Source organism: Brassica napus, chromosome C7 (assembly GCF_020379485.1).
Source record: "Brassica napus cultivar Da-Ae chromosome C7, Da-Ae, whole genome shotgun sequence".
Lineage (NCBI taxonomy): Eukaryota > Viridiplantae > Streptophyta > Magnoliopsida > Brassicales > Brassicaceae > Brassica > Brassica napus.
Genome location: NC_063450.1, coordinates 30,326,631 through 30,398,332, shown reverse-complemented (window position 1 = coordinate 30,398,332; position 71,702 = coordinate 30,326,631). Strand labels below are relative to the sequence as shown.

At 37.2% G+C, this 71,702-nt stretch overlaps 7 protein-coding genes across 11 annotated transcripts; 2 read left to right on the top strand and 5 right to left on the bottom strand.

Moving 5' to 3' along the window:
- Positions 1-27,366: 27,366 nt before the first annotated feature.
- LOC106410073 (zinc finger protein STAMENLESS 1) lies at positions 27,367-28,220 on the bottom strand. The gene has a single exon (XM_013850573.3). The coding sequence runs from the start codon at positions 27,927-27,929 to the stop codon at positions 27,522-27,524; it is 408 nt and encodes a 135-aa protein (XP_013706027.2). The 5' UTR covers positions 27,930-28,220; the 3' UTR covers positions 27,367-27,521.
- An 8,560-nt stretch (positions 28,221-36,780) lies between these two features.
- On the bottom strand, positions 36,781-37,602 carry LOC106407939. Its single transcript, XM_013848782.1, has one exon. The coding sequence runs from the start codon at positions 37,600-37,602 to the stop codon at positions 36,781-36,783; it is 822 nt and encodes a 273-aa protein (XP_013704236.1).
- A 5,381-nt stretch (positions 37,603-42,983) lies between these two features.
- LOC111207443 (DNA repair protein RAD5B) lies at positions 42,984-48,079 on the bottom strand. The gene is made up of 18 exons (XM_022705485.2): positions 47,061-48,079; positions 46,840-46,973; positions 46,636-46,771; positions 46,511-46,564; positions 46,282-46,431; positions 46,045-46,196; positions 45,873-45,957; positions 45,534-45,752; positions 45,309-45,452; positions 45,069-45,221; positions 44,928-44,995; positions 44,721-44,843; positions 44,536-44,635; positions 44,311-44,423; positions 43,672-44,242; positions 43,525-43,596; positions 43,343-43,441; positions 42,984-43,246 (listed from the first exon to the last, which is right to left on the bottom strand). The coding sequence occupies exons 1-18, from the start codon at positions 48,015-48,017 to the stop codon at positions 43,124-43,126; spliced, it is 3,453 nt and encodes a 1,150-aa protein (XP_022561206.1). The 5' UTR covers positions 48,018-48,079; the 3' UTR covers positions 42,984-43,123.
- A 4,601-nt stretch (positions 48,080-52,680) lies between these two features.
- Positions 52,681-53,604, bottom strand: LOC111205746. The gene has a single exon (XM_022701931.2). It carries the CDS (start codon positions 53,602-53,604, stop codon positions 52,681-52,683), a length of 924 nt encoding a protein of 307 aa, XP_022557652.1.
- Positions 53,605-55,603: 1,999 nt separating this feature from the next.
- On the top strand, positions 55,604-57,778 carry LOC111205176 (uncharacterized protein At1g43920, Chloroplastic-like). Its single transcript, XM_022700614.2, has 2 exons — positions 55,604-57,381; positions 57,491-57,778. Exons 1-2 carry the CDS (start codon positions 57,226-57,228, stop codon positions 57,776-57,778), a joined length of 444 nt encoding a protein of 147 aa, XP_022556335.1. The 5' UTR covers positions 55,604-57,225.
- A 170-nt stretch (positions 57,779-57,948) lies between these two features.
- LOC106383344 lies at positions 57,949-60,889 on the bottom strand. Its single transcript, XM_022701059.2, has 2 exons — positions 58,357-60,889; positions 57,949-58,281 (listed from the first exon to the last, which is right to left on the bottom strand). The coding sequence occupies exons 1-2, from the start codon at positions 60,415-60,417 to the stop codon at positions 58,114-58,116; spliced, it is 2,229 nt and encodes a 742-aa protein (XP_022556780.1). The 5' UTR covers positions 60,418-60,889; the 3' UTR covers positions 57,949-58,113.
- A 187-nt stretch (positions 60,890-61,076) lies between these two features.
- On the top strand, positions 61,077-63,968 carry LOC111197879 (calmodulin-binding transcription activator 2-like). 5 transcript variants are annotated; one of them, XM_022701063.2, is made up of 6 exons: positions 61,109-61,559; positions 61,695-61,774; positions 62,689-62,821; positions 62,920-63,140; positions 63,231-63,475; positions 63,620-63,968. In XM_022701063.2, the coding sequence occupies exons 2-5, from the start codon at positions 61,697-61,699 to the stop codon at positions 63,471-63,473; spliced, it is 675 nt and encodes a 224-aa protein (XP_022556784.1). In that variant the 5' UTR covers positions 61,109-61,559; positions 61,695-61,696; the 3' UTR covers positions 63,474-63,475; positions 63,620-63,968. The 5 variants fall into 5 exon arrangements, with proteins under 5 accessions (XP_022556782.1, XP_022556784.1, XP_022556783.1 ...); XM_022701062.2 differs by having other exon boundaries at positions 63,584-63,968; XM_022701064.2 differs by adding an exon at positions 62,507-62,549 and having other exon boundaries at positions 61,111-61,559; positions 63,231-63,968.
- The last annotated feature ends 7,734 nt before the right edge of the window (positions 63,969-71,702 follow it).

The following is a 71,702-nucleotide window of genomic DNA, read 5'->3' as shown; positions in this document are numbered from 1 at the left end:
TTTTTCACGGTGAGGCATATAAACCTTCTTACAGTAACAATGTATCTTAACACCGTAATAGCTCATTATGGTTAATAACTGATAAACAATATACAAAAAAAAAATACTAAGATACGTTTTCATAGAAACTGTTAAACTTGAAACAAGAACAATAATAAAAAAAAACTAATAATGAAACTTACACTTTTATCTACTAGAATCAGTTCCAAAAAATCGCCACCGAAAATTGTGTCTTGAACCCATGGATGGATAACTTTAACCTTTATTCGCCATGCAATTTTGTATGGTTTGGGATCCTTCAAAATTTTATCTCATTAGGAGAAACCATTGTCATTTTTAATGCTTTGGTCTTTTAAAATCGTATACCTTATATATTTAAAATCCGAGAAGGCATATTCCTTTTATTGTTTTTAGGAACAAAATATATTGTTTTCTATTTTTTAGATTGTTCGAATCATATACATATTCATTGTGATGTTTTATGAACAAAATATAGTTTGTTAGGTTGTTCCAGATTATTAGTTATTTTTACTTATACTTGATTTTAAAAATATTTTAGTAGTTACGATATTTATTATAATATGGTGAAAGAAACTGTACCAACATTTCCCGTGGGAACTACCCGTCCCGTGGATCCATGCTGGCCCTGCAGGGCACCGACCATAACCCCTCACATGTGAGTTCTCACTGACTCCCCCATGTAGGTTATTGATGGTCTTGGCGTTACTCGATCTCACCATTTAACAACTTTCTCACATGACAAGCTGTCACCAATTGATTGTGACAACCCATCCCGCTCACTTGGAACCCGGCTCACAGCCCTGCAGGGCACCGACTCTAACCCATCACCGTGGGAGGAAACGTCTCCACATCTACCGGTAGGTTATTGGTGCGCTTGGCGTTACTCGAACCCAATACCTAACCATTTAACAACACTCCTACAGGATGAGTTGTCACCAATTGAGATGCAGATCAATTGGTGACAACTTGTCCTGTTGGAGTGTTGTTAAAAAGTGAGGTCTTGGATTCGAGTAACGCCAAGCGCACCAATAATCTACCGGTGGATGTGGAGGCGTTTCCTTCCATGGTGAAAGGTTAGAGTCGGTGTCCTGCAGGAATGTGAACCTAGGTCCGCGGGACGGGTTGTCACAGAAACAATTGGTTATTCTTTAAGCATATACTTTTATCGATTTTGTAATTGTTTGAAAGATATGTTTTTTTATTTGTTAGTTTTAAGATCTGTATATCGTTTAAACATCAAGTTGTTTTGATTTGTTAGTTTTAAGATTTGTATATCGTTTAAAAATTAGGTATATATATTAACATAAGTTAATCAAACATAATGTTTTCATTAAAAGCCACTAAATTGGTTAGTTTTTAGATTTGCATATTGTTTAGAAATCGATTGTAGAAAAAGTCATTTGTATATATAAGTGTGATATTATGAAACATTAATGACAATACCGTTTGTACGTATGTACTTTCTGATAGTAACATCTATATTATTAAAACAGATGTACAAAATAAAAATACCTCTTAATTTTACCATTTATTTACATTAGAATGCCATTGAGATATTTATTGAACATATATATTTAAGTATGCTTGTATTTTTCTAATTTAAATAATAGATTTAATCATTTAATGTCTTTTCTTAATTTAAATAATAAATTTCATTAATCAAATCTTAACCAAAATAGATTTCCTAATAGATTTTATATTAACATATTAAATATTTTTAATATTTGTTAGTAATAAATAATAAAATAAAAAATTGCACATCATAATCAATATATGTAACATATAAATAAAATATAAAATACTTTATTCATATATTATTAGTATAATGCTTTCATAATATAAGTCCAATTAGTTATAAATATTGGATTTTTTATACGACACATTGTGATATAATAGATAATTAAAATCACAAAATATAATTATTCAAAGTAATAAATAAAATTGATATGTTTTAAAATGATATATTAACAATTATGTAATACATTTTAATTAAAAAATATATATTATACATTAGTACAAAGAAAAATTTAAAGTGAAAGCAAATATTTATACGGTCACGGGTCAAGCTCTAGAAATAAACAACAATAACGCACGATTATTTTCCTTTAACAAATTTATTTTAATAGATATTATAGTTCCAAATATGTTTATATATTTTATGTATTTATAAATTTATTTTCTTTGTTTTTAAGGGATGCTAAGATTTTGAAATTAGAAAAAATTATGACCCACCTCTATATTATTTTAATTAGAATAAAATTTATATCAGAATATTTTATTAAATTTTTAATTTTTATTTTCACGATGGTTTAGAGAAGATTATTTTCAGCAGTCAAGTAGAAACTAAGAACTGATTTGTATAATTGTGAAATGATAGTAAAATGTTAAGTTTGTATTATTCTATTCTATTAGATAACCATAAACAATTCAATCCGGTTTTGATATTTGTTGACAAAAGTCATAGATGATGGTATAATTGTAGGTTGGTTTAGTTTAATTATTTCGATTACCATTTAAAATTGTATATGAAGCGTGTTTTATATTTAGTCACAACATGTTCAATAGGTTCAAATTTAAAACATGCCACGGTAAATTCCAAATAGGACTATAATTTAACATATTATATTATGTTTTAGTTTTAAAATATAAATTATGTGTATAAATTACACTTTACATTAACTATTTTTTTTGTCAACCACATAGTAAGATCGTGCTTATAAAGCACGAATCGAACTCTAGTATTTTTTTGTAACTGAAATCATGTTTTAAACATTTTATCTAATGAAACGAATAAAATGATCTAAACTCTTTATTAAGTATTACTCAAATCATGGGGGAAATAGTTTTAAGTATAAGTATTTATGAGTTGTAACTAATAAAAAAATTGAGGTTTAAGAAATTGAATAGTTAACTTACAAAAAAAGTAAAGTTGGTATAATTTGTATGAAGCAATAGAGACAAACTATACAAAAGAGATCACTATTAAACGGCAAATGCAAGCAAGTTTTTTATTGCTTAATTATTTCTTTTTACTTTTGCATTGATTAATTGAAATTATATTGATATGTGTCAATTTTGGAATAAGAAGCATTTGAAAAACCTCATGGAGAGGGAAGACATATTTATCTAAACCACTATTGGCGGCAAAAGGAGATAATGAGGATGAAGACAGTCCAACTCAAAAATGAGGTACTGGCTTTTTCGAGTCAAATAAAATGCTACATTAAGAAGCAATACTCAAACCCCACACAAATACTCCAAACAAGAAAAGTAAGACATGATGCATCACAAAACCAAAGTCATTTCCTTAGCGTCAACCAGAGCAAACCTAAGCCATAACTACTTCCCTGAATCCTCAAATATCGACTGAACAAGAGGCCAGCTTCAAATTCAACAAAAATCTAACAGGAAACAACCGGATGCAAAAGAGTAAATATAAACATAGCACAAAAATAAGCAAGCCTTGATTTGATTGAAGCAAAAGGTAGAGGACTGAGAGAGTTAGTTGACAACCAAATGGGCATGGAAGACTAAACTATAGATAAAAATCAGTTTTGAAGATAATATGGAGGAAGAGAGAGACATGACGGTTTGGAGGTGTTGCTGCATAAAAAATATAGAAGACTCAAAAAGAAAAATCGAGATCCAGAAGTAGCCCATAAGTTTCGAACCAAATAGAGAAAAACAATGGACCTTCAACCCATTAACACGGAGATGCTACTCGGTGCCGGTCCGGTATTAATTGGCGCCTAAAGCACATTAAAAAAATTATACCCCTTAATGATATTTAATTTTGGCATTTTAATTATTTAATCAGAATAATACAAGATATATTAAAATTTAATTTGTTTATAAAAATGAAGTATATAACTATCAGTATTTTTCGTTTTAAAAGTAAATTAATGATCACACAATTATTCAACTATTTTGAAAGAAAAATGGGAAAGTCGTTGATATTTTTATGCTTTATTTTGTAAAACATATTAATTTAAATATATTTTATAATTATGTTATCTGTCATTCTGTATAAAAATTCTAACATCTCAACCATTTTTATAGTTTCTTATGACAGTATTCTCAACATTGACGTTTCTTATATAGATTTTATATCTATAAATGAAAAACAGTTATAATTTAATCAAATTGTTATAAACCATATGATGGATGTCAATAACCAGTCCGGTTCATAAACCGGCCTAACACCTAGAAAGAGAGAGAGGCGGCTTAGAGAAGGGGAAACCCTAGTTTCATTTTCCTTGTATTTGTACACTTTCCATATTTATGTCTTTCATTTTATCTCTTTGTAACTCTCATATATAAGGACACCTTATGATTGATTAATATAACAAGAACTTACAGATTCCAATCTCTTAAGTTTACAACAGGTTATCATCACGAAACTCTAAACACCCTGAGCCAAAACCAAAATCGCAAAACCCTAAACCTAGCCGCGACCCGACGAACCCTAATCATCCGATCGCGTCTCTTGTTCCAGCTCACGTCCCCGATCAGCTCCAGCCCAAGGCGTTCCTGATCCTAGACAAACTCAGCTTCAGCTACCATCCAGGACAGCTCGCGTTCCCAAATAGTAAGCGTCCCGTTTGCACCAGACGATCAAGCTGTTCGCGATCCGACAGCAAACAGCTCGCGTCCCCGATCAGCCGCTCGCGACCTCAGCCTCAATCCGTTCGCAGTCAGCTTGCGTCCAGGCCAGCTCGCATCCAGGCCAGCTCGCGTCCAGTCCAGCTCGAGGTTTATTCTTTGGTGGTCCGGTTTCAACAATCAACTAAGCTAAAAGGTAATTCGAAATCTAAGAACATGTGAATCGAATTTGGATTGTTTGATAAATTAATGAAACCATAAAACCTAATCTTTATGATAAAAGCCATAGGATAATAGATCAAACCCTAATGAGTAAATCGAAGCTCTAAAGTTCGATACCCTAAACCCTAAATCATGTTCCTACATGATTAAAACCCCAAATCGGATTTTACAAGTTAAAATCCGATAAACCCTAACCCTATATCTATAAACCCTAAATAATATAAGTATCAGAATTAATTATACTATAATTATCAAATCACATATTAAAACCCTAATCGAATATTTTTGAAATCAAAACTGTTTTCGGTTTTGATCATTGAGGTTTTAAATCTGATTGAATCTGATGCTATGTTGCTAGAATTGTTTGACAGTTAAGTTGCTAGATTTATTATTCTCATCCTGCTAGTTTAGTAATTCTGATCTGTTTAAGTCTTGATTAAATCCGACCTGCTTGTTTTTATTAATGCTTTGATCACAGTTAGGATTGATAGATTTATTTTCTCATCCTGCTTGGTTAATTGTTCATCTGATTTAAAATTGATTAAACCGACCAGTCTGTTAAAGCATTGATTGAATCCGATAGGTTGCTAGCTTGCTTTGCTTATATAATCCGATAGGTTGATAGATTCATGATAAAATCTAATGTCTTGAGGTTTAAGATTGTATGCTAGGTTCGATTTTATTGATTGATCTGATTAGAAATCATGAAACCCTAATTCTAGTCCTAACCTTAATCCTCATATCTGAAACTTGAAACCCTAAATTCATTATGCTTATGAGTTCTATTAAATTGATTGATCTGATTATATATTTTTGATGTTTAATAAATTCGGATACTAGATAGATTATTTACACACGGTTTATGCTAAATACCAATCAGCCTTGAAACTGATTCATTGAAATTCATGCTTGAAATCTATATTCTAGTATTGCTAAAATCAGCCTTGAAACTGATTGAGTGATTAATTGAATCCGTTTTGCTAGTCTTGATAAACCATAATATTATGAGCACATAGAAATAGTATTGCTGAGACTTGCTAGAAATTGACTGATTAATTAAATACTTTTAAGATTGATTGTTTCATTGTCCTCACAAGATTGAAATCCGAATTGATTGTTTTTAAGAATAAGGCCGCATGAAAAATTATACCTAAATATTGAGTGATATATGATTTGAGATGTTGAAAATCAACCTGGATTTTGCTGCCCTAAATCTCTCTGGAGATAATTATTTACAGTGGGCATTGGGTACAAAGATTATCCTAAAGTCAAAAAGACTTGGTGAATGTATCATAGAAGACAATAAGGCAAATGAGAAAGATTGATACACGACAATATTAATTATTCGCCATCATCTTATTGAGAGTCTCAAAGATCAGTATTTGACAATTGAGAATCCTCTAGACCTTTGGACAGAATTCAAATCGAGATATGATCACCAAAGAAATGTGTTATTACCAAAAGCTATGGAGGAATCTCAGAATCCAGGACTACAAGTCCGTGGATGAGTCTATTGCTAGCTAAGCCTCCAATACTGATGAGAAACAATGAATTGAGACCTCCTGGATCAACCCCATTACCTGAAGCCAATAAGGCTGCAAAGGAAAAGAAAGAATCCAAAGAATCTAACCACGTCCAGGATGATAGACCACACGGCCATGGCCGTGGAGGGTAGAAAGGATGTGGACATGGCCACTATTATACATTTGGCCATGGGAACCACTATGGCAAAGGCCGTGGGTATCAACCTAATTTGATACTATGGTCGAGGCAGAGACAGTGATATATCCTTTAAACCACAAAGCTCGACCAAATCAGTGTGCCATATATGTGGAATGGGGAACCATTGGGCTAAGATATGTAGGACTCCCAAACATCTTTGTGACCACTATCAAGAGAGTCTGAAAGGGAAGAATCATGAAGCCCACTTGGTATATAAAGATGGTAAAGATGATTTTGATCATGAAAGAGATGATCCTACGAAATATGAAATTTCTGATTGCCTAAAAGAATAATGTTGATTTCGACTTATGTGTTTGTTTTGCTTTTATACTTGCTTTGTTTTATCACTTTGAATTTATTTTATTGCTTTGTTTGCTCTGAACTTAATAAAAGGAATGAGTGATTTTTTTTCAAATATATAAGTTTATAAGAAATATAGTTGCGGGTATAGCCATTCTCATGATAAGCTACGACCAGACTAAAGAAATTTAATGATTTATATTCACTCATAGAAGCCCATTGAGTTTAAAAGATATAAGAGTGGTTTCCATATTGAAACAATGGGCAAAGGAAATAAAAGGTTCCTTTTGTATATATAAAATTCGCCCAAGATCATAGAAAAATGGTCGAAACTATACATGCATTCTCTACTGGTCTGTACTATGTCAAGATCAGGATGATAGAAGCTAAATGCCTGCGAAAAATATTCACTTTATGGAATAACCGGATTGACCATCCTGGTTCAAACATGATGCGAAATTGATATACAAATGGGCACACATTGAAAGAAAGAAAGAGTTATCCCAAAGAATCTCACGTGTGTAGCATGTACACAAGGGAAACTCATTGATAAGCCATCACCAGTCAAAGAGACTAAGTAAATAATAAACTGGTGAATACATGTCTCAAGCGTTTAAATGATTATGGTATGTCCATGGGGGTAAGTGTGGACAATTCCGTGATACATGTCAATACCAAGTACGGCTTGGCCGAAATCTTTTATTAAACGCATACAGCTGATTGCTAGACCATTACTTATGAGGTCAAAACTCCCAGTCACATCTTGGGCCATACGAAATTTACATGCATCTAATTTAATACGCATCAGGCTATTTAGTGAGCATAGATATTCCCCATCGATTAGATAACGGGTCAAGAGCCAGACATATCCCATCGTAAGACATTTGGATGTGCCGTCTATATACAAATTACTCCACCACAGAGAACTAAGATGGGACCTCAAAGGAGGATGGGGATATATGTTGGATATGATTCTCCCACAATTATTAAGTACCTTGAGCCAAATATGGGTGATCAGTTTGAGGTCAGGTACATGGATTAGGGGGAAAAAGTAATAAGCTGGTAAAAGAGTAAAAAAATTTACATGGAATCATACATCCTTATATTGGCAAGATCCTCGGACTCAAGAATGAGATTTAGAAGTCCAAAAGATTATACAAAAGCTAGCTTAAACAATTGCCAGATTCCGTTACTGACCCGAATAGAATGACTAAGTCATATATACCAGCTGTAAATGCACCAAATTCGAATTGATGTTCAAGAAGGACACGATCAAGTTGCTACTGAGTCTAAGACACGTTTGAAACGTGGTAGACCAATAAGTTCCAAAAATAAGATCCCTCGGATATTAAAGAAAGGTGCTAATGAATCTGTGGACGAGGGAATCCTAGACATGGTCGATCCTAAGATGGACAAACTTAAAAGCCACGGCCGTGGATGAGGAAACCATAAACATGGTTGTACCTAAGGCGCCTAACAATGAGGCTTGGGACGCCAAGCTTCAGGGTACTGAAGGTCATAATGAAACCTTAATAGGTTATGTCATGTCCGGGACACAAATGGAACAAGAGAAAGAAAGTCGACATTGATGATATATTTGCATGCAATGTAGCACTTGAGATTATGAAATGAATGAGAATCACGAACCCACGTCCATACATGAGTGCACTCAACAAATCAGATTAGATCAAATGGAAAGGGGACGTGGAGTTAAGTTCATTAAGAAAAGAGAGGTTTTGGTCTCATAGTTCGGACACCTCTAGATGTGAAACCAGTTGGAAAAAAATGAGTCTTTGTGAAAGAAATGATACATGGTGAGATAGCAAGATATAAGGCATGGCCATATGCACAAAGATTCCACAAAGACCAGAAATCAATTATGAGGAGACATACTCCTCTGTGGTGGATGCAACAAACATTTAGATTCCTAACAAGTCTGGCCATAAAAGAAGAAAAATAGACTTGCGGTTAAATGATGTAGAAACCACCTACTTGTATGGTCCACTGGATAATGAGATATATATAAAAGTCCCAGAGGGTATTGAGTTGTCAAATGCAACAGGTTCTCGAGAACTAAAGTATACAAGTATATGTTAATATCATAGGAACATCTGGAGAGACTTTCAAACGATTATCTAAAGAAAGAGACTGAAATGAAAATTTGGGACAAACAAAGTTTTGTTTAGGATTACAAATTGAACATCTTAAAATATGAAATCCTTGTGCATCAAATGACTTATAGAAATGCATTCAAACGGTTTTAACATGGACCAAAGCTCGCCCATTGAGTTGTCCCATAAGGTCCCTTGGTCCGGACACAAACCCATTGTAAGTCCCAAAAAGGACATGGTCGTGAGTACCCCTGACTTGGACACGGATCCTTTGGTCCTAAGAAGGATAAGAAATATGTCTTTGGTCCGGTAAAGTCCCTTACCCAAGTGCCATTGGCGCCTTGATGTAATAGGAAAGCCATACTAGGCCGGACATGTGTTCTTGCTGTGAATCTCTTATATATGTTTAGCTCATGTTCGACAACGAGGCACTGAAAATAAAGACATACATGTCCCTTACCTTAAGTACTATTGGCGCCTTGCCTTGATGTATTTGTCATGTCATACACATCCGGACATGAGTATTTATGTAAATCTATTGTCTAGGTTTAGGTCATGTCCGAACATAAGGGACTGGGATAGGATAAAATACACCCTATGTTACCTACAATGAACTAAAAATTTGAGATTACATTATACTAACCAAAACCCAAAGAAGGGTTAATATGTTTTAATTGATACAAGTTATCTCTCGGATCCACAATGATAGATCCCAGGCAAGTTATGTCTTTGCAACGCGGTAGCACTACTTTACCTTGGTATTGAGACCATTAGTCATTGGCGTCCATGAAGCTCAACCATCAGGTTGGGATGCGTCGACTGAAAGACCTTCAGTGATGTTCGCATCAGGGGGAGTAATACGTGTTGTACTCTTTTTCCTTCATCATAGTTTTGTCCAATTAGGTTTTCCTGATAAGATTTTAATGAGGCAACATCCAAAGCGTATTACAAACTCTGAATGATTATGACATCCAAGGGGGAGTGTTATAAACCATATGATGGATGTCCATAACCGTACCGGTCCATAAACCGGCCCAACACCTAGAGAGAGAGAGGCGGCTTAGAGAAGGGGAAACCCTAGTTTCCTTTTCCTTGTATTTGTACACTTTTCATATTTATGTCTTTCATTTTCTCTCTTTGTAACTACCATATACAAGGACACCTTATGATTGATTAATATAACAAAAACTTACAGATTCCAATCTCTTAAGTTTACGACACAAATCAGGTTAACATTAATTTTAACTTGTAAAGTCCTGTTGAATTTTCAAAGGATTCCAGAGAGAGCATAATCTAATATACGATAGTTATGTTTGATGAGATTTTAAAAAGTCCTAAAAAGTTATAATAATCATAAAAACAGTTGTGCACAAAAAAAAATCATAAAAACAGTAGTAAAATTAAGACTTACATGGAAAATGCAAGAGAATGCAATAAATAATTAGGTTTTTGTTTAATACTTATTTTATAGATAATAAAAAGGAAACGAAAATATTGTAGAAAACAAACGCGTATTGTAATCATTAATTCATTATGAAAAAGTAAATATAAGGGAAGGGGGCAAATCAAAAGATGGAATCGAAACTGTCACTTGTAGGATAAGGTGAGAGATAGTTAAACCACTACACCGAAACAGAATCCTTGTACTCTAGCGCCCCTAATATAATGATAAACGTTGGGCCTAAAGCTCATGCTTTATAAACTTTAGGTCAGGGCCGGCTCTGATGCTACTACATACCACCCACTGAGAGATGTCAATCCAAGTCTCACATTGAAAGTTTAGACAAGGAGTGTCTAATATATAAAGAGATGTTCAACTCTAATTAGTACGAGACCTTTTGGGATGGAAACCAAAAGTAAAACCATGCGGGCTTGCCTAAGGCCCAAAGTGGACAATATCGTACTAATCAAACAAAATATAGTTGTACATGGATTTAATAAATCCCAACATTGGTATCAGAGCGTTTTGACGAAAATCTGCAAGAAGACCAAAATACCCTTCGAGTAGGAATGAGACCCTTCAAGGTGGAAATGAAGGTTCAGCAGAGATTAGTCAGAAGATCCTGGAAGTTCAGTTGTGGGAAAAACATTCTCAAAGGAACGAGATGTTATGAAAGACACATTCTCAAAGGAAAGCCCTGCGATTACTGGTACAAGGTGGTGCCAAGATAATCCGCTGCAGGAAGAATACACGAGATGAGTGTGGTTCTTAGCTTGAGGGGAGAATGTGAGATATCAATCTAAGTCCCACATTGGAAATTAGACAAATGAGAGTCTAATATATAAAGAGATGTCCAATTCTAATTAGTACGAGGCCTTTTGGGAAGGAGCCCAAAAATAAATCCATGCGGACCAACCTCTTAGGCTCAAAGTGGACAATATCGTACTAATCAGATAATATAGAGTTGGACATGGGCTTACACAATCCAAACAATTGGTATCAGAGCGGTTTGACGAGATTCTGCAAGAAGACCAAAATACCCTTCGAGTATGAACGAGACCCAACGAGTTAGGATTGAGAGGTATGCAGCAGAGATCAAGTCAAAAGATTCTGGAAGTTCCTCTGTGGAAAAGGAGCATCTTCAAAGCACCTCAAAGTAACCTTGCGACTAAGGGTGTCGAATGTCGAAGATGCGACAAAGCACCAAGATGATTCGCTAGAGGAAATGACACAAGGTGTGTGGTCCTTGGCTTGATAGGGAGAATGAGAGATGTCAATCCAAGTCCCACATTAGAAGTTTAGACAAGGAGTGTCTAATAGGAGTGTCTAATATATAAAGAGATGTCCAACTCTAATTAGTACGAGGTCTTTTGGGATGGAAACCAAAAGTAAAACCATGCGGGTTTGCCTAAGGTTCAAAGTGGACAATATCGTATTAATCAAACAATAGAGAGTTAGACATAGATTTAATAAATCCCAACACCCACGACGAAGATTCCAACTAACAAAGCTGAAAAACCGACACTTGATCAAAGCCATATATCAAAAAAAAAAAGCCGATCCACCGGTCCAAACAAGCTGAATAGGATGATAGAAACCAGACACATCATGTAATGCACAGAGAAACAACATCCCAAACCGGCGAAGCGACAGTTACTTTTGTAGTTAAGTTTTGAACTGAAAATCATGCTATCTTTCCAAGAATTGAGACGATATTACTTTCCTTATATATCAGTGACCACACATGATTCAAATCAATAAAAACAAATCAATAATGAATGGAAAAGAATAGTGAATCAAAATAATAAAACCTAGACGCTTCTAATTTTTATACTTTTCAAACAAGTGCAACAATTCAAGAATGATGTTGTGACATTATTACCCTTTTCATTATTGTATAAAATAATTAAAATATGATAATTAAGACTCAACACAAACACTTGTATAGATTTGATATCTTTTTGGAAATGCAACAACTTATGGAAAATTAATTGAACTAAAATGAAATGACGAAAATAAAAATAATTCTCTTGGTTTTGATTTTACGATAGTAGATACAAATCAAGTAAGCAAACAACTAAAAGCAAACTTTTTATGCGCTTTATCTTAATGTAGCGGGGAAAATAATAAAATAACGAGAACAATCAAATGAAAGGAATTCAATTATCAAACAATCTTGCATTGGCGCGTCCATCAACGCACCTCCAATTTTCTCTCAAATCCTATCCCCATTCGACCTCTTCATCACGACATTGTTGTGCCTCTCCAACGGCGTTCGGCGCTGTGAAAGAACCCCACTTCTCCCACCAAGTCCATCCTCCTCTCTGGCATATGAATTACTCGGTCATGCTCTTTCTTACCGGTCTCATCTCAACAGAGATGCGACAAGGTCTGTTGGTGTAGCGACGACAACTGCATCTCCTTCTTCTCGTTTACTGGTTCAGTGGATGCTCCTTAGGATTGCGTAGCTTTTCACGTCTCCGGTGGACATCTAAATGAAAGGCTCACATTGGTGTGGGTTTGGTTTGTGATTCATGGTTCCGGAGACTCAGACTGTGGCGTGAAGGCGTGAGCCCTTCTCCCTCTACAGTCAAATATCTTTGGCCTCATTTCTTGCTAGCTCCTCTCCCATCCTTTTTTCACATTTGGAATTTCTTTTTGCTCCGAGTTTGATTAGCAGATAGTAACTAGTTAAGGATTCTCTGTGTTATTGTGCTTAGCTGTTAACATTGCTTCAAAAGGAGATAGGAAGGCTTCAGAGTGGTGCTACCCCTTATATCTGGCCAGTTTAGAAATTAGTTTGGTAAGGTAGGTTGAGCGCTATTAAGCTCAAGTGGTTGATGATGTCCCATCTAGGGCCGGATCTTAGTTTCGAAAGATTATACCAGCTTGGACTTGGAGGGCAGTCATTGAGTGGGCTTCTCTGTTTCTTGAGAGGAATGGTCCTTTGTTTGGGTGGTGCGTTAAATCAGCTCTTGCTCATGTTATTTTTCGTCGATCACTTTGTCTTCTGGTAATTTCCTGTGTCTCAGCCTTGGCTAGGTCTTCCATTCATGTGCTTCGAGATAGTATCACTACTATAGTGATGTTCTCTACCAGACTAAACTTTTATAATATCATTGCTTTAGCTTCCATGTTTTTAGTTTTTTGTTTTGCTTTGAAACCAAGTTTATAGATCAAACTTTATGTTAAATTGTATTTTATAAAACCTACGATTATATCTTGCTATTTAACATTTTTTGAAGAAAAAAATAAATTATTAAATTTATAAGAATAGAAATAAGAACAAAGCAAAAGCAAACAAGATAATTTTAGAACGATTAAGATCTGATACCAGAAATGTTTTGTTAAAGTAAAAACATATACCAAAAATAATTTGTTTTATTTTGGTATTAAATTAGGTATAATCTACGCTACCAAACAAGGTAAAAAATCCCTGAAATTTTCTATGATAAAATAAAAAGTTTATACCAAAAAATATTTTATGTTAGAGTAAAAAAATAATCTTAACAAAATAGATAATACCCAATTTTAGAGCTTAATCATAGAACTACTTAATGTAGAAATACAAAATTACTATAATGACTCAAGTAGCACATAAAAATGGAAATAAAATTGCGAAAAATATTCAAACGATTTAGCAGGAATTTCAAGTAGTGAAAAAAACGATTTTTGAGAATATTTGATCATCCGATTTTTTAATTTCTTTCTTTAAATATACATCTTTGAGAATTATGGCATTAATCTTAGGGGTTTTAGTCTTTGGAAGAAACGAAATAACCTGAATTCTAGAGTAAGACTGGAGAGGATTCAGATGGATTTGGAAGTGGAGTATACTATCTGACTCGGATTTTAGAAGAATGGAGTCTTTGAAGAAAGAAATGTGCAGACTTAAAAAAAAAAAAAAAAAGAAATGTGCAGACTTATCATGGTGAAGATAATTTTTGAAAAAAAAAAGCAAATATGCTTGGGCTGCTGGAGGTGATCGATATACCAAAAAAATTCACGCATCGTTTAAGGCAACTAGAGCTTAAACTGCTTGGAAAGCGTAGTTGATTCTAATGGGTTGATTCATAACTCGGAAGCTTCTAAAGAAGATATTGCAGCTGGTTATTTCAGGAAGTTGTTTAAGTTGGAGTTGAATGTTGATATAAAAGTTTTATTTCATGGGTTTAGACCTAAGAGGTCTTAATCTCTCAATGAATTCCTGCTTAGTGAAATTACTTCAGAATAAGTTAAAGCATCAATATTTTCTATTCATGGTGGAAGAGTTCCTGGTTCAGATAGAATGACTGCAGTTTTTTATCAACAAGATGTTGGTCTTCAGGGGACTCAGGAAGTTTTAAGTTTCTTCAGAACAGGTTAATTCCCTGGAGAATGGAACTTTACACTGATATTTTTTCTGCCAAAAAACGTTAACTCTCCCTTGATGAATGATCTTCGACCTATTAGTCTGTGTATAGTTATTTACAAAATAGTGTCAAAGATCTTGGTTGCTCGGATAAAACCCTTTTTGGATGATCTAGTTTCTCCTAACAAATTGGCGTTTGTAGCAGATTGGCTTACCTCGGATAATATCATAGTTGTGCATGAATCCATCCACAGCCTCAAGGTATATAACACTATCTCCAAAGATTCCATGGCTATAAAGGCTGATATGTCTAAAGACTATGACATACTATAATTAAATTATCGGGAGCAGTTATTATTGGCCTTAGAATTTGCTAAGAGATTGGCAAAATGGATCATGTTCTGCGCTAGAGCAGTATCCTATACAGTATAGATAAATGTTCAAGCTCACAGAATTATTATCCTCAGAGAGGTGTCCGGCGGGGTGATAATTTGGCACCATTTTTTATGTACCATGTATGGAAGGTCTCACGCATCTTATGGAAAAAGCAGCAGCCAAAAGTCTGATTGGTAGTATTTTATTCTCTTCTTCAGGACCAACCATCCATCATCTCTTATTTGCTGATTATACATTGTTTATGTGCAAAGTTGATGAGGAGCAGTGTCATCAGAACAAACAAATACTGAAGTGTTATGAGCAGCGAACAAGACAAACCATTAATGTTGAAAAATCCTCTATTACTTTTGAAGCTTTGGTTTTTGATGATCAACGTCAGAAGGTAAAGCAGATTTTGGGGGACGAGTTGGCAAGTATCTTAGGCTTCCGGAGTGTTTTAGCGGCTCTAAGATAAAAATGCTATCCTATATCCACAAGAGTATGAAGAATATATTGTCATGATGGTATGCTAGAACGGTTTCGCAAGGATGAAAAGAAACTTCCTTAAGTTCATTGCAATGGAACTCCTTGTTTTTGTGATGACCTGCTTTAAGCTACCAAATAAATTGGTTTCAGGGATTTAGCTCTTTTTAATCAAGCTCTAGTAGCTAAATAAGCGTGGAGACTCAATCAGGTGTCAAATTGTTTATGTTCCCAAGTCCTAAAAAGTAGATATATTGATGACTAAAGCCTTCTGGAAGCGGATTTGGGAAGTAGGCCCTTTATACATCTGGCGAAGTATTATGTTTGGAAGAGGGTTCTCAAGCTTGGTATTAGGAAAATGGTTGGTAATGGGCAGTCTCTTCACGTCTGGACTTCTAATAGAATTTTTTTATAGAAGATTAAGAGTGCCTCTCTCATGAAGAACATCCTCGTGGATCTCAACCATATGTTATTTGACCTGATTGATCAAAATTCTAAATGGTGGGATATTGATAAGTTTCATAGTTTGTTTTATCCCCAGGATAGCAAATTTATTTTAGAGATCAAACTTATGACTGACGAAGAGGACTCGTTTTTGTGGAGATATAATCATAATGGAGACTACTATATGAAGTCTGGATATTGGCTAGCAACTAAGAAGGTTAAAATAAGAGCTTATTCCTGAAGCTGCATGCTTCCTTCAACAAACCAAATGAAGCAGCATATTTGGAGAATCCAAGATCCAAATAAGATCAGGATCTTCTTGTGGAAAACTCTGAGTGACGCCATCTCTACTGCTACGCTATACCGGAAAATAGGAAGGAGTGTGGATAGCAGTTTTCAGATATGTGGATCGGAAGGAAAAGCAGTGAATCATATTTTGTTTCTTTGTATAGTGGCTCGAAAAGTTTGGGCTCTGTCCAATGTTCCTCATCGTCAATATGATATGCTCGGGAGTCAATCTATCAAAACATGTCTTATCTCCTCCAAACAATGAACTCCAATAAAGTTTACTTATTGATCAGAAGATTTATCCCATGGATCCTTTGGATTCTATGTAAAAAAAAAAACAAAATCAGTTTTATCTTGGATGGTCGACCTTATAAGACTAATGAAACCATTAAGAAGATTTCTGAAGACTCTAGACAATGGCTTCAGGCTCAAAATATTTGAAATGAAGAAATTAAAAGGAGTTGGATCCTGTTTACAAAGGTCAAAAGAAATGATTGTGCCCTTCTAACTCTTGGATGAAGTGCAATATTGGGGTTGCTTGGAAGAAAGCGGATAAATCGTTGGGCGGAGCATGGGTTCTTAGAGATCAAAAAGGTGTAGTACTAATGTACAGTAGAACATCTTTTGTGAATATTGAATCTCATCCGGAGACAAACATTGTTGTGTGGAGTTGGGAATCCGAAGCATGGACGCTATGCATTTTCATAGAGTTATTTTCGCCTTAAAAGGCTCAGATCTTGTGAGAGCTGTAATCCGGCCACCAGAAGCGATCCTTTGGCTCTTATCAAAGATTCATCATTAGAGACTAAACACTCAATCAATAAGTGAAAATTGTGGAGCTTTTTTATTGCAAAAAGTGTTATTAAAGAGAATAGATGGCAATCCTATGTAGTAATGGGTTATCCCATTTGACTAAAAGAAAATTTTGAAGAATATAGAATTAGAGCCTCAGTGTATCAGTCAGAGCGGTGCAGCCCATATAAGGTAAGGAGCTTCGGCTGTTCACGTTACAGCTATTTTGTTGGCTCTTACTATACTATGATATTTTCATTGATCGTAGTTAATTATGATTCCATTGCGAAACGAAAACCGTTTCTTCAGTAACAACTGATTCTACACAAGATCAAAAGAGCCTTTTTCTTCCTAAGGATCTATTCATTTTCCATTAACATCGAACCAACCGGAGAGAGATTGCTTTTATCACAGACCAGAAAGCCAGGAGCGAAGTCTGCTTGACCAACTGGAGAAGCCAACTAGCCCACTTTTGTTTAAGTTGTTATGCCCTCTTTAATGATGGTTTATTGATGTAAGTTTTGTCAACTGTACTTTTATTTGAAGGTTTAATGAAATATTTAGTAAAAGGTATGTTTTGATATTTTTATAATGTTATAATGTGTTAATATTAATTATTGATTATTAAACTACTGCATCATCTCATAATCTACTAGTAATAAATATCCCGCTACGCGTACCGAAGCCTCACTAGATCTAAATATCCTGCAAATGTCACGTTCGCAGCGGGCGGGAGAAACCAAAGGCTTGTTGATTCTTTGAAATTATCCTGCAAATGTCACGTGCGCAACAAAAGTCACTAAAGAAGCCTCACTAGATCTAAATATCTTAGTATCTTGTTATTTTTATCGCCCAAACTGATTTGAAAATTTATGATATCTTATGATCATAATGAATATTCTCAGTTCACACTATAACATTATAGGTTATGTACATTTTCGTTTATTTCAAAAATAAATACATGCTCTTTCGAAAAGATTACTTTATTTTTTTTTTCAAATTTACGATGTTGCTTTATATCAAACCAGGGGTGTCCGCGATTCGTGCTGGATAATATTTTTACTATTGTTAATTATATTTTTTGGATGATGTAATTATATGTGTCTTTATTTGTTAAGAGCATTATTTGGTGTTTTTATTTTGTTTTGTAGTACTAGTTGATAGGCTAATATATTTTTTTCTTTGTTTTTTTCAAAAATATGTTGTTGTGTATATAGTAGTACTTGTTAGTGGTGAAATGAGTCTTTGATGTAAAGCATATTGAATTTCAATAACTTTACATTTATGCATTTGTTGATTCTAAGATTAATGGCTAGTAAACATTGTATTATATTTTTGAACATTATTCTTTTAAGATATTTTTTGTCCTCTGCCGATATTTTGACCTTTAGTTTTCACGATCTATGTATTTGATTACCTTTTTGGTGTGCGATGTTTCTCACCATCACCGGGAAAAAGACTCACCTTTTGTGCTCTTTTTCTTTCTCGCCTTCGTGCTCTTTTTCTTTCTCGCCTTCTTCTCATGTGAAATTATCTAGTACTTGTTGTAGATCAGCTTTATGAGTTCCCAGTTGTGCGGTTGTTTCTCACGGCGTTGTAACCTGTTCCGGTCAATATTGGCTGCTCCTCTTCTTCCTTAGATTTTGGCTGATGTTAGGGACTGCATTTACTTGGGTTGGGTCAGACTTTAGTCGTCTTTGATGTTGTCTTCCTCGTTGTTGGCTTGTCGTTGATAATCCATGTTTGTCTTGGTTTTCAAGATCTTGTTTTTATTGGTCAGACTTCTATGCTCTCTTTCATAGTTAGATGACGGCTCCACGGTTTGCTGATTTTGTTTTGTCTCCCCTTCCCTCTTTGTTCTCTCATCTCGTTGTAGCTTTCATCGCTGTTTGCGTTTCTGATGGCTCGCTCTTTCGCCATGTTTGTCACTCTAGGTTTGGATAGTGTTTTGCACCGTGTATACTTTGTGCGCTTGGAAGGTTGTTTCTGGTCTCAAGCTTGAACTATGGTTTCTCGGTGGTTGGCTTCTATTCTCCCTCCCTCATGTTGTTTCTCTTCTTCCTCTGCTTCCCTTGGTATAAGTGTGCCGAATTAGTCTTGGAGCTTTGGTCCCTTCTATCCAGAGTTTTGTGGTTCATGGGTGCTTTGTATATGATTAATTAGTTTGTGAGGTGCTTCTTACCTCTTAGCTGGTGGTTGTGCTTTCGGTGCTTTAAGCATGTGTCTTCCTGCGTGAATTTAACCTTCCTGTGATTATTCTTCCTCTGACCCGCTTTCTTGGTTCTTTGCGTTGGTGCTTGATCGCGCTTCTTTGTGTTCGGGGATTGCTTTGTCTCAGATTTTATCTTTCTACCTTTTTCTTACATTTGCTTGTTCTGGCCAAGGTTCTATATAGTAAGGTGAGGTAAGTTAGCCTTCGTTCTTGATCTCCTTTCAGCTCTGGATCTTTACTGAGTTAGTGTTACTATGAAATTATGTTTCTCTCTATGACTGTGGAGGTTTTAGGTTTAGATCATGTGTTGTTCTCTAGTTTCTTCTACTTAGTTTGGTTATTTATGATTTTTAATAATTAAAAGTGGCTCTAGATCTTCTCCATCACTTAAATGGATTACCATCATGTTCAGCCATCAGATTTCATTTGCACTGATGATGAGTTTCAGTTTTTCAATCAAACACACATTTAGGTGACCTTTCTTATTTGTTTAGTTTATGTCTAATCATATATAGATTCCTTTAAGATTGAATTTTTTATTGTTGTGTTCATTAACCCAATCAAATGGGTATATTTTCTTTTTATCACTCAATGTAATTTTTTTTTGTTTTCCAGTTAATTTTGCATGTTGGATAACTTTGGGATAGTTTTGTCTGCCATATTGATGATTTTGAATGAAAGTTTATACCTTTTTCTGATTTATGTTGATATGCGATGCTTTTTTATTTGATTAGTACATGACTTAGCTTGGTCTGTTAAGGTTTAATTCTCTAGACATTTGATTTGATTTGAAGTATAGTCAATAAGTCACTCTCTATTTTGTGATTTTATATTGTTCGGCTGTCATGAAACTAACTTGATTTGTTAATACAATGTGTTTTTAGATTCAAGAATCAAGGCGAAAAAGAGAGTGGTGATGGTTTTAGTTCCCAGGAGAATTACAATATAGCATGAACTATTGAGGAAGATGATGTCAAATTCGTAAATGAAACATGGTTGGATACTGATGATGCACTGATTTAAGCCATGATCACGACAAGAGCTCTAGTAGCAGCAATAGCAGTACTGGTAATAGCATCATCTCGGATGATGAATCCCATAAAGTTTAGTGGAAAAATAGTGATAATGAAATTGGTGGATCTGTTTCTGAAGTTATTACTGTGATTTCTATGCCAAGTCAAAATGTTCCAGTTGCTGGAGATGCCATGTTTATGGATTATATTGCTAATGTGATTGTAGAGAGACGAATCTGATGGATTCAACTACACCTAGTGATCCAAACACTCAGTTGATGTAATAATCTCAAACATCTCAAATCATAGTCCATAGTTTATAACATAAACCAAAGCCATTTGACAAACACTAATAATTCAACTTAGAAACCCTTAAATCAGTTATCAAACTCTAATCAATCAATTTATAAACCCTAATATATAAGCTTATAAACTTTTCTAAATCAAACTATAAAGCTTTATAAATCATTTTATAACACATAAAACAAAATTCTGTTGATAAACACTAATAGTTCAACTTAGATTAAAATCAGTTTTCAAACTCTTATAAATCAATTTATAAACTTCAAATTAGCTTATAAACTTTTATAAATCAAACTCTAAAGCTTTATAAATCATTTTGTAACACATATAACTAAAGTCAGTTTATAAACACTAGTAATTCTACTTATAAACCCTTAAATAGTTTATAAACATTTATAATGTTTATAAATCAGTTTATAGACACTTATAAATTCATTTATAAACCAATTTATAAACACTTGTAGATCAATTTATAAATCCTTATAAATAAATTTATATATAAACCCTTATGAATCAATTATAAATCTTATAAACTTGGTACCTTCGTTATATATGAATTAACAGGGTTTGTATCATTTATCAACTCTTATATAATGTACCCATTAAATAAGAGCTTCTAATTATTTATAAGTGTTTATAATTGGTTTACTAGGTGATTTTCCCGTGCATGAGCATAGATATCAATATTTCTAGGTGATTTTCCCGTGCATGAGCACAGATATAAATATTTCTAAAGTAAATATATTATAATAATTGATTGCTACTTACTTTTAATTTTAAATTAATTTATAATTTATATGCATCATTTATATTAATAATATTATATTACTTTAATTATACATATCATTTTATATATGTTATATCTAATCGGTTTTGTTGTTATTCAGTCGATTTAGTTATTATTTGGATAAATTGGATTGTATATATGAATTCAACTGTAATATTTTTTATTTTATATGTTAAAATTTTGATTAATTTCTTATTTACATTTAGGTTGTTGTTGTCTTAGATATGTAAATATATTTTATGAAGATTATGTATAACTTAAGATATATTGTGCTTAGAATGAAATAAAAATAAACAAACTAAAGTGTCTGATTCCAAATTACATAAATTAATATAACGAAACGGTAATATTTTGAAATCTCATGCATATATAAATTTTTTACAAAAGAACTAAATTGTAATAGTTGGTTAATGTTTTATTTTCATTTTTAATATGTTTTCAGTTGTCCTATGATTATATTTATAAAATAAATTACTATTCTTATAAAATTATATATTCTTATCGTAGTTAAATCTATGATTTTAGATATAAGTTGGATTAGTTGAATCACTCATGTTGTGAGTATATTGAGTTACATATATTCTTTCAAATTCAAAATGAAGTATAATTATTATTTTTATTATAATTAGGTCAAATGTGCATGTATTTCATAATATTTATCAAATTATATGTTGATGTTTTTGAAAAAAATATTAGAAAATAAAGCGATGATCAATAGGAAGTTACATGCGTAAGTAGCTAATATATTTTTGAAAGCTCATGAACACATATTAATATTTACAATAATTAAAATATTTTATAAATACTAAATAACTTTATGCCTTTGATTTATTGAATGGAAACTAAAACCTATTTTAAATAATCTTAAAAATGAGAATTCAATTTTGCTTTGGTATTTTGATGATGGTTCTATTAAGTTGCACAAACATAAAAACATAAAATTTAAAAGCAAATTTAATATTAAGAAAAAAAAGAACTTTAATAATGATAAAATATAATATATGTACATCATTAAACTATTTTGTAACTATTTGATCAATCAATATTTATTTTAAAATTTTATTTTTAGTTTTTTTAATCTCTCTTAAAAATAAGTAGTAAAAAAAATTGTGATTTTATTTAAAAATAATATTATATAAGTAAAATATAATTTATCAATATTGTTTTGCTGTAGTTGAAAGATATTATAGTCAACTAAATATATAAAAAATAAATAAAACATTTCAATATTACTAATTATAAACTATTTTTAGACAATTAAACATATATCATTTTATGCTACTTAATTATTTTATGTAATCATCTAAGAAAATATATAGATATATAAAAATATTTTTATTACTTTGAATTTTTTTGTATTGTTTAAAATTATGTTTTAATTATTTTATGTAATCATCTAAGAAAATATATAGATATATAAAAATATTTTTATTACTTTGAATTTTTTTGTATTTTTTAAAATTATGTTTTAAAAGAAATAATATTTCTTTTTCTAATATCAAGATTATCTGTGTAAATTGTTTTTAATGAAATCACATTATATAGAAATTTATAATTTTCATCTAAGAAAATATAGATATAAAGAAAGTATTTTCTTATTTCAAAATTATATTTTATGTTATTTTTAAATATTTTTAAAATTAAATATTACTATTTTGTGAACTTTCCCTTTTTATTAAATCATTTATATATACATACATTTTTCGTTTTTCAATTCTTTTTTTAACTTTATAGAAAATTTCCTTTTTTTATTATATGTGTATATTTTTCGGAAATTGTTTAAAATGAAACTAAATAAAAAATAAATAATAGTATTTAAAATGTAAATTAATTTATTAAGGGTATCAATGTAATCAAACTTCGTGAGAGTTAACGTGAGAGCGACATATAAAAAACTGACTTCTCAAATAATATTTTCAAAAATGTATCAGCTACTTACATGCGTAAATAGATGATACATTTTTGAAAGCTCAAGAACACATATCAATATTTACAATAATTAAATTATTTTATAAATACTAAATAACTTTATGCCTTTGATTTATTGAATGAAAACTAAAATTTATTTTAAATAATATTAAAAATGAGAATTCATATTTTCTTTGGTATTTTGATTATGGTTCTATTAAGTTCCACAAATATTAAAACATAAAATTTAAAAGCAAATTTAATATTAAGAAAAAAAAGAACTTTAATAATGATAAAATTTAATATATGTACCTCATTAAACTATTTTGTAACTATTTGATCAAACCATGTTTATTTTTAAAAAAAAAAATTGGTTTTTTTAATTTCTCTTAAAAATAAGTAGTAAAAAAATGTGATTTTATTTAAAAATAATATTATATAACTAAAATATAATTTATCAATATTTGTTTGCTGTAATTGAAAGATATTATAGTCAACTAAATATATGAAAAATAAATAAAACATTTCAATATAACTAATTATAAACTATTTTTAGAAAATTAAACATATATCAGTTTATGTTACTTAATTATTTTATGTAATCATCTAAGAAAATATATAGATATATAAAAATATTTTTATTACTTTGAATTTTTTTGTATTGTTTAAAATTATGTTTTAATTAATTATTTTATGTAATCATCTAGGAAAATATATAGATATATAAAAATATTTTTATTACTTTGAATTTTTTTTGTATTGTTTAAAATTATGTTTTAAAAGAAATAATATTTATTTTTATAATATCAAGATTATCTGTGTGAATTGTTTTTAATGAAATCACATTATATAGAAATTTATAATTTTCATCTAAGAAAATATAGATATAAAGAAAGTATTTTATTATTTCAAAATTATATTTTATGTTATTTTTAAATAATTTGAAAATGTAATATTACTATTCTGTGAACTTTTCGTTTTTTATTAAATCATATTATATATACATGTATTTTCGTTTTTCAATTTTTTTAACTTTATAGAAAATTTCCTTTTTTATTATATGTATATATTTCCGGAAATTTTTTAAAAGGAAGCTAAATAAAAAAATAAGTAATAGCATTTAAAATGTAAATTAATTTATTAAGGGTATCAGTGAGCGACACATAGGAAACTGACTTCTCAAATAATATTATAGAGATAAGTGTTTATAATTGGTTTATATAGGTTTATAAATTGGTGTGCACAAAAAAAAAAGGTTTATAAATTGGTGTTGCACAAAAAAAAGGTTTATAAATTGGCTTAAAACAAAATGATACTTTATAGAAATATAGCAAACATATTTTCTAAAATAGTTTATAAAGATTTGTAAGTTGTTTGAAGGATTTACAAATTAGGTTATAAGAGTTTATAAATTATATTTTTATTACTAAGAGTTTGTTTTTTTTTAACACCAAACATTTTATTAGAAAGCAGCCCAAACCAAGAAAACTAGTTGGTGGGAGCCAAGTTCAAAGATTATTTAGCAAGTGAATCAGCTAAAGAGTCCATGATTCTCGATACAAAACTAAAATAAATACATTCAAAGGAGAGATAGAATATCGATGTCCCAAGTGATTCCGTAGATATGGTTTATAAGTTGATGATGACGCATAAGGTTTATAAGTTGATTTATAAATGCTTATAACCTGATTTATGAGGTTTGTAAGTTGATTTCTAAAGTATAAAACCTTATAAATTTATGTATCATCATTTATGAACTTTAAACAGATTTATAAAATCTTATAAAACTGTTTAGTTTATAAAATCATCTAAAACCATTGCACACTTTACCGAACATTATAATTATATTTATATAATCATTTGTAAGAGTTTAGAAAGACCCTAGGTGGAATTTATAAGAATTTATAAATCATTTATAGAGGATTACAATAATATTTATATAAACTTATAAAACATGTTTAAATATAAATTTATAGAAACTTATAAAACTGATTTAATAAAATTGTTTATAAGGCTAACAAATAATTGATAAAATTGTATAAAATCTAGAAACTTATAAAGTCATATAGAATGTTGATAGAATTTATGAAATAGATTTAAAAACTCTTATACATGTATAAAAAATCATTTTATAAGGATTTATAAATTATTCATAACAGTTTAAAAGTCATTTATAAGTGTTTATAAATAATTTATTAGGGTTTATAAACCATTTATAAGGTATATACATTTATAAGAGTTAATATATTATTTAGAAAGGTTAATAAATCATTTTGCAAGAGTTTTAAATAATTGATAAAGGTTTATAAAATCATGTGTGAAGGTTTATAAAATCATTTATAAAACTTTATAAATCTTCAAAACATCTTTGGAAGATTTACAAGTATTCTTTTATAGAATTTTAAAATTTAAAGAGTTTATAAAATTAGGCATTAAAATTCCCAAGTTGTTTTGGTGTGACGCATAACTTTATATTTACTTGTCTCCTACATCATTGTTCACACTAATTTCATTTAGAATACTTGCAACTTTGCAAGCATAAAACCAAATTCATCTTCACCGACATGTATACATTCACATAGCCTCAAGAAAAAAACACAGTTTTTAATATCAAAACGTGAAACACAGGTTTGGTCTCACCTTCCCAATGAAAGCTAATGAACCACCAACACGAGTGATACCTCACCAACACGAGTGATACCTATAGCTACATCTGCAAGTGAACCCCATGTAGCCTTTTTGAAAGCTGGTGATTGGGCCAATGATAGTCTGCATGTTGTTGGTACAAAATGGATCAGCATTTCTCCAAAACAGACAAAAGAGGAGACTCTTGCGACGGGCCATCACATTTATAAAATCGTTAAGTATTTTTCACATTTCTATATTTTTGTGAGATTTATAAGTATTTATAAAATAATTTATAATGATTTATAAAATTATTTAGTGTTTGTAAGACTATTTAACAAATTTTCTTTTCTTGATGCTTAATTTCATAAGAAGCGTATATGTTACCATCCTTCTTCACCTCTTCTACACCAGAGAAAGTCTCTCTTTTAACATAAGCGCTGATAATGGTGTTGAGTGTAAGCTTCAGGTTTGATGATTCCTTTACAAGAGAACTATTTTACCATTAAAAAAAAACTATTTTACCAGCTTCCGAGTCTTCTCAAATTCACCTATTGTGCATAATCCTTCGACATTCAATCCATTCCTCACCACTTAATCGGAAATCCTTAGACGTTCTATGAACATTCCGGTATGACAAAAACAATGGCACATGTCATCCAATCTCGTCGGATTTGATCACACTAGAGCAATTGGAAGTTCCTGGAATTGAAATTGGAGAGTTCATGGGAAAAATAGATTAGGTATATGTTCAATTAATTAGGGGTATAATAGTCTTTTTACTATTAAAAATTAAAGGTAATGCAGTTAAAGTAAACATACAAAAATGGTACTAAGAAAGTGATAGCGTAAAAGATTTTCCTAATTTAATTTTAGATGTAATATAGAATTTATTGGAAAACAGATTTTTATTGCGATTTACCATGTATGTCTATGCTAAACAAGAAGTTAATTCCACCCAAAAACTAAGAGGATGGTGAATTGGCACATATATTTTTATTGGAAAAAATGAATATATTTTTTGAAGGGGTTTGGGCCAATAAGAGATTTTCAGTAAAAAGAACATTTTTAATTTTCCCAATTTATTTGTTCTTTTCGTTTTTTCTGTCTTTTATATTTAAGTATTATCCTCTCGCAAAAGCATAACCTAGATTGGCGTTAGTTACTTTAATCCAATAGCAAGTTATATTGTTCAATGATTTTGTTGTGAGATAGATCTGATTTTTTCAAGGAAAATAATATTTGTGACATACAAGTAAAGATTTAACATGTATATATATATATATATCATCGCTATAGCCAATATATATATATATATATATATATATATCTCAGTGATCGATCACAAAATATGCATAATTAAATATCCACCTAAACATACATTACATTAACATATAATAAACTCCTCATATGCGGCCCTATATTACAATACACATATCAACCCTCAAGAAACATACAATAAACACCCAAAAAACGTATTATACAAATATAGATGTAGTGGTTGATGATCTCATATATAACTCATAAGCCAAGACGTAGCTCCAAATCGATTTCATCTCCTTCAACGACGACGTTTTCTCTCCTTGTAACCATCGATCCAACTCGTAAGCTCAAGTTTGTGGTCGTCCTCAAGACGACGGAGTCTACTTGCTCATAGCCTCCACGATCGGAAGATGCCACGTGGAAACATCTTCGAGAACCGGAGAGTGCTGAATCATCGTCGTTTTGCAGCTTGGCCGCCTTGTTGAGACGGTCACGTCGATGGATGTTCATGTGACCACCTAAAGCTTGTGCGTTCGTGAAACCTCTTTTGCAGAAAGTGCACTCATACATTCGTCTCGTCACGGTGGAGACCGACGAAGAAGAACGATGGTGAAGAACGGCTCCGGTTTCTGATGAAGTGGGCGACGATGATCTCTCACACTCCATACTTGGTATATGTTACTTATATATTCGAGAGATATTTCTGAAGAAAATGTTGAAACCCTAAAGATAGGATCCTGAGAGATGTTTAAAGATGGAAGGGTATATATCCAAATGTGTTAAGTGAATAGAAAGATGTTTTTAATATGGAGTTAATTATACTTTTGGTATTGTGTTTATATGTTTGTTAGACATGATTTGGCTTTTCCTATCGTGGTGGTATATTATTAATAGATCGTGTACATATGTAATGTATCTATCGAGTGTCGACAGTATCAATATTAATATATTATCACCGTATATGGTGGATTTTGTTTTGTTCTCATGTAATACTATTATCGTACTACGTAGCATATGTTTAATTATTAACTTGCCAATGATAGCAAGTTTATATAGCTAGTATCTTATCATATCATATTTAAAAAGGTATTGCTCCAAAAAAAAAATAGATTTCTATATACAACTCGTTTGTATGCAGATCAGAGCTAGGAGTTTACCGCTCAAATTGTTGTAACAATTGTGAGCAGAGACAGATGCGGAAACAGATGAATAAAAGCGATGTAACTACGACACAAAGATTTAATGTGGTTCACTCCTAGAGCTATGTCTATGGGCAAAGAGATATCTTATTATTGGAGGCGATATTGAGTTTACAGAGTGCAAGTTCAGGGTTACTTCGAATACAAGATATATATAGTAACATCTCGCATCTAAAACCCTAGACTAAACGGACTCATGGGCCTAAGCCCACGATCAGATATAACATCTATAATAACTTGATGCAACGCTCTTGATGCAACCGAATCGGTATGATGTACGTGATGTAACATCCATCGCCTAGATGTAACATCTAGATTCAAGGCATATCAACAATTCTCCACCTTGACTTGAATCCTCTCAATAACAGATGTACCAGATGTACCAGATGCACCTTCAAGTGCCAAATGTACCAGATGCGCTTCTCTGCGCTAGATGTACCATCGCTCTCTTTGCCTCAGATGTCCCTTCGGACCAGATGTGTTGCTTAGACGAACTAGACGCCATTTAACGGCCAGATGCTCAACTAGAGCCAGACGTTCGTTATCAGCCAGATGTCCCAATAGACCAGACGTCCTTACGGACCAGACGTCCTTACGGACCAGATGCCCCGACGGGCCAGATGCCCCGACGGGCCAGATGCCCCGACGGGCCAAATGTCCTTGCGGACCAGATGCCCCTTCGGGCCATATGCCCCTTAGGGCCATCCTAAAAGTTTGAGATGTTTAGCAAGTCTAAGCAATGCTTAAACTTGCTGTGAGGAACCGGCTTTGTGAACATGTCAGCAGGATTATATGCAGTTCCTACGTTCTTCACTTCAATTCGCTTCTCATCTCTCAAGAAGTGATACCTCACATCAATATGTTTCGTTCTCTCATGATGAACCTAATCCTTGGCTAAGCATATAGCGCTCAAACTGTCACAATACACAGTAGCCTGATCTTGATGCAAACCGAGATCATTAACCAATCCTCTAAGCCATATTCCTTCCTTCGCAGCTTCTGTCAGCGCCATATACTCTGCCTCACTAGTAGACAATGTCACTGTAGACTGTAAAGTCGCCTTACAGCTAACCACAGAGCCGCCCAAGGTGAACACATAACCGTTCATAGATCTTCTGCTGCCACATCTCCAGCATAATCAGAATCAGAATAGTCTGTTACCAATCGCGGATTACCGCATCCATAGATGAGACCAACATCAGATATACCCTTCGGATACCGGAAAATCCGCTTCACAGCTGCCTAATGCTCCTTCCCAGGTTGTCCCATAAACCTGCTAACCACACTGACTGCATGTGCCCGATCTGGTCTTGTGCAGACCATTGCATACATCAAGCTTCCTACAGCGCTAGCATAAGGAACTCGAGACATATACTCTGTCTCTTCTTCAGACTGAACCTCATACATGGTAAGATGAAGATTTGATGCACACAGAGTACTAATAGGTTTACATGAAGACATTTCGAACCTTGTCAACACCTTATTAATGTAGGCCTTCTGTGAAAGAACAACTTCTTCTTCTCCATATCTCTGAAGATCTCCATCCCTAGAATCTTCTTTGCTGCACCCAAATCCTTCATCTCAAATTCAGAACTCATAAGCTCCTTCAGCTTCTTGATGTCACACATCTTCTCTGCAGCTATCAGCATGTCATCCACGTAGAGCACCAAATAGATGAATGTGTCATCTTTCAATTTCCTCATGTAGACACAACAATCATAAGGACTTTTGATGTAGCCCAACTTGATCATATAGCTGTCGAATCTCTTGTACCATTGTCTGGGAGACTGTTTAAGTCCATAAAGGGACTTCCGAAGCTTACACACATAGTCTTCTTTTCCAGGAACTCGGAAACCATCCGGCTGAGTCATGTATATCTCCTCCTCAAGCTCTCCATGAAGAAACACAGACTTCACATCGAGTTTCTCAAGCTCCAAGTTCTGATGTGCTACCAGCGCTAGCAACACTCTGATGGAAGTATGTCTGGCCACTGGTGAAAATATCTCATTGTAGTCTACTCCCTCTCTCTGGCTAAAACCTCTTGCAACAACCCGAGATTTATACTTAACTCCTTCTGTCGGCGATGCTCCATCCTTAATCTTGTAGATCCACTTGCATGTAACAACTCTTCTCCCTGGTGGTAATGGGACCAAATCCCATGTATGATTCTTCTCATGAGACTTCATTTCGTCTCCCATTGCTGCATGCCATTTCTCATACTCGGGACAAGAAACAGCTTCCATGTAAGTGGATGGTTCATACGTATCCACTTCCTCTGCAACCTGAAGTGCATAACCCACCATATCATCAAAACGATATCTCGCTGGTGGCCTAACATCAACCCTTCTTGGTCGATCCTTCGCGATGCTACGCTTCGTAGCATCAGGCGGTTGAGTCTCCGTAGACTCCAACTGAACTTCTTCTACATGTTCCTCTTGATTTTCTGTGTGTTCCTGCACATTGATCACTTCATGATCATTTTGCAGCTCCACCTGTTTATCAGTGCTACCTTTCTCTGCTTCAGAACTGGACCATGAGCTTCTAACCATAGATGCTTCATCGAAAACAACATTCCTGCTTAGAATCACTCGTTTTTTCTGATGGAGACCAGACCCGGTATCCCTTGACTCCATCGCCGTAGCCCAAAAAAACTCCCTTCCTTGCTCTCGGCTCTAGTTTACCTTCACTTACATGATAGTAAACAGTGCAACCGAACACTCTTAGAAGTGAATAATCAGCAGATCTACCTGACCACACTTCAGAAGGTATCATGCACTCGATGCCTGTATGGGGACCGAGATTTATCAAGTAACAAGTCGTGTTGAGTGCTTCAGCCCAAAACCGCTTCTCCAGACCAACATTCGAGAGCATGCACATTGCTCTCTCTAGCAATGTCTAGTTCATTCGTTCTGCTACACCATTCTGCTGTGGTATTTCTCTGACTGTAAGAAGCCTTGCAATCCTCGCATCCTTACAAAACTGATTGAACTCTGCTGAGCAAAATTCCATACCGTTATCAGTACGAAGTCGCTTCACCTTCTTTCCTGTTTGATTCTCCACCAATATTTTCCACTCCTTGAAGCTACTGAATGCTTCACTTTTGTGCTTCATAAAAATTATCCAAGTCTTTCTCGAATAATCATCAATCATAGACACAAAATATATGTGACCTTTCAGTGACTCTACTGTGGATGGACCCCAACAGTCTGAATGGATGTAATCGAGTGTGCCTTTCGTTCTATGAATTGCCTTGCGAAAGCTTTTTCGATGCAGCTTCCCAAATACGCAGTGCTCACAGAACTCTAGACTCTTGGTCTTGTGACCACAGAGAAGACCTTGCTTCGACAGAAGTTGCATCCCACGTTCACCCATATGTCCAAGCCTCATATGCCACAGCTTAGTCATATCTTCCTCTGAGATCTCTGGTGATGCAACATTTGCTGAACCTGTAACGGTACTACCATTCAGCAAATATAGAGTACCGTTCATGAAACCCTTCAGAATCACATCAGAACCCTTGCAGACATTCAGAATTCCATCGCCACCCGAATATTTGAACCCTCTACTGTCCAGAAGACTCATGGATATCAAATTCTTCGTCATTGATGGAACATGCCTAACCTCGTTCAATGTGCAGAATCTACCATCATGTGTCCTGAGCTTGATTGAGCCGATCCCAGCAATCTTGCAGACAAAATCGTTTGCCATCTTAATCTTGCCGTCAAGTACCTCTGTGTACTTCAAAAACCACTCTCTCCTCGGTGTCATATGGTAGGATGCTCCTGTATCCAGAACCCACACATCAGAAGAGTGTGTGTGTTCGTGCACAACAAGAGCGGTGTCACTATCAGACTTGGCTTCATCCTCAGCTACTGCAGCAGATCCAGACTGCTGCTCCTTCTTCTTGGGACAGTCTGACTTCTAATGTCCCTTCTCTTTGCAATAGTTGCAAGTATTAGTTGGCTTAGGACCTCTTGGAAACGATTTTCTGTCTTTTGACTTCCTTTTTTTCCCATGTCCCTTCACACCACTGACAAACAATCCCGAAGCTTGATTGTCTGTCCCTGAGCTGGATGCCTTATGGTGTAATTCCCGACTGTGAAGCGCCGACCTAACTTCTTCCAGTTTCACTGTATCTTTGCCAACAATGAACGATTGCACGAAGTTCTCGAAAGAGTTCGGCAAAGATACCAACAGGATTAGAGCAGCGTCTTCATCCTCCACCTTAACATTGATGTTACGCAGCTCCAGTAATATCGAATTTAACTTGTCAAGATGGTCGTGAAGCTCAATACCTTCTTGCATACGCAAGGCAAAGAGGCGTTGCTTCAGAAGTAGCTTGTTCGTTAGAGATTTTGTCATGTACAAGCTCTCCAACTTCTGCCACAAACTAGCAGCAGTTTTCTCATCCGACACTTCGATGGTGATCTCGTCTGCTAGACACAACAAAATTTTTGAGAACGCCTTCTCTTCTAGAGTCTCCAAATCAGCTGCTTCATATTTCTTCCCTGACAATGGTCCCCAGATGCCTTGTTGCTTCAACAACGCCTGCATCTTAATCTGCCAAAGACTGAAGCTATTTCTCCCATCAAACTTGTCGATCTTCGCTCTTATTCCAGACATCTTCTCACTAGATAACAACCCGAAGCTCTGATACCAGTTTGTTGTAATAATTGTGAGAAGAAACAGATGCGGAAACAGATGAATAAAAGCGATGTAACTACGACACAAAGATTTAACGTGGTTCACCCCTAGGGATACGTCTACGGGCAAAGAGAAATCTTATTATTGGAGGCGATATTGAGTTTACAGAGTGCAAGTTCAGGGTTACTTCGAATACAAGATATATATATAGTAACATCTCGCATCTAAAACCCTAGACTAAACGGACTCATGGGCCTAAGCCCACGATCAGATATAACATCCATAATAACTTGATGCAACGCTCTTGATGCAACCGAGTCGGTATGATATACGTAATGTAACATCCATCGCCTAGATGTAACATCCAGATTCAAGGCATATCAACGCAAACCTTCTTTGGAGAATTCGTTGGACGATGCATCTCTAACCCACACACACCCCGGTTAGAAGCCAGCACATTAGATAAAAACATCTGGACCACATCCCAAAGGGAGTTGGTCTAATGGAAATAAAGATTATACATCTTAACAATGTTTATTAAATTATGATAGTCTCATTGATTCTCTAGTAAATCAATCAATAATAAATTAACAAAAGGGCAAATATCTAAAATAGCACATTTCTAAGTTTATGTCAGAAAAATAGCTCTCAAAAACTAAAATGACCAAAATAGCATTTTATCTTTTGAAAAATTTAAATTTTTTTTAATTTTTCAAAATTTGAAATTTTATCCCAAAATCCCACTCCCCAACTCTAAACCCTAAAACCTAAAATCTAAACCCAAAACCCTGAACTCTAAACCCTAAATTCTAAACCCTAAACCCCACCCCTAAACTCTAAACCATAAACTCTAAACCCTAAATCCTAAACCCTAAACCCTAAATCCTAAACCCCACCCCTTAACTCTAAACCCCTAAACCCTAAACCCTAAACCATACATCCTAAACCTCACCCATTAACTCTAAACCCTAATGTCTAAATTAGTTTACCATTGCGGTATAAGTATATATTTATCTATTTTGATAAAACATTAAGTGCTATTTTGGTCATTTTTATTCTTAAAGGCTATATTTGTGACAAACATTTTTTTAGTGCTATCCTAGTCATTTTTTCTTAACAAAAAGGGTTTGTTTTGACTTGAGATTTTCTAAATTTAGTTTATACTTGTTATCGGATTTCCCATTCCAGCAATACGCATTAAGAACAAAACTCTCAAATTTTAATACTTTTTTATAAGCAAGCCAAATTACTTCCGTCTCTACTAGTTTCGTTTAATTTTACAATAATTGTATAAACAAATTCACGAACATGAAAGTATGGAAAGAGACACAACGAAAGATTTGATTAGAAATCATTTTAAAACTAAATAAGTCAATCGTCAGGCGAATACAATTAACTGAAATCCAAATCGATATCAACTAAACTCTTCAATTAGTCCACAAAATTACAAAAATGATGACAATTAAAAATCAAGGGAGTGGTTTAAAATCAACCGTGTTTGTTCTGTTTCTAAACATTCCTTTTGTGTTTGTCTTGTAATAGTCCAACCTTTTATCGCAATATGATACTTACATGACCAAATATGAATTTAATACTTACTAGATTTTATTTATAAATATAAAATTTTATATTATACTGTATATAATAATTTATGATAATATATTGCTGTCATTTTAAAAATAACTTAATAGATGATATATAGTACGCCTGAGACTTTTATCCGAGATCCGGATTCGATCCGAGATTCGATCCGGATCCGATCCAAAAATCTGAATATCTGGAGGGGCCGAATCCGGATCCGGATAGTAAAATGTTGGATCCGTCAAAGCCGGATCCGGATCCGCATATCTTGATTTTTTAGTCCGAATATCCAGATCCGTAAGTTTTATTAATAACTATTTCAAAAATAGTAATATCTATATATAAAAACTAACTTTATTTAATATATTTTCATTTTTATAATAGTATATGTAAATTTTGTAATATTATAAATAGAAATAATTATAAAAAAATTATTTTTAAATTATTTTTAATATTTTATATATATTAATATTATTATTTTTATTTATTTTAAGGATCCAAATCCGGATCCGGATATCCGCCGGATATTATAATTTTTAGAAGGATATCCGACACCCGGATATCCGAGAACCCCGGATCCGGATAAGAATAGTAAAATTATGGATCCGCCGCATAAGGATCCAGATCCGGATACTTTAAAATTGCTCGGATACCGGATCCGTCCCAGACCTAATATATAGTTCTAAATATTAAAATTTAACATATGTTAACAATTTTAAAAGGTGAATGATATATTAATCACTTTAAACGGTGAATGATATTTTATTTATTTATCTTAATGAAGTATTTTTAAAATATATTGGTTTACCAGTTCAACATAATTTTAATATCTTTGCACAAAAAACATAATTTTAATATGTAATTCATTAATTACTTCTATTTTAATATAATGTAGAATATACTTATAAAATTTATAAAATTAGCATATAATTTCATTATTTTGTTTATAATAAAAATTTAATTAAAATTAATTTATAATAATATTATACTACTAATTTCGAAATTAATCAGTGCATTAATTAAAAGAATATTTAAATTTTAAAAAAGATTTTTTTTTAGATTTTTTCTCAACAGATTTTGTTATTCCTAAAACTAAAATTTAAATTTATAGTTAAAATGAATTTGTTATTAATATCTTTATAATTATTTAGAAATGTTATACATTAAATAAACTAATGTAAACAATAAAAAAATTATTTGAATATATGGATCTAGACTTCTAGTATGACTATTTTGTGGTAGATAAAAATAGTACTTCTCTTTTAATAGATAAGATATTTAAATTTTAAAAAAGAATTTTTTAGATTTTTTCTCAACAGATTTTGTTATTCCTAAAACTAAAATTTAAATTTATAGTTAAAATGGATTTGTTATTAATATCATTATAATTATTTAGAAATGTTATACATTAAATAAACTAATGTAAACAATAAAAAAAATATTTGAATATATGGACCTAGACTTCTAGTATGACTATTTTGTAGTAGATAAAAATAGTACTTCTCTTTTAATAGATAAGATAAGGTCTCGACTGGCTGCTTTTTTAACTACAAGAAAAAATCACTACTATTGATTTACGAAAAAATAAACATTATATTGAAGAAAACGCATTAATATTTTATAAAATAAATCAGACACGGATATGCTACAGAAATATAGAATACGTAGCTAAATTTTAGTTAATTTAACTATAAATCATCTTTCTTAATTGGACAGCCAGGCCAAAAACAAGGGGTCATTTGATAGCAACTCGAGTACTTTGATTCACTTAGTTACTGCCACGTACGTTACTTGTACACCTAATCCGGTTTATCTGGGTCTGGTCTGCTTTTCTTTTAGCCAAACCAGTTTTGTCTAAACAAGTTATTTCCCTTCGTAAGCAAAAGTACCAGTGTTCTAGCGGTAGAATAGTACATGTACAGGCCCGGGTTTGATTACCGGCTGTTCGTTATGTTTTTTTTTCTGCTAAAACTGTGAATATCATATAAATGAAAGAAAGATTTTACAAAGAAAATTTTAAATTTGAGCCATCTTGACAAAAAAAAGATAAAAACAATATGAGTCACCAATTTAAACCAAAGAAAATGCCTGCTTTATCTCAACCATAACGCCATAAGGGAACATAAACTCTTTCGGTACCTGTTAGCTGAGATAATATTCTTCATCTCTCTATCAATGCTATGGAATACAGTTGTCACAGACAGGGAAGTCTGATTATGGATGAGATTATTTCGATGTTTCCATAGGTGAAAGATCACTGTGTGCGTAGCCAATTTCCTTAAGAGCCTTAGCTCCTTCGAAGTAGCAGCTCGAATCCAAGATAGAAGCTCAGACCATTCTGTGAACCTAGAGGTGGGAGGATTACACCGGATCAGAACTTCTCGCCAGACTTCAAAGCTGTAATCACAGGATAAGAAGATGTGGTCCCTAGTCTCCAAGTCTCTAGAGCAGATTGGGCAATCAGCGGAGATCGGAACTCCCCAAGACGCAAGCCTGGTTCTGGTGGGGAGGCGGTCGTAATTAGCAACCCACATTGTGAAGGCGAGCTTCGGGACGGAACCTTTGAGCCATATGACATCAAACCAGTCCTTGGTCTCCTCCCTAGGACGCAGTACTTCCCACGTTGTAGCTGACCTGAAAGTACATAAGGAGGAATCACCAGCAATCCATTCAAACATATCATCACACTCAGTAGATAACGGCAATGAAATAGTGGTGAGATAAGAGTGAAGAGCAACTTCCTGTTGCAATCTAGGATGAGGTAGATCCCAATTTGATCCTCGAGTTGCATCAGCAACTACAACGTCCTTTCGAATGCGCAGAGCTCTCGGACCCAGAGGTCCCAGATGCATGATTAGCTGGCCCAAGGGAGTCCAGACATCAAACCAGAAGCTAGCTGAGCGCCCATTACCCATCACTGTTTTACAGAACTGGAGGGCCAGAGGGCGAAGCTTCAGGAGCCTTTTCCAAGCCTAAGAATCATTATCAGTAGCTTCAATGGACCAGAAGGATTTGTCTTGAAGGTGTATGTTCCAGTGCCACTCAGCCCATAGAGAGGGGGTTTTAGATAGGAGTAACCATATGAATTTGAGGCAGAGAACCTGGTTCCAAACCGAGAAGCTCCTCACACCGAGCCCTCCTTCCTGCTTGGGTAAACAGGCTGTAGACCAAGCTATTTTCGCTAAACCCCTCTTATCGATGTTACCAGACCATAAGAAATAAGCACACAGAGCCTCAATAGTTTGAATGCATCCCTTCGGCAGCATGAACGCAGAGAGCCAGATGGTAACTGTGCCAAATATTACTGTCTTGAGCAGCTGGAGTCTACCGGCGAAAGAGAGAATTTTTGCAGCCCAAGATTGAAAGGTCAAAGTTATCTTATTAATAAGCGGAGAGTACTCAGAGATTTTGAGCTTCCGGTTCATGAGAGGGAGACCCAAATATCTAATAGGAAAACTCCCAGCAGGGAAGCTGTATCCAGTAATCGCCATGGATTCCACAGGGTCAAGGCCAGCAGTGAACAGCTCTGTCTTAGACGTGTTCATATGGAGATCAGACCAAGCGGCAAAGTCGTCCAAGCATTCAGAGATGCCATGGAGGCTGTTGCTACTACCATCAAAGAAAATCATCACATCATCCGCAAACATGAGATGAGAAATTCGAAGCTACTCGGTTCTAGGATGATAGTTAATATTTCCATCCACGTATCTGGATGTCAACAGCCTTGATAAACTCTCCATTACTAGAACAAAGAGATAGGGGGACAAGGGATCGCCTTGGCGGATCCCTTTAGTACTCTTGAAGTAACCACTCGAGGAGCCGTTGATTGAGACCGAGAATGATGCAGTGGAGATACATTCAGAGATAAGACCGATGAAACCTTCTGGGATTGCCAGAGCACGCAAAGAGGCAATGATAAAGTCCCATCTAACACTATCAAATGCTTTCCGCGGATCAACCTTCAGCATTCCGCGGGGAGTGATCGCTTGAGTGTTATAACCATTGACTAGATCTGTCGCCAGTAGAACATTCTCCGCTAGCTGGCGTCCCTGAAGAAAGGCCGATTGGGATTTGGAAACCATCAGAGGGAGGATCACCTTCAGCCGCGAAGCAAGAAGTTTTGAGATCACTTTGTACACTGTGTTGAGACAAGATATTGGTCTAAAATCGGTAGTAAGAGAAGCATTAGGCTTTTTCGGTATGAGCACCAGGGATGCTGCATTCCATTGCTTTAGGAGACGGCCCGATTGGAAGAATTCCAGTATGGCTTCAGTAACCTCCGGGCCAATCACCGACCAAGCAGCGGTAAAGAACTCAGCCGTGTAACCATCCGGTCCTCCCATTTTATTCTTGGGTAATGAGAAGAAAGCATGTATGATATCCTCTGAAGTGAAACCTGCCTGAAACTTAGCAACCTGCTCCGCAGAGCATTTAAAATCAAAGAGAAGATCAAGATCACTTTGGACAAACATGGGCTGGGACACTGAACTGCCAAGAAGATCAGAGAAATAACCGACACACAGATTTTCAATACCCGTCTGAGAATCAATCTTTTCACCAGAATCCGAAAACAGGTAGTGAATATGGTTATGAGCCTGCCTCCAGGCCGCATATCTGTGGAATAATCTGCTGTTGCCATCTCCCAGAGTGATCCAGTTAATGTGAGCTCTTTGAAAGAAGAAGGCAGCTTCAGCAGACGATAATTCTTCCCATTCTTTCAGAGCTTGGAGCTCAACGGAAGCATTAGACGTTCTAGGAGAGGACAGCATGGCGGACTGAGTAATTGTGGTGGCTAAAAGTCCTGATACAATTCTTTAACATCTTCAGCTTATTGGATAGCCTGAGCATTGCTGAACCGGTGACGTTGAAGGAAAACCAGTTGACACAAACCATAGCTAGGAAGTCCGGGTTTTGGGTTAGAAAGTTATAGAACCTGAAGGGTTTCTTCGTTTTTACACGGCTGGGGTCCAGGGACACCGAAATAACAGCATGGTCCGAGAAATCAGAGTTGCCAAAGAGATCTACTGAAGAAGGAAAAACAGTGTACCAATCGCCATTAACAAGACACCTATCCATCTTCTTGGCCACCGGAGCAGACTTCTGTTTATTCTACCAAGTGAAAGTAGTACCCCTGAAGTTGAGATCCTCAAGATTTTCGTTGATGAGACAGTTGTTAAAATCCCTGATTCTCTTGTTCATATTCAAAGAGGGTGGACTAGAGTGCTCAGCAGGATCCCTGATCTGATTAAAGTCCCCAAGAAGGATCCATGGCTTTGTATCTAATTCATAAGTTGCAGCAAGCGAGTCAATTTCCTCCCAGAGGGTTACCCGCTCAACAACATCATTGGAAGCGTAAATAAGAGAGATGAAGGTCTTGGACTGAGAAGAGGGCCAAGTTACTTCAGCAATGATCATCTGCAACGACTTGTAAATAATAGAGACCAAAAGGGACGGGTGCCAGATAATCCATATTTTGCCAAGTGGCGAAAAACCGTAGTTATCATCAGACGACCATCCTGGAAAAAACATCTGAAACAAACTTATTCATTTTTGTCTGCTTTACATGAGTCTCAAGGAGACCACCAAAAAGAGGAGAATTATTCCTGAACCATTTCCGTAAACCGCTGCGGTGACTAAATTTATTCAGGCCACGCACATTCCAGCAAAAAATGTCTGACGACATAAGTTTATTTATTTTGGGGCCCCTGCCCCGTTTTCCTTTCTGACCTGAAAATCTCTTTTTGTTACGAACAACCTCAAAATCCGGCTCGTGTGTACTGAATTCTCCTTCCTCTAACTCAGAGTCAGAAGATTCCACATCAGACGAATCCGGCTGAACATCAGACTGAGAACCCCTAGAAGCACCTGAGCCACACCTCAATAGCTGACGATGAGGCAGTAAAGCAGTGCCACTTGACTCGCCTCTAACAGTATCCTGAGACGTCCCCAACTTTGAATGAAGTTGAATCTCAGTACGAGTTAGGACCGCCTGAGGCACCAGAGGATTAATAGGAGATTTAGGTTCTAGAGGGATAACTGGTAACTCAGGTGGCACTGGACTAATGGCACTGTCAATCTGAGGAGACTTGTTTGTTGTGGGTGGGTCCACAACGATCCACTTCTGCTTGTCTTTAGACCTCCTGCGTCTTATCTTCTTTCCCGGTACATTCTGCTTACCTTTTTGAGGGCAGTTTGCTAGCACATGAGTAGCAGATTTGCATAGGGAACATGTTTTAGGAGCATGAGGACATCGTTTGGAAATGTGACCAATTTCCTTACAGGACTCGCGTACCGGAGGCATCCAAGGACTCGAGACCAAGACTCTGCAGATGTCGCCTGACTCGAACTGAACGTTAACTGCTTTAGGGAGCGGCTTCCTAGGATCAATGATAGTGAAGACTTTGGCCACCTCCAGGTTTGTTTTGTTCGCTGTCGAAGGGTGCAAGAACTTCGGGTGACCCACCAGCCCTGCGATCCTCTCCAGACCGTCCTCATTGAAGAACTGAAACGGGACCTTCCTAAGCTCCAGCCAAATAGGGGCAGAGGAGAGCTCGGGCTTAACCGGGATAACACCCGGTTCCCATTTGTCAACGAACATGGTTTGACCCTCAATATGCCAGAGCTTCTGTTTAATGACCATGTTCCTTGTCGCAGCATTTGGTATGCGGAAGAGAAAGGCGAAACCCTCCATTTTAGATACAACAATGTCCCGGTGATATTTGCTCCATATCCCGTTGACAATGTTGTGCAATGTACCTTGAGACAGGGGTTCCGAGTAGAACTGCCTAAGACAAAAGGGCTCCCAAGACTTCCTGTTTTTCTCAATGACTGAATTCGGAATCTTAATGCAAGCTTTCCCCAAAGGTAACGTAAAGGGTTCGCCTTTCTTAGATAGACCATCTAAAGTAAAGCTGTTCGATATGTTGTTTTCTTTGAGACCATCTTAATCTTATGTTTTCTTACCAGGAGACCATTTTTCTTTATGTTTTTACTTTCTTTCTGGATGCAAGACATAACTCTTTCTTTACTATAGTAATAACAAGTTTATGATATAAAATCATATTAATCACAAAATATAAAGATATATAAGAAATTTGCCTGACGCCTGAGGGGTTCAATACAAAGCAAAAGACAATGTAAATACTTCTACTTCCTTACGTTCTAAATATCTCACCTCTGCCACATGCGCTAATACAATGGTAACAGTGTAATCCACTCTCTACTCCATAAGGATTTAAAAGGACTACTGGTAGTATGGATCAAAGAATTCTAGCAAGAGAATGAATGAAGAAGATAATGTTTAAAAATGACTACTCGTAGTTCAAATTGATTCGAACTTAGAAAGTATCAAGCTGATCACGAAATAATCATAGCAAATTTCGTTGAAACAAATTCACAATTCATTACTTAACTCGAGCAACTATAAGATGCACTCAAATAAACTGATTTATGAAGTTCTAAACATGGAGACTAATGAGAAATCCATTAGATATATTTTTTTAAACCATTACAACACATGTATTTGCATAGTTTATAGTATGGTCTTATGTTATTTGCAAGGCATTAAATATGCTAATTCGTATCACATTTTATCTAGTTTTCAGCATATGTAATCCTGTAAATAAGTTGTATTTTGACTATGAATAATAAACATTTTTGATATTCTTAAAAACTTGAAAGAGTGAATCCTTTGTTCTTTCAGAAGATTTTCAATGTCTTGGTGTGTCATAATAGAGAATCCGCTCTACCTGAGTTCGCCGTCTTCTTAGTGAATTGAAAAGAGCTAATTGTCCGAGGCAGCAAGTATAAAACCAGCTCCTTATAGCCGTCCGTCCTAGAAATAATTTTTGGCATCTTGGAGTTGTTGTAATCTTCCTGTTAGTGATTGTGACAGCTTGTATAGGATAATTTCGGCTCCTATGGCTTTGAATGAGACCGTTCCATTGTTTCTACTCGTGTAATAAATACCTTGGAAGTAACAATGCTTTCAACAATAACCTTCTGAGAAAGTTTTGTTTCCACGTTCAGAAGGTTATGATAGTTCAATGATCCGTTGCTAATCTTAGGCTTCAGGAAAGTAGCTCAGATACTGGTTCCATTACTTATCCTGCTGGCCCCAGTGCTTCATGTTATGAGTACACTAACTGGGTAAAATTTGAGCACAGGCTCCATTCCAAGGAGGAGCCTTAGCTAAAACCATAACACGTTCCTACACTATATAAGCTTAGAAAAGTTAATGGTGGTGCAGACCAATACACAACCTAAAGATAGAAAGACAAAAAAAAAACAAGAGGGATTGTAAGAGAATGGAAATATCAAACTCACTACGGACTGCTGCAATTTCTACTGCTATTTACAAAACAGTTTAAAATGGAATAAAAGGCATAACTCATTACTAAAGTAAATAAAAAGTCGTTCTCTGTTGGTCATCTTCTCTCATCGGAACAACATTTTAAGCTCCTCAAGTCTGGCCGACCGGACTTCTTCGTCAGTCAAAGCTCCAGCAATCATCCGCTGCTTCCTCGCCTGAACTTGCTGCATCCGTTCCTCTACTGTATCCTGCATGTGCGCACAATCATCCAAAGACAAACCATGTAAGTTAAGAGATGGATTACGAGACATAAAAAAACTGGAGAATGCAGTTTATAGTGGTACCTTGACAATGAATCTTCTGACGCATACAGTTCTTTTCTGTCCTATGCGATGAATTCTCATGATTGCTTGCTCTTCCACCGCCGGATTCCACCATGGATCCTAAGTGTTTCAAGAAACAAAGAAATGTCATTATTTCTTCATAATCAAAACAATTTAAACGCAAGCTTGAAGAGACATAGTACCATTAAGAAGACGTTTGAAGCTGCAGTCAGATTCAGACCAACTCCTCCAGCTTTCAGAGACATAAGCAGAACCTGTAGAAGTATGAAGATTTTTAAGCTCTGTGTTCCATTTAAACAGATTTTATTAAAAAAGACAAATTTACTTACTGTTTTCTGTTTGGTTTCATTGAACTCCTTCAAGACCTTTTCTCTCGCCTTCTGTGCAAGCTTCCCATCGAATCTAAGAAACCCAATTCCTCTTCTTCTCAAAGGAATCTCCAGGAGATCCAAAAACGAAGTCCACTGGCTAAACACAATGCTCTTCTCTCCCGTACCAGACATCCGAATCTTCTCTAAGCATTTTATAAGCTCCGAGACCTTTGAGGACTCCTTCCAGTTCTTTACAACATCAACACGGAAAATACTCTCCGTTGGGCATGAGATGAGCTCAGTTTTCTTCAGTACTGTCCTGCAGATTGGGCATAGACCGCAAGAAGTAGAGCGCCAGCTAGTAAGGAGACATTCACGGCACATTCTGTGAGCACAGGGTGTGAGAATGGGATCATCTGCAGACTCCAGACATATTGGGCACTCTTTGCTGTTGCCATCGCGTATGTCTTGGATAACTTCTTCGATGTATGCCCGAGAGGGAGCTTTTTGAGAAACTGAGTCAGGGTTGTTGTCAAGGAATCTCCTTGCGAGGCTGTCTAAGTCAGCGTATTGTTGTGAATCTGCCCGGCTGCAATTTTTCAGAATGTATTAGAATCCACTTCCAAGGGATAATAAATAAGTCTACTACAAATGTACCTCATAACTAGAAAAGGGTGGTTGCAACATTGGCGTAGACGGAGGAGGAGCTCGAGGATGTTTGCATAGTTGTGAAGAACTCTTCCTTGTGCCACAAACTGGTCAAACTGGACCTGTTTCCAAAACAAGACAGAAGGTTATGCATTTACCAAGACATTATCAATCGTTGAAACAGATTATGATTAAGCTTTTATTGTGCTTGAAGCCTGGAACTATAACACTTACTTTAGATCTCTTGAAAAGGGCAGTATAGAAGTCACGTTCTGCTTCAGACTGTTCACATTCGATGACTTGAACATCGGTTGGAGGAAGTTCAAGAATTAGACTGGAAGTTTACAGATAAAGTTAGATGAACGTTAAGCATAGGACAAGCAAAAGAAAAAAAGATTGTAGCAGTGAAAAACATCTACCTTCCTTCTTTGTCCCTCGTCTCCTTTGTTCTTCTCAGCATCAATGGCCTCAAAATCGCCTTGATTAGCTTTAGTCCTCGTGGATCACCATTTTCATATGGCTTCTGAATCAACTTATTCCACCTGTGTATATACATACACACATACATTAAGTTGTAAAGTTAAATAGCAAAATATAGTACGATTTCAGATGATAATTCATCATACCAAGCCCAATTGCACCATGGTTCGACATGAAGGAAGCATAGAAGACTGTAAAGATCTTCAAGCTTGTTCTGTATAGATAGAGCCAGTAAGTACCAAAAGAAGGCTCAGATCATCTATTCGAAGTTGCTTTTAATATCTTACTTGTAAAGGGGTCCCTGTCAGACACCATCTGCAGTGTGAAGACAACTCAAACGTAGCTTTAGCAGCTTGTGTTTTCCATGATTTGATAGTGTGAGCTTCATCAACAACAATCCTGTACCAATCAATTCTGTGGAAAATACTGTTCGCCATATCCTGCATATCATCAGAATTTAAGTTCAACTAAACTGATAGAAAAGAACACACCTTTGGGACTGAAGTGATGCATGAAAACTTTCTTACCTGCTTGTAAGCAGAGGTTAAGACACCATAAGTTGTCAAGACCACATCATGACTCGCTATAGCTTTTGCGTCCTGCGTCCTATCCCCTCCGTAGTAACTTAACACAGACACAGTGTCAGGCATTGAATGAGTCTCAAGCTCGTCCTGGAACAAAGTGAAAACAATCCATGAGACTTTTCTGAAAAAAAATTCTAAGAACCTTAAGAATAAACAGCTGCAGTTCACCTTCCATTGGCTTAGCAATGCCATGGGGCAAACAATAAGAGTGCCTCCTTTGGCCTTCACACACGTTAGTGCTTTATGACTCTCCTTCCTCTTAGGTGTATCTCCATTAACATCTGCCGCCAAGTCGTCTTCAATTTCTGGGTTACCTCGGCCTGGCCGTGCAAGTATTAGTGCAATTGTCATCACAGTTTTTCCAAGTCCCATGGCATCTGCCAATATCTGCAAACAAAAAGTTACATATTCTAATCAAAACCACATGCAGAGAATATTGGCCAATCCATTTCACTAGAGAGACAGACATGTATTAAAATGAAGATTAAGCTTGTTCAAGAAACGTACTCCGCCTCTTGCCATCTGTGTAGCTGTTGGAAACTGGATTGTTGCTTCACCGCTGAAGATGTTCACATAAATTGAAGGTGCCCTCCTGAATAAAACCACATACAAATCAATGTTATTAGATGAAATAACATTAACAATTCACAGTTCTTTGTACATTTGAGATAATACATACTCGTCACAGATTCGATAAGCCTCCCAGCAAGGATGGAGAGTTTCAGCTGCTTTATCAACATCAATTCCTTTTTCAGATTCTGACATCCAGTAGAGTGCTTGTTTCTGGTATGGTCTCAGGTTGCAGGTGAGTGTACTTGGAGCTTCCATTTCCTAAAAGATTGACAAGAGAAGATACTATTATAATTAGTTTTGCTTTTTAAGGACAAGAAAATATTTTTATAAATATTCCACCAACCTCCAGGTTATATGAATCTGCAGCGCCAACAACCCGATTCATATATGACTCAGGAGCATCTTCTTCATCTTTGTTGTGCTCGAGACACAGTGGAGCACCTTTTCTTCTTTTCGCTATGGCCAACAATGCTGCTCTTTCATCCGAGTCATTCTGACCAATCAAAGCAAGTTTCCATCAAGTTTCTAGATTACCCACCAAATGAACAAAGAAACTGAAGAGGAACACATACCTCCACGTTGAGGGAGCGTTTGCGAGAGTCAAGTTCCTGAGGAGTAAACTCAGCCTGCTTGAAGATATACAAAATGAGAAACATAAACCAAAAAAGGTATTGGAACATGAAAGTGTGGTTCGTGCCTTTTGGTAAGGTTTGATTGTCAAGTGTCTGAAAAGCTGCAGAAGCGGATGAAGCGTGGACTCTATGTTAGGTGAAGAACCAATCCGCCAAGTGGATTTGCTAACATCAGTGAATATGGAGCTGTGAATGTAGAAACTGCCGCCCAAAAGCCATATCAGTTTCCCACAAAACAAACAACTAAAAGAGACAAAGACGATCATTACCTAACATATAGCATAATATCTTGCATCATTTGAAGAAAGGATGGCGCAGCTACACATCTGCCTAACATTTTGACTTTACCAGATCTCAAAAGGCTCACAGCCCAGTTCGACCATTCCATTGGAAGCCTTCCAATCTAAGAAGATACAAATCAAAACCATTAGTCTCTTCAGTTGAACTTCAGCATAAGTATTAACAAATATCTTTGCAGTAAAGGGATTACTTCTCCACATCTTTTGGTAGAGAAACGAACAATGTTTGGGACTTTCAAGTTGACAGTAGAGGGAAATGCGAAATTCACAACTTCGTTATCTTCCAGTCTCCTTCCTTTACTAGTGGAAGTAGCGGTGACAAGAGACCTCCCAACCAAGTACCAGTCTTTCTCCACCGGGAAATCTCCATCTTCCACTTTCACCTTTCTTGCATCAACCTCTGTATTAACCTTCTTCGCATACACAGGCTTCTCTTCTCTCACTTGCAAACTCAAACTCAAAGCACCCACCTTTGTTTCCTCAACCGGTGGTTCCATCTTCACATGAGTACCACTCCTCTCTTGCTTAACTAGTCGATTCAAAAACTCTGATTCCACATCAATAACTTCAGGTGTATCCAAAATCTCAGCCTTCGGTCGGATAACTTGAAGTGGCTTAGGCGCCAAGATGAGAGCAGCTGGTATAATAGATTGGTCTGTTTCCAGATTCTCAGGTTCTTGTTTGACATCAACAGTAACACACTCGTTGCCAGAGCCTCTTGAAACAGCTTCAACTACAGATTGTGCTTCTTCTTGAGCAAGAGCAAGAGCAAGAGCAACCACCACAGGCTTCTCTACAATATCAATCACCATTTCTTCTCCTTGATTCTCAAAATCCAAATCAGGTTCCTCCTTAACGCGGAACTCTAAACTCGCCGATTCAGATTCTACAAAATCGTTACTCATACGATTACAAAGAGTAACAGAACCGTCACCGGTTACCTCGTCTTTCACCGGCATAGCATCGGAAAGATCCGACTTGGATTCATCGGAACAGATAATACCGTCATCATCGTTCAATTGAGAAGAGATTCGGACTCCGGTGGATGTCCTGAAGACCACATAGGATTCATCGGGAGTATCTGCAACGACCTTACAATCGTCTGAACTTGAAACAGCTGCTTCGTGTTCGGTTCTCCGCATCTCCATTTGAGCAAACGAGACAATTGATGAAGAAGAGAGAAGGTAGTGGTGACTGGTGAGAGTGGAGGAGGCTTAGGGTTTGTTTAAATAAGGTCTCTTCGTGTTCCATTTTGGCGCTAATTGAAGCGGATAAGTTTTTTGGTAATTAAAAGGCTTCGCGGGGTGTTTTTGGAGCCAAAATTACTGTTAATCTCTCTCTCTCTCTCTCTCTCTCTCGCTGTTAATTTTTATCAAATCTTATCATTACAAAACAATATGTTATTTCCTCTTTCTGATTCGCGGGATATTTATACAGTAGTTGATTGACTTGATTCCTTTAATCTCGCCGTTAATTTATCATATTTACCTCCAAGACCAATATTTTATTCTCGGATTCGATCCATGTAGTTTGATGGTCAGGTTCCGTTTTACTGGTTGACGACACTAGGCCTGGAATTTTGACCGGAACCAAACGACCGAAATTACTGGTTTTGACTCGGAATATAAGTTTGGTTCCGTAATTTTTTTTTAATTGGTCAATTACAAACTGCAATTAGGCATGGACTTAATATTGGATATATCCGGATAGTGATTTTACGGATAGTGATTTTACGGATCTGGGTATTGAAATTTAAGATCAGGATATTCGGATCTGAATCGGTCTATTATATAATTTAAAAATATTAAAAGTATAATAATATTTATATATGTATATTATGAATAATAAATAAAATTGAAATTTTATTAAATTTCAATAATTTTTAATTTTCAGCAATAATAATTTTAAATAGTAACTAAATTATTAATTTGTTAGCTTTAATTTAATTTAAAAATTTTAAACTTCTTTATGAAAAAAATAACTGAATTTAGATACCGCGATTATTCGGATTTTAGTCTGTGTATCTTAACTTCAAATATTTTGAAGGCCCGGATCCAGAACCGGATAGCAATTTTACGGATCCGGATATCATTTTTACGGATCCAGATCCAGATAGCATTTTTACGGATCCGGATCCGGATAGCAATTTTACGAATTCTGGATTTTTATATTATTCTTTATTTGTATAATTAAATCTTAACAATCATACATTATCTAACCTCTTCTTTTACCTAATAAAATATCCCAAAATTGATTGTCTGTCTACTTAGTCATCGGTAGTCGTATCAAAATCTACCTAGCCTCTGTTATTTTTCTTTTACAAATTATCAGTTCAACGTCCAGATCCAGATATTTTCATAATCTCTATGATCTGTTGGGTTTTATTTTGATTGATGAAATATTTGCTAGGTATTGTGAAACAGGAAACACTATAGATAGATAAATATATAGATAGTCCCAAGCTAGAGATTCTCTGCGAATCCAAAACAAGGCAAATCAAAGTCTAGAAGACGATCACAGAGGACGAAGGATCGACTCGAAGAACAAGGATTCAAAGGTTGATGTTAGATGATGATGATTCTAGAGATCGGATTTAGGGTTTGAGAAGATAAATTGTATTTGGTTGATTTCTCCACAAGAGCTAAGCTCGTACATATAGATGAGCTTACCAAGAATACTAAACCAAAGAACGAAACCAAAATGCATAAAGATAATAATTAAACCAAAGTTGAGTAAACCGGATAGCTAGTAGATATTTCTGTCACAATACTCCCCTTCTTCAGAATATCCTTGTCCTCAAAGATGAAAAGTTGATGCTCCTTAGAGAGATGTTGATGGAAATTCCATGTAATATACTTGATGATGAAAGCTTGTAAAATCTTTGATCTGGGGATGCTCTTTCCATTGAACAAGTGCTTTGGTGACAGCTTTGTAGATGAGTTCCTTTGAGTAGATGTTCTCTGTGATTTTTAACCGACAGCTGAATGTGAAGAACCGAATACTTGCATTCTAGTTCCATATACTACAGCCATGTCATCAAAATAGATCCAAGAAGATGATTAGTTACCCTTGACTTAAAGCCACCACGTGTCACATGATTTGGATCCTCAAAGCTGCCAAATTCAACTTGCTATAGGTTTACTAAGAACCTTTGCGTGCTCCCTTGTCTGGCCTTTTAGACGATCAAAACCATCTTTCGAAACACCAACATATACATTAATGACAAGAACCACCATATCTGCTTGTTGTTGCTTCTGCTATCGTTGTTGGTACAAAATCCTTGTGTAAAATCAGTCTTTCGAAGCTCTTCTTTACCATTCTGAAGAAATCAGTATATACATGGAGTTTAATGAGCTCGGCTGGTCTTAGCAAGTGGAAAACTTATTCAACAATTAGGCTACTATGTAACCAGTTTCCCTTGACTACAAAATCAGCTTCATTAGCCTTGTCAAGCAGTGATTTCTCAGTTAGAATCAACAGCCTCATGCCCAGTGCCGGCTCTAGGGGAGGCAAACATGACATATGTCAGGGGCCTAAATTTAATGATGAAAACAGCCTAGATTTTTGTCTATTTTTTATGACAAGGGCCCATAATATTATGGCTAGTTAACTATAATACATAAAAAACAAATTTGTCCATGGGTCCAATATAGTTATAAGCCGGCCATGCTCATGCCTTGTGTTTCATTCCCCCCTTTGTAGCTTGGAACAAGTCTCAAATTCATGAACTCCATCAACATAACAGATTTCAGAACGTGTATGGTCCACCTCACAACTATAATTTAAGGCTCGGTTCCATATAAAATTCAAATGAGCGAAGTGATTGTGACCTGGAAAAATATGAAGTTTGGTACTGAGCTTCTGCAATTCGTGGTGTTGTGTCCTAAAACTAGCCTTGGGAAGTGGTAGCTTGAAATCTGGAGGCCGGGGTAGTGATCCATAGAACAATATAAGTGATGTGTCGTTGAAACCAACTGTTTGATCGGGAAACGGTACGGAACGAAAGAACGTTCAGTTTTTAGATGTGGGCTTAAGCAAAGACGTCTTATTAATGGTCGGAAGAGTGTTTCGTCGGTTACAAGGAAAGGAGATGCGTGAAAAGAAAGGTACCGGAGCCTTGAAGGCTTTACCGGAGAGATACGACAAGGCGAGATAACAAAGGTAAAACCCTAATCTAGCCGCCCAGTGTGTATCAGTGATTTCGGATCCCCCTTACGTTGCCTTTCCTTCCCCTTTTATATCTGACCTCACGCTCTTCCGTGACCTAGTTTGTGTCGTCTCTGTGGGCTTTAACTCGCTGGGCCGAGAAGCCCACGCTGTCTCGTGGAGTCGTTTCCTCGGGGCGTTTAGTCGAGAAGCCCATCGAAAGCTCTCTCACATTACGCCGAGAGATCGACCCTTCAAGCCGCCGCGCCGAGCCGATGCTCCGCCTCATGTGGGCCGGGCCGTCTGTTCTTCGGGCCTTGAGGGATGGTCGAATTTACCATCTACAGTAAGTCCCCCCAGTTCATCGAGATGAAGATCCTGTGAATTTAGGAAGTTAAAGGTTTGGGAGGACTGGCGGAACGTTTCGAATGAATGTCTCCTGACCGGATGTCGCGAGGCATCGTTAGGCGCTTTCCCTTTGTCGGGTGGTTTAATAAAATCTCTACCGAACCAGCTTTGGCTTGGTTAGGTTTTCCCTTAACCATTGGTTCTGATCAGGGTTGAGGCCGGTTAAAACGGGAAGTCGAAACGACGCTTCGATTTCTTCGGCGGTTAGGTAACTGTTCCTAGGCCCACATAGGCCCATGTAAGCCAAATGATGACGCCTCAGGGAGGCACCCCTTCTTTCCCTATAAATACTCGCTTCCTTCTCATTCTCTCCATTATTCTCCGCACTTCTCAGGTATTCTCTCTCTCCTTCTTCTCATTTCTCTCTCTAGGTTGTTGTTGTAACATAGATAGCGATATGTCGTCTGGCGGGAGGTTTTCTCGTAAACAGAGAGGAAAAGAGATCGCAGCCTCCTCTAGTCCTTCGAGAGATGCGACCGAGGCACCGCTTGAAGAATTTGAACGGATTCATCACGACGCGATGATGGACACCGGGAATTTAGATCTGTCTCAAAGGATCCTAGTCTCCGAATCTGCGCGTTCGTATCGGCAAGAAGTGAGAGGAAATCTAGATGAGCCACAGGCTTGCGAGAGAGACGGTTCTGGCGGTGTGGGGGACGAAGCTTTCGCTGTTAATTACGTGCCGATGTGCTATTATCCTGGAGGGACCTTTGAGGAACTCCCGGCGATAGCTTCCGAGTTTCTGCGCTCTCCTGATGTGAGTGGTCAAGCTTGGGAGAACGTTACTAAGACTCAGTCAACTCCCAATAGCGTGAAGAAGCTTCTGAGGGAACGTCATGGACTAGGGGTAACTTTCTTGATTCCCTCGGAAAACCAGAGGCCTTAGTCACCGCCAGTTGGGTATTAGTGCGTTTACGAATCCTATTTTTGAGATGACACGAAGCTTTGGTTCCCAATTCCTCGACTAATCACATTGTATGCGAGGCGCCGAGATGCAGCGATGAGTCAGTTTTTGAATGGTTCGTGGCGTATCGCGGTGGCCTTGATGGTTATGGCCGCTGAAATTGATGTCTCGTTGAACGTTCGTGTCTTCGAGGAGTTGACGTCTGTCTCGTTAGACGACGGGCTTCTGTTGATAAAAATGCGCCCCAGCTACAATGTGATAGGAAGACATCCTAATAAGACGTCGGATTGGCAGAGATCGTATTTCTTTGTTAAATGTGATGACTCTGCCTTCGAAGATTCGCCAGTTGACGACTACCGTGTCTTATGGAACACTTTGCTTGGTAGAACATCTTCGTTAACTTGTACCGTTTCTTCGTATACTAACTGCTTCCCGCTTTCGATGGATTTGAGGAAGTGTCCGTATAAGACTTTGCAATCCTTCGTATCATGTGATTTGACCTCATGATAGGAACACCATTTACTCGGCTCGACGGCGTTCGAGCTTGTTGGTTCGGGGGAACTAGACTTTGGCTGGCTGGTATCTCGATCCCAATGATTCCACCCCTTCTCTCGCGCCATTGCGGCGGAACCCGATGGTTCGCCGTCGTCTATAGCATTCATGTAGCCCTTCTTCTGGTTAGGCTTGCCACTTGTGGAATGTTGGCGCGGTTCTTGACGAGCGTCGTTCGTCCGGGCGGGAGTCTGTTTCCCTGCTGCTTCTTTAGCCGCCTTGGCCCTAGTATCCTCCTCCATTCGAATGAAGTTATTGGATCGAGCGATGGCATCCGGTACTGATCTCGTCTGGTGTCGGTAAAGATCAGCCCGAAATGGTGACTTAATGTGGAGGGTGTTCATCAACGACTCCACAGCTATATGGTCTGGTACGTCGACTTTCGAGACAATGGATTTGAACTTTTCCATAAAATCTCTCAAGCTCTGCCCGTTTGCGTGGTTGAGATTCCAAAGATCTGTGGCGGTGGCTTCTTGTCGAGTGAACATGATGTAATTTTTGAGGAAATCCGTCGAGAGGTCGTGAAAACTATCAACGGAGTTCTCCTGAAGACCGGTGAACCAGTTAAGAGCGATGCCTTCTTGGGTTTCGACGAAAAATTGACAAAAGCCGGCGTATTTTTCCTCGACAGCGAGGTTCGCGCGTCGCATCGCGATATTGAAGGATGTGACGTGAGCAGAAGGGTCGGATACACCGTCGAAGGTTGGAAGACAAAGCTTTTCCATCTTTCGGAGGCGGACCTTCGTTATCTTTTCGGTGAATGGTGTCCGGAGAGATTCTGCTAGGACTCGCTCGATCTAAGGGGCGGACGTGGTGACATGATGAATCTTGGAGTTTATATCCAGCGCCGACTGTTTCAGCGCGGCGAGCTCGTTTATCGTCTGCGCATTAAGACCTACGGGGGTTTGGGCCACGTCATCATCGGCGACATCTTGGTTGGCAGTCTGCTTTGGTGCTGCACCAGCCGCTCTCTCTGTGTTAAACAGATGTTTTCGGTACTGCACCGTCGAAGCTTCCACGTTCGCAGCGAGGGAGGCTAAGATCTTTGCGAGCGCTGCGATTTGGTCGGTCGCCGCTTTCTGGGCCGCATCTTGCTGCGCAAGGCGCGCCATGATAGTTTCTATTGAAGCGGGTTGGTGTGGTGTCGGAGTCACAGGGAAATACGCCGGCGTTACTTCAGCGGCTTCACGATCTTCTCCAGAGGAAGAGCCGTCGTTACTTGTCGCCATCTTATCAACGTTACTTTGCTAAAGGCCCCACGGTGGGCGCCAACTGTTTGATCGGAAAACGGTACGGAATGAGAGAACGTTCAGATTTTAGATGTGGGCTTAAGCAAAGACGTCTTATTAACGGTCGGAAGAGTGTTTCGTCGGTTACAAGGAAAGGAGATGCGTGAAAAGAAAGGTACCGGAGCCTTAAAGGCTTTACCGGAGAGATACGACAAGGCGAGATAACAAAGGTAAAACCCTAATCTAGCCGCCCAGTGTGTATCAGTGATTTCGGATCCCCCTTACGTTGACTTTCCTTCCCTGTTTATAGCTGACCTCACGCTCTTCCGTGACCTAGTTTGTGTCGTCTATGTGGGCTTTAACTCGCTGGGCCGAGAAGCCCACACTGTCTCGTGGAGTCGTTTCCTCGGGGCGTTTAGTCGAGAAGCCCATCAAAAGTTCTCTCACATTACGCCGAGAGATCGACCCTTCAAGCCGCCGTGCCAAACCGATACTCCGCTTCATGTGGACCGGGCCGTCTGTTCTTCGGGCCTTGAGGGTTGGTCAAATTTACCATCTACACCAACATCTCTTAACTTCATGACATTTTCATCTTTGTAGCTCTTAACAAGACAAAGAAATCTGTGTGTCTCAATAAGAGATGTTGAAGTATCGGTAAAATCAGCAGCAAAATCAGATTTCAATAACATTATTAACCATCTACTGTAACCTTATGTGAACAATGATAATGGGATACAAATTATTCAGTTTAATAGCATAAAACTTGGGTGTCTTAATTTCCCTCTCCCAAAAGGCTGTATGTGCGGTTTTTTCTTCACACCACATATATTAATCAGAAGGCTCCTCTAAGTAGGAGAAACAAAGTTTATATTATAGAGACTAGCTTTTGCCAACAAGTCAGTAGAAACAATAGAAACTCTCGAAATAAACAAAAAAAAAGAGCAAGCGATAAAGGAAGAAGATAGATGCTCAGTGTCCTGGTAGATTCCATAAAAATCCACTGAAGGAAGTAGGGCTGGGCAAATAAACCGAACCCGATCCGATAAAAATGAATCCGAACCGATTCGAATCCGACATAAATACCGAATGGATCTTGTTTTTTGGTATTTTGGGTTATGAGTATTATCCGAACCAAACCCGAACCTAAATGGATATCTGATGGAATCCGAAACATTTAAAATCACAAAAAAAAACTTCTCTCAAATATGATCTTAATTCTTAATATGTATCCAAAATACTTTAAGGTATTATTGAATTTCTAAAATAATTATCTATTACACGAAGGTTAATGGTGGAATGTGGCGGTTGAAGCCTCAAGTTTATAGATTTTGGTTTTGTTTTCATTGAATAATGTTTCTCATTTCATGAGAACTTATTTTTTGTTTTATGATTTCATTTATCTGGCTTTCTTTCTATCACTAAGTATGTTTATCTTTCGCTTGATTGTGAATGATCACGTTTGATGTTTTTTCTTATTTTTGAATCGATTTTAGTTATGTTTTGGCTATTAAAATATGTACAAATCATGTATTTTAAATCGGAAGAACCAATTTCATTTATGTTTTAGTTGCAAAATAGGTACAAATCATGTATTTTAAAACCGAAGAACCGATTGGGACCCGAACCCGAAAGTACAATGGGCTATACCGGTTATTTGGAGATTTACTAACCCCGACCCGAATCCGATAGAACCCCAACCGGTCTCGAACCGAACTTTTATATAACCCAAATGAAGCTGATTTTGATAAACCCGAAAAACTAAAACCCGAATGGATAAAACCGAAATCCGATTGGGACCCCGAATGCCCATGCCTAGAAGGAAGCTTCAAGTTGATTACTGCTAGGAATGGCAATTTGAACCGCGAACCGCGGGTCAGCCCATAGAAGACCCATACGGGGCATGTTTGGGCCGAGATATTCTAGGCCCATTTTGGAGTGTGCCTCGCAGGACAAGGCTCTTGCGGTTTGGGCCATTGCGGGATGGGGCAGAGAAAAACTTATGGGATAGTGAAGACCCGCGTGCTTTTGTTTCTTCTACAGTTTCACCTGAAAAGAAAACGAGAGCAAGCGATGAAGGCGATTCAACTGCAATCTTCACCAACATCCCTTGTTGAGCTCTGGTGACCGCAGTTCAATGTATGGCATTACGGAAAATAGAGCATTACAGAAATAATTTTATGGAATAATGTGGTATTTTGTTTGTAGTTTAATATTTAATTATGTATTTAGAATTATATTTATATTTTAATGTAAGATTTTGTTAATTAATATTGTTGTAATATTTTTATATATGTGTTAGTTATATATAATTTTTTGTGGATTTATATTAACTATGATAAATATAAGGACCATAGTGTAAAATATAAACAATTTTTAAGTTGAGTTTGAAGTTTTGGTTTTGGAAAATAACATCTTGAAACTTTAAATATAGAATTTTGAAAACTTGAAAATATAATTTTTTTTTGCAGATGTTTCTAAATGAGGTTTAAAAGTCTTACAATAGAAGGTTTCAATATACGTGATGAAAAAAAGAAGACGCTGAACTGGAAGATAAGCACCAAAAAAAAATATATATATATATAGGGAAATCGGCCAAAAAAACACTGAACTTTGCGGGAATTGCCAAAAGAAACCTGGACATATGGGCTAGCCAATAAAATCCTGAACTTTTGTTGACTTTTCGGGTTTATTAAGAAACTTACGATTGACTGACCAGATAAACACACCGTTAACCGAGTTAACTGATAATTAAGCGGACGTTAATTTTGGGTGTTAAAGTATACGACGTCGTTTCATCACTTTGTCTGATTAAAGACAAACGACGTCGTTTATATAGCTGTGTTATTAAAAATATGTGTTTCCTACGGCTCGAACTCGTGTACTCGGGTTTAATGGTAGGGGTTTTTGCCACTGAGCTAGTGGACTTTGCAATGGATATACGAACACAGTTTCTTTTATTCTCTTTGAATCCGAGTTAAATGAATCAAAAAGAGACGACGGTTTTCTCCTCCGATTGGTATAAACCCTAAATGGGCGAAATCATGAATCCAGTTCGCGATTCTCTTCGATCTCGTCCTTAAGAATCTCGATTCTCATCTCTCCTTCTTCGAGTATCGCATGATGAGTTCGGGTTGTGAGGATTCGTCTGTGAATACGATGGGAATTCGTGGTATCCCGGAGCAATGCGGTTGTGGTCGAAGAACTGGGATATACACATCAAAAACGAAGGTCAATCCAGGAAGAACTTTCTTTAGATGCCCAACGTTTCAAAATGTAAGTGTTTAATTTGATTGTGTTTAAGATAAGAACATAAGATTCAATGGCTAGGTAGTAAGTGAGAAATTGTTTGAATATAAAGATTGTGTTCATGATTTGTGTCTAGGATCACTTGTATAAATGGGTAGATGAAGCTGTCTACGAAGAGGTTCAAGATGCATTGCCAAAAGTTGAATGCTTTGCATCAGATGTTATGAAAATTAAAATGGAGATCGAAAGCATGAAAACCGTGGAGGAAGACTTGAAAGAAGATGTCAGGAAGGCGAGCAATGAACTTAAGAAGCTGAATGTGATCATGAAAGTGGGTTTTTCGGTGGTTTGTTTAGGCGTTGTGATATGTCTTGTGTTGATCATGTTTGACAAAGCAGATGGGTTGTCTATGAATAGCTACTAAGAGACTGTTTATGTAAGGCTATGTTTATGTAAGAATCATGGTTCATGTAAGGCTATGTTTTAAGACAATGTTTCAGTAATGTTTATGTTTTACTTCTTGATTGTTTATAGAAGGACAAATGCACCATTGAACAGACCATCAAGATAAACAACATGATGAAAACACAAAGATAATAACCAAGACTATCTTCATTGAGAGTTTCAAATTAAAACAGCAGGAAAAGAAGAAAGAAAAAGGTAGTTCTTGTTCCAAAAGCATTCAGACAGAGACACCATCATAAACAACAGACAACGAAAGCATTCAGAAAGAGACCATCATAAACAACACACAAGCATCTAAAACAACCATCTTCCCCACGATGCTGTCTGTGATGCTTCAGCTTGTGAGGATTGACCTTCTGAAGATTGAGGAACTTCCCATGGTGATGCTTGAGCTTGTGAGGATTGATTTTGTGAGGTTTGAGCTTCTGAGGATTGAGCTTGTGACTCGCCAAAGTGTAGTCCCTGCAACATATAAATGAATTGTTAGACACATTACCGAGAGCTAAAAAACAATGAGATAGAAACTAAGACCCTAACCTGATATTTCCTTGGTCTGCCTCTTGGTTTTTTAGGTGGGCTCTCAACAAAAGCCTTCCGACATGTATTCTTGTAGTGCCCTTCTTCTTTGCAATTAGAGCATGTCATTACCCTGTTCGCACGACTCAGCTTGGTAGTAGACACTGTCTCATTGGTTCCCTTCTTTCGATCATGGTTTTTAGGCCTACCAGGCTTGCCATTTCGATTAGGTGGTGGAATCACACCTAATCTATTGGTCCGAGGCCACTCTATCATCCCATTTACAGGTCTGATCCCAAAACTGTAGGTTTCACGCCACTTAGAGGTTGTGTAGAAAGGAGCAACAAATTCAGAGAGTTTTCTTCCCACGCCAAGGATGACCTTAGCAGCATGGATGCATGGAATACCATTCATTTGCCAGCTTCGACATGCACAAGTCTCATTCTCCAAATTCACCACATATGACTGGTCTCTATCTTCCACCTCAGTCTCTGGCCCAATTGCCCAACGCAGACTACATTCTTTTGACTTCTTCTCAACCCTGTCTAACTCTTTATGTGTCTTCGGGGTGAACCTAGTCTTCCTGTCCTTAGCCATCTTAGACCTATTGTAGTTCCTAGTCATACATTGACGCCTTATCTCCTCTAACATGTCTAGCAGAGGTTTCTTCCTAGGCTCCCTGATGGTCTTGTTGAAGGACTCACACAAGTTGTTCAGATTATCATTGCAGTAGGAGCCTATCTTGAAGAAAGCTCTAGACCAAGTCTCTGGCTTTGTCTTTATCAGAGATGCATGTGCGCCAGGATCAAAATGCTCCTCATGGGTCTTCCTCCTTTCTTTCATCACCTTCGTCTTGGCCTTAATGCATGAGTTTTCTAAAACTTCCATCTTATACTCCCTCAATATCTCAGATTGTATCTCCTTTGCCGTGAGCTTAGGATTCAGCCTTAACCTCTCAGCAAATAGACTTGCAATTGCTGACCTCTTAAGTATCTTCGAATACCCTGTCCTCTCACACTTATGGTCATTGACGTATGTCTTTACCATCAACTTCTGTTTCCTCCTATCATACGAACAGTAGACCATCCAGGGACAAGGAGCCTCATCATCTCTCATCTCAGCGGCACATTTTGCACCCATCTTCAAGCTACTGGATCTGTAGTACTTGATGTTGTATCTGGTTTTCAGGGTATACCTCAGACAAGCATGTTTGAAGTCCTCAGCATCTGAAAATGTCTTGCCTAGCTGAAGGAGCTCCTCTGGATCAGTGTCTTCTCTGTAAGCTTGCGCAGGTCTCATCTCCTCTTCATTCTCATCATCTGATGACAGAGGATCAGGGATTTTATCATCATCCCATGCATCATCATCGCCTTCGTCTTCATCAACCTCACAGTCATCATTTTTTGCTTTATCACCAAAATAAAGACTCAAATCTGTACAACCAACTTCCTCAATGCCAGCAATACCGTTCTCATCTTCCCTACCATCATCACCTATATCCCCAAATTCCTCAATCTGGAGAAATTCTTCTCTGTCATCACCATCATCACCTAGACTCCTCTCCGAGTTTACCTTCTGCTTCTTCGATTGTCTAGGAGACACAGGCGACCCGCCAGATGAAGTTCCCCGCCTTGTCTTCTTCGCAACTGTTGATGCCAACATCTCAGTCTCTGGCCATTCTTCTCTGTCATCACCAGAAGGAGCCACATTTACCTTCTGCTTCTTCGAAACTCTAGGAGACAGAGTTGAACCACGCCTCGTGGCCTTCACCGGAGATGACGCAGGCGACCCATATGAAGTTCCCCTCCTCGTGGTCTTCTCCGGAGATGACGCAGGCGACCCATATGAAGTTCCCCGCCTAGTCTTCGACGCCTTCGACACCTCTGTAGATGCCAACATCGATATCCCTTCAACGCTTTTACGAATCCTCGATCTCTCCAGCGATGGCAAACTCACAGAAGCATCGCGTTCTCCACCCTTCTTCGACTCTTGAACCGCTTCGTCACTCCCGTAATCGAAATTCCTCATCGCTCCGAAAATCATTACCTCCTTTCCATTCCTTGTGAACTTCGTCTTTACCATCTCTACAAGAGAAATCCCCAAATCGATTTGAGAAATTAGGGTTACGTTCAAACACGGGTTTCATTTTGTTTGATTGCAATCAAACACATCTTTTGATCAATAAAAATAAACATGTGTGATAACCTTCCGAAAAGTCCACTAGCTCAGTGGCAATACCCCCTTACGACCACGAGTGCACGGGTTCGAGTCCAGGCAGCAACAACAATTTTAATTAAGCAAAACGACGTCGTCTTGAGATTTTGTGTTTAACAAAACAACTGAATGAAACGACGTAGTTTCACTAAACGGCAATAATTAACGGTGAGTTAACACTGTCTTAACTGTCGGTTAACGGTGTGTTAATTTGGTTAGTCAACCGTAAGTTTGTGAATTAACTAAAAACGTCAACAAAAAATCGGGGTTTTATTGGTCAGGTTCGAGTACAGGTTTCTTTTGGCAATTCCCGCAAAGTTCAGTGTTTTTTTTGCCGATTTCTCTATATATATATATATATATATATATTTTTGTAAAACTACCAAAGATCTATTATTATAAAGTACAGTTTACTTTTTCCTGGGCCCTCCACGTCGTCTGCCACATCAGAAAGTCGGTTTCTGTCGAGGCTACACGTGTCTCACCCTAAAACACAGCACTTCGTCATCTGGATCACGTCTAGGCTTTAAACTTAAAGCGTATGTTTAGTGGTATGGGCTTTAGATCAAACAGTTTCTTCGGCCGGTAATCCTTATGTGTAGCCCTAATCTATTTTCACGATGTTGTGTGTGTTCTTCGTTCTTCATTGTTCGACGGTGACGGTGATTCTTGCCCTTCCTCACGAATCTGAAATTGAGAGCGTTATTGTTTTTACGTGTTTATCCCCATTAATTCAGATGCCCACTACGAGTTATTCAATGAGTCTTTTAGATCTGAAAGGCGGTGTGATTTCGGTATAAATAGATGTGAGTATACTCCCCGATGGATTTGACATAGCTCAATGTGCTCAGAACTTCAAGCTTTCTGACTCCTCTTTACCGATTCGGTTCAATGATTCAACCAATTTTGACGAGTTAACCGAACCGGTCTCTCCGTTACCTGAAGAAAGATTCCGGATCCGTAACCAAACCGATCTGGTTGGATTATCTAACACGTCACAAAGCTTCCAAGTACGGACATAAGTTTGTATATATAGATGGTCTTATTATGTATCTGGGATTTATGTTCTATATATTGGTATCGGTTTATCCAAGTAACATACTAATATCGATCTCAATTTCAGTATCACTCTTTCTGTTTGATAGGAATGTGCTCAGAAATTTTAGGAAAGATGAACACAAAGAAAGATGGTAAAACGGTAAAAGAGGCTCACGAAAAGCTCAAGGTTAATAATATATTTACATTCATGTTTCCTCACTATTTCCTATGTTTTCCATATTTCACATTTTTACATCCATGTTTCCTCACTATTTCCTATGTTTTCCATATTTCACATTTTTACCGATTTAGTGTACCGTAAATGTTACTTTGAGAACAGAAGGAAAATGAAATGTGATTTGTTACTTTTAGTGCTTATGTCCTCTGTTTTTTTTATGGGCACAGCCGTAGGCCTGGGACGGATCGGGTATCCGGACAATTTTAAGGTATCCGGATCCGGATCCTTATTCGGCGGATCCATAATTTTACTATCTTTATCCGGATTCGGGGTTTTCGGATATCCGGGTGTCAGATATCCTTCTAAAAATTGTAATATCCGGCGGATATCCGGATCTGGATTTGGATACTTAAAATAAATAAATAATAATATTAATATATATAAAATATTAACAATAATTTAAAATATATATATATATATATATATATATAATGTTTTTAATTATTTTATGCATAATGTTACAAAATTTACATAAAATTTATATATACTATTATAAAAAGAAAAACATATTAAATAAATTTAATTTTTATATATAGATATTACTATTTTTGAAATAGTTATTAATAAAAATTACGGATCCGGATATCCGGACTAAACAATTAAGATATCCGAGATCCAGATTTTTGGATCGGATCCGGATCGAATCCGGATCTCGGATAAAAGTCTCAGGCCTGGGTACAGGGAACTGATGCATATTGTTTTTGTTCAATATTTGGAGGTTAAGGTATAGCTTCTTTCTCGGTATTGTACTAATATATTCTTTAGAATATAAACACCCATTTACTCAGCATTATATTGTTCCTTTTTAAAGTGGGTTCTCTTTTTTTAATGGTGGTTTTGATAAGTTCATGCTATTTATACAGGGTAATAGGATAAGCTCCAATGGAATAAAAGAAAACAATTCAAATTCTCTGAGTGGCTCCACTTCTGTGAATGTTGATTCAACAGCAAATACATCCAGCACATTGTCACCACTTTGTGAAGATGCTGATTCTGGTATATATAGTTATCGTTAGCTTTATGTCTGTTTAGGGACATAGTTCTATTTACAGGCTACCTTGCTTTACTAAAAGTTTTGCCTCTTCCCTTTCTAAGAAACCAAGATGGTTGGATTCATAGGAATAGAGTAAAAGAAAACGACTCCCAAAGATTAGTGGGTGTCCCAGCATTAGATGCTTCCTTTGAGAATCAATTGGCAAGATACCAGAACCTACCTTATAATCCTCTGTTGACTCAGACAAATCCTTCTAATGCTGGATTAATGTCCGTGGAAGGGCATCTCAGAAGCCCTCTTCAAAACCAAGTAAATTGGCAGGTATTGTATCTTAACTTATCTAATATAAAAGTAGATTATATGTGACAGAGGATCAGCATTGATTCACATAAGATTCTCCTCTCTCTGTAGATTCCAGTTCAGGACAGCTTGCCACTGCAAAAATGGCCCATGAACTACCATGGTACTGACATGGCCTTACATGAGAATTTCCGGACGTTTTCGAGTCTTGTCAGCAGTCAAAACCAGCAGCAGCCTATTGGGAGTAGTTTTCAAGCTCTGTTTTCAAGGACCTGGACCTCCAGACTCATACAGTTTTCCCATTGCTCTCTATCAACCGCTTCCATAATCTTATGGATCGATTTGTCTTGCTAGCGGTAACGTCCAAGCACACTACGTGCAAGGAATTCATGAATATTTTTGAAACGATAACGCAATCGATGGCATGTACCATTTACGATTATCGGCAGATGTTTATTATGCAGATGGTGTTTACTTATACCCATCATCATGTTGTGTAGAGGTGAGCAAGCTGTCGGTCGTGCCTACCTCAACATGCCTGGCTGGAGGGAGTCTCCAACTAAATTAGACGGATGCGGAAGGCGAATTAAAACTTCGCTTCATGGTATTGCTGTTGCGAGACTCCTGGTTTACACGACGACTTACCAAGAGACAAGAGCTGCTTAGTAATATTGGTCGAAGATGGAGCTATGCTTTTACTTTAGACAGATGCAGAAATTTAATATTTAACGTATTTAGACAGTCCATTGCCTATTAGATGGAAATTAGAAGACTTTTTATTCTAAGTTTCAACAACTAGAAGCTTATTTTATAGCAAAAAAAAAATTCGAATAGAGACATGTTAAAATAGGCAATTTGACCAAAAAAAAAGAGACATGTTAAAATTATCAATAAATTTAATTTTGAAACATACAAATAATTTACTAAACATTTATTATACATAGGATAATAAACATGTTCATCTTATAATATTTATAAAAATGTTACTAATTCTTAATGTGAAGAATAAAATTATCAAATTATCCAAACATTTATTAAAATATACAAATAATTTATTATACATAGGATAAAATAATCATAATGTTACTAACTCATCTTATAATATTTATAAATTATAAAATTTATATTAAATATTTACTCTAACTATTTAAACTATTTTTCAAATTATCATCCCGCCTGTATTTCTAATAATAAAGATAGACGGTTCTTCGCTGCCTTGGGGAGTTGAAGCTTTGGAGCCGACTCTTTAGCTGCAGGATCACCATCAATACACACACTAAAACGGAACTCAATAATGGGGATGTAGCTCAGATGGTAGAGTGCTCGCTTAGCATGCGTGAGGTACGGAGATAGATGAAAGATCAAACGGATACCAAAGTATAAGAACTGAAACACTTTTCAAGAACACAACTTGTTTTATTAAGAATCTTTTAGACAATCTTACAAGACCTGTCTAATCCGACTTAAACAACGTCAACACTGACTTGTTGCGGACCAATCCTTAATCTATCCAACCACTCAACTGGTGATCGAACTACACCAATTGTTACACCACGAGCCAGTGTAGAATAGCCTCTTGCACTGCTCTTTTCAATCTCTAAAACCCCAACTTAGAACTTCCTATCTAGTCACAGTTATATACTCTGTTACATAATATTCTCTTCTCCTAATATTATGCTAACAGCAGATCTTCTCAAGCTTATTACCACAGCAAAGATCTTCTAAGTCGATGTCTCCACGTCATCAACTCATAACCACTTTGAACCGGTATCTCACATACCGAATGAGCCATGTAGCACATGATCTGTTTTGCATTGAACCAGCTCCTTTCCTGGAGCTAACATTCTCCCCCTTTTTATCTGAATGTGACACGCTATGCTACCTGCAAAACCACTGTTGAACAGGAGATATGCTAGGGTTGAAAAATAGACCCAACAATCCATTCAAAACATGAATTCAATCCGGATAATAGTCTTTGATACAACCCTAGAATATTAGACAGACTGGAACACAACTTAAAACCACAATCGAGAAGTTCACCCTAAACACCAAAATACATCCAATAAGCTCATTGTCTCCCGATCAATTATGAGACAAATCAAACATATGAAAATTTGAGCCTATAGATGAATCGACTACATATAACGTTCCCTCAGTCACTTCCACCATCACTGTCTTCATTCTGCTGCTGATGTGGGTATTTTCCCCCTGCATAGATGCACATTAAGATAAAAATCACATTAGTACTGATGTAACATTAGTTATTCCAACTCCTCAAGACCATCTTACTCCTAAGACGCATTCTGATGGCCTTGAGACCGGCTATAGCATGCTCAATGTCTTCTTCAAGGTTAGGTGATCTAGACTCGGCTCCAGACCCTAAGCCTGCCTTCTTATCTTTGACCACTTTCTTTGGCATGCCAGTGAATTCCTCATCGTCAGAGTCCGGAGGAACGTTATGTTGGAAAAGCAACACCTGCTGAATTAGGTTGGGGAAGATGATTCTTCGAGTGCGTTCAGTTCTCGTGTTCTCAGCCATTGCCATGATCTGGTTGTAGACAAGCTTTCCGGAGTCGAACTTGCGGTCATGGTAGAGCATGTAGATGAATCGAAGACGTTCTAGGTTCATGGCTGTGTAGCTTGTGGTTGGAATCCAGTTAGCACAAACAAGTTTGTACAACACTTGATTTGTGGGAGTGAGAAACTTGGAGCTCATATCTTCCCAGCGCCGGATTCGCTTGTTTGTCAGAAACGTACACACTCGATCCATGTTATAGGTTGACCAGTCAGGATCCTCCTCACATGATGGAATGAGATACAGAGAGTTGATCAGGCTTGGAGAGAAGTTAATAAATGAGCCGTTAACATAGACTGCAACTCCATCTCCTCGGGGCTCGGCATCCACCAGATTTGCGATGAACTGTCTTATCACGCATGGTTTGAAGGGGTCAGAGTCAATGACCGTGTAAATCATCCCTGAGTCCACAATCACCTTCTTGACATCTTGAAGATTCTCTTTGTCTAAGGGGAGACGATACTGAACAAGAAACTTCCTGTTCTTCAGATCCCGATACCTTTCAGTCGCTTCCACCGTAGCAAAGCGAGAGTTGATTGGTGCCTTGGACGGTCGGAGAAGCGCAGGGTTGGCTTGAATCAGGATCTGAAACTCTTTGCGACTCTCCTCGTATCTTGGTCCTTTTGGAAGAAACTCGTCCGGTTGTTCATCTTGAGGATTGTCAGAGGCAGCGTCTTCCAGAGATGCGTCAGATTCGTCATCATCTGTGTTGTCCTCAGAGAGAGATTCAACCTCAGGTTCCGGGGGTGGCGGAGTAGCTGGCGTGGGACGGCGGAGACGTTTGCGAGAGGACTTCCGCTGACACGACGACGAATCTGGGTTGATCGGGGATGTCAGAGGACTTTGAGTCTCCAGTGATTGTTTCAATCGTGAGCTTCTCCGAGGTTGCATGTTGCTCGTTGGGATGAGAGCGAGCTTTGGGGTTTCACGGTTTGGAGTGTGGCACATCAGCTGAAAACCCTTAGTGGTTAAGTAACTTCACTTTCAGCTTGTTTTGGCCCATCACACTGACCCATTAGCTTGTTTCACAAATGACATTTAAGCCCAATATTCACTTTTACGCTAAGGAATCCTAATGCACTTATAAGCAAGACACATATGTAGAGAGTAATAAGAACTGGCTCTTGTGATCATCAAGACATGATTGTTGAGGATTTATCAAGTACAATATATATACAAACGTTCAATGTCCTATGGGAAAAGATACGGCTAGCTCAGATAGGTTCAGACACACTCAAGTCAAAAGTAAGCGATCAAAAAGCAATGATTCAACTCCAATCTGTAGCTTGCTCAGCCGAGTAGCTGACACAGATTAGTTCACTAGAAGTTTTGCTGAAGACTAGGTCAGTCGCTTAGCTTAGTCACATTTTAGTAGCACTTCACGCAGCATTGTGCTCCCATCTCTGCTTCTACAATGGGAACCTATAAGGTCTTTTTTTTTTTTTTTTTCAAAATCATAGTCTTAGTAGGGCAAAGAGCATCACAGATGCAGAGTGTTGTGGCACCCTGATCCAAGATGAATGTCACACTAATCTCTGATTTTGCCTAATCTGAACAGTGATCGTCTTAGATACAGAGTGTTGTGACACCCTGCTCCAGAACGAGTGTTCTTCCTTTTAGGCATTTCACACGGTTATTTTAGAATGTTGCACTTTGTCTGACGTTTCCGTGTTTCTTGACTCAATCCAGACAGTGATCAATGCTCAGAACAGAATGTTTTAGTATCTTGATCCAAGATGAGTGTCCTTCACCTTAGAGTCCCGTGACTAAGGTAGCTAAGAACAGCTCAGATTATGACTTCTAACAAATTGTTGATACAAGGTTTTGAGAGGGGTGACTATAAGTGAGCTTACTTCTACCTGAGCTTATCTACCCCCTAGAACATTATGGGTGATGTGATTATAGGTCGACAATTCCCAACACCTTTCTGAGTCCCAGAAAAGTGTTGAAGTCGAGAGGTTTAGTGAAGATATCTGCTAATTGTTTTTCAGATGAGACATGTTCAATGATCACAAGTTTCAGTTCTACCAACTCTCTCACAAAGTGGTGTCTGATGTCGACATGCTTTGTGCGAGAGTGTTGCACAGGATTCTTAGTCAAGTTAATGGCACTCATGTTGTCACAATGAACTAGCATAGGGTCGGAGACATACCAGTAGTCAACAAGCATTTGTCGCATCCACAGGAGTTGAGTGCAGCAGCTTCCTAAGGCTATGTATTCAGCCTCAGCTGTTGACAGAGAGACGCAGTTCTGTTTCTTGCTGTGCCATGAGACCATGTTGTTACCCAGAAAGAAGCAGCCTCCTGACGTGCTTCTTCTGTCATCTACACACCCTGCCCAGTCAGCATCACAATACCCTGCCAGATTAAAGTTAGTTTCAAAGGTATAGTGCAGACCAAAGTTCAGGGTTCCTTTCACATATTTGATCACTCGTTTTACAGCATTCATGTGTGATTCCTTCGGAGAGGCTTGATAGCGTGCACAGATCCCTACGCTCAGGCATAAGTCAGGACGACTAGCAGTAAGGTAAAGAAGACTACCGATCATAGCTCTGTACAGCTTTTCATCAACTTTTCTGCCGTCCTCGTCACGTGAGAGCTTGGTGGTCGTGCTCATAGGTGTCCTTGCAGTCTTGAAGGTTACCATGCCAAACCTTTTAATCAGACTTTTCGCGTAGGTGCTTTGAGTCACTAATATTCCATCGTCCATTTGCTTGATTTGTAGACCAAGAAAGTATGTTAACTCACCTACCATGCTCATCTCGAATTCCTTAGTCATGGTTTTCACAAACTCCTTGACAAGGTACTTGGATGTGCTCCCAAATATGATGTCATCAACGTAGACTTGGATCACCAAGATATGCGAGTCTATTTCCTGGATGAACAACGTCTTGTCAACACCTCCTCTCTTAAAACCTGTCTCGGTCAGGAATTGAGTTAGTCTCTCATACCATGCCCTCGGAGCTTGCTTCAGGCCATAGAGTGCTTTTTTTAGTTTGTACACATGATCCGGGAAGTGAGGATCCTCAAATCCTTTTGGCTGTGTTACGTACACTTCTTCCTGGAGCACTCCATTTAGGAACGCGCTTTTAACATCCATTTGATACAGCTTGATCCTCAGTTTGCAGGCAATGCCGAACAATAGACGTATGACCTCGAGTCGTGCCACAGGGGCGAAAGTCTCATCAAAATCAATTCCTTCAATCTGAGAGTAGCCCTGTGCTACTAGCCTTGACTTGTTTCTGACAACATTCCCATTCTCATCAGTTTTTTTTTTGTGTAGCCATTTAGTACCAATCACATTCGCATCTGTTGGCCTTGGTACTAAGTCCCAGACTTGAAGTCTGATGAACTGATCCATTTCCTCATGCATTGATGTGGTCCAAAATTCATCATCCAATGCTTCTTGAATGTTCCTTGGTTCAATTTGTGAGATGAAGTAGTCTGTTCTCGCCATCTCTACCAGAAAGCATGCGAGTTTGACCATCCCCTTGAAGTCAATTTGTTTCTTGCGAGTTACTCTATCATCGAGTACTCCTCCAATGACATCATCTGGAGAGTGATTTTTGTGAACCGTAACTGAGGAAGGTAGGATCTGGTCGTCAATCTCAGGGGTTTCGTCGGGAGTTGTTGCAGTAGTGGGATTGATGTCACTTGCTGCATCAGGTGTGACACATACATTTCTTTGAGCTGCATCAGTCTGATAAAATCCCATTCGATCATCAAAAACCACGTTGACTTTGTCGTCAATCAGCTTAGTCCTCGAATTGTAAACACGAAAGGCTGAGCTGTTTGTAGAGTACCCAAGAAACATTCCCACGTCACTCTTGGCATCGAACTTGCCTAGGTTGTCTTTGTCATTCAAGATGTAACACAAGCATCCAAAGACATGACAGAAGCTCAAGTTGGGAGTCTTTCCCTTGAAGATTTCATACGGTGTTGTCTTCGTCTTTGGTTTCACGTACACTCTATTGATGATATAGCACGCTGTGTTAACAGCTTCAGCCCAGAATCCATATGGAACGTTGTTTCCAGCGAGCATAGCTCTTGCCATTTCTTGAAGGGTTCGATTTTTTCGTTCTACAATCCTATTTTGTTGAGGAGTCCTTGGTGCAGCATACTGGTGTTTAATGCCTTGACTCTGGCAGAATGTGTCAAAGTCCTTGTTCTGAAACTCACCTCCATGATCACTTCGAATTTGTACTATGCCACCCTTCTCTTGTTTGAGTTGTATCGCCAGAATTCGAAAGCTCTCAACAGCGTCTGACTTGTGTTTCAGGAACCTAACCCAAGTGAACCTGGAAAAATCATCAACAAGTACAAAGATGTATTGCTTTCCAGCAACACTGTTAGGAGTTATTGGACCCATAAGATCCATATGGATGAGCTCACAAACTTGTTTAGAGTTAATCTGAGATACCTGCTTGTGTTGAACCTTGATTTGTTTACCTTTGCAGCAAGCTCCACATATGTTGTCTGAGATATCTTCGAGCATTGGCACTCCTCTTACTACCTCTGCGCGTACCAATCTGGATAGGCCATTAGTGTTCATGTTTCCTAGTTTCTTGTGCCAGAGATCACTTTGAGACTCTTTAGCTGACATGCATTGGTTTGAAGGTTTCCACATGTAGCAGTTGTTTTCTGATCGAAACCCCACCAAGACTATGGTTCCCTCATCGTTAACTGCACGACACTCCTTCTTATCAAAGATGACTTGAAGTCCTTCATCGCAGAGCTGACTCACACTAATGAGGTTGGCTTTCAGTCCATCCACAAAGTACACGTTTATGAGTTTAGGTAAGTCTGCTCTGTTAGTGTTTCCAACACCTCGGATTTTTCCATAGCCACCATCACCAAATGTGACCTTTCCTCCTTTGATGTATTCCACTTTGTCCGAGCAATTCAGTGTTCCGGTCATGTGCCTTGAGCAACCACTATCAAAGTACCATGGAACTTCAGTAGTCACGGAGTTGTCAGTGGAGGTATAAGCGACTCCAGCCACTGTGGGTCTTGAGTTGAACACGCATGAGAGTTCTTCGCTACTGTCTTCATCATTGGAGAGTGACATATCACAGTCTGAATGTGACATTGATTCTTCTTCAGTTGAGACCCAGTCTTGCATGAATGCTAAGTTGCACATGATGGCTTTGCCTTCCCTTTGAGTACTGACTGGTGCTTCGGCACCTTCTTCTACAGAGTTGATTTTAAGGGGAACTCTGTTTCCATAGTTTGGATAAAGATCGGTCTTGGCTATCCACACACATCCTACTCTGGTTGGTTCAAGGAAACATTTGTTCAGAGACCATGCCTGTTGATGTTGACGTCTGCGAAAGTAGCAGTTTGTAACCTTGTGTCCTGGTTTGCAACAAAACAGACATCCATTCTGTCGAGGAGTTACCTTTCTCTGAGTTTGATCTCTTCCATCAGCTTTGGATGGTGCAACTACCTGATGATCAGTTGGTGCAGAATGCTGTGAACTCTTCAAAAATTTGATGCCTTTTGTGTGATCATCAGTCTGTGATGTAGTTCCTTGATATCCGAGGCCTCGGTTGATTGCAGGGGACTGCCCTTGGTTCAGAATGCGGTCCAGAGTGTTGGAGCCTGTATTGAGCACTCTCAACTTCTTGTAGTTGTCACTGAGTTCTCGTTGCAGTAACCGACTCTTCTCCATTTCCTCACTCAGTAAGTGTTGAGTTTGATCGTATCTGATTTCCAGATTCTTCAGATTGTAAGCTTGATTTGAGATAGTTTTCTCAAGGGCAGACAGGTCGTTCTTCTTCTCTTCGACTAATTCAGTCGAGTTCTGATTGACTTTTGTTTCAGGTTGTTCCAGCTCCAGAATGTTTACTTGAGCCTTTAACATAGCTCTGTCCTTAATCAGTTGTAAATTCTCTAAACTCAGTTCAGTGAATTTGTCAAATAAAACTTGATATTCTATTTTGATGTCTGTAGGTACCTCGTCCACATCTTGTTCAGTATCTGACTCCGAATCTGAACTTGAGATGGTTT

Bases quoted from the DNA above. Each gene is read 5' to 3' on its own strand.
- LOC111197879 (XM_022701061.2), top strand. From the start codon at position 61,697: ATGTGCTCAGAAATTTTAGGAAAGATGAACACAAAGAAAGATGGTAAA. The intron at 61,775-62,688 runs GTTAATAATATA...CTATTTATACAG, and splicing joins AGGCTCACGAAAAGCTCAAG to GGTAATAGGATAAGCTCCAA. The intron at 63,141-63,230 runs GTATTGTATCTT...CTCTCTCTGTAG, and splicing joins AAAACCAAGTAAATTGGCAG to ATTCCAGTTCAGGACAGCTT.
- LOC111207443 (XM_022705485.2), bottom strand. From the start codon at position 48,017: ATGGAGATGCGGAGAACCGAACACGAAGCAGCTGTTTCAAGTTCAGAC. The intron at 45,958-46,044 runs GTATGTATTATC...GGTTTTATTCAG, and splicing joins GCTTATCGAATCTGTGACGA to GAGGGCACCTTCAATTTATG. The intron at 43,442-43,524 runs GTACTATGTCTC...TGAAACACTTAG, and splicing joins CTTCAAACGTCTTCTTAATG to GATCCATGGTGGAATCCGGC.
- LOC106383344 (XM_022701059.2), bottom strand. From the start codon at position 60,417: ATGGTAAAGACGAAGTTCACAAGGAATGGAAAGGAGGTAATGATTTTC. The intron at 58,282-58,356 runs GTTAGGGTCTTA...TATATGTTGCAG, and splicing joins GCAGACCAAGGAAATATCAG to GGACTACACTTTGGCGAGTC.
- LOC106407939 (XM_013848782.1), bottom strand. From the start codon at position 37,602: ATGGGTAATGGGCGCTCAGCTAGCTTCTGGTTTGATGTCTGGACTCCC.
- LOC111205176 (XM_022700614.2), top strand. From the start codon at position 57,226: ATGATGAGTTCGGGTTGTGAGGATTCGTCTGTGAATACGATGGGAATT. The intron at 57,382-57,490 runs GTAAGTGTTTAA...ATTTGTGTCTAG, and splicing joins GATGCCCAACGTTTCAAAAT to GATCACTTGTATAAATGGGT.
- LOC111205746 (XM_022701931.2), bottom strand. From the start codon at position 53,604: ATGGAAAAGCTTTGTCTTCCAACCTTCGACGGTGTATCCGACCCTTCT.
- LOC106410073 (XM_013850573.3), bottom strand. From the start codon at position 27,929: ATGGAGTGTGAGAGATCATCGTCGCCCACTTCATCAGAAACCGGAGCC.